Below are 72,089 nucleotides of genomic sequence, written 5' to 3' on the forward strand. Positions count from 1 at the left end.
CTCAAGGACAGAGGAGTTACAGAGCATTTCTAAGCCATTCAAAGAGGGGGTCTATTGTCCTGTGGAGTTTGCCCACTGGAAGGACTTTGTCTCCTCTGTATATTGACTGGACTGAAACCTCTACAACTTCAACTTCATAGTTGAAGTAGAAATTTTTTACAACGTCAGTTGGGCTGGAACCCACATGATTTAAAAACCTCACACTGATCAGTTGGAGAGGAAAAGAGAGCCCCAGTGGGAGTTGGAACAGCAGCTGACTCAGGGTGTGTGACTGTGAGACAGCACCACCCAGGTCCTGGGGAACAGCATGGAGAGTGGGGTTCTAAGGGGAGTCCAAGAGTAGGCAGGTCACATCGGTTTTGCTCAACACTGGACCTGTGAGCCTGGAATGGGAAAGTTTCTTCAGTCTCCAGATGAGTAAGAATTCTTCATGTTCATGGAGATAAATACTCCCATATCATGAATATATTCCTACCAAAATTAAAAAATGATGTGAATATGAAGTGTTCAGACAATGGCAAAATAATGTTGAAAATGTGTTCGTGGGAGAGAATGAAGGTAACAAAAGTACAGAGCACTAAAGTACAGAGCACTAAGAAAAGTACAGAGCACGCACTGTTAGAGAGGTGACCATGCAGGAGAGGAGTGAGCTGCCCCTGCAAGTGCTCTGCATGGGAGTCTCAGGAGGTCAAGGGAGGCATGATGGAGGAGCTGAGGACAACCCTGTAGGTCACTCCTAAACCCCCACACCTGCACTGGGAGGTGCACCCTGCTTAGAAATGATAACACAATCATAAACATACAGTGGTCCTTTTCCTGCAGGGAAAGTTACTGAAAAGAACAAGAAATTACTTTGGGCATGAATATGTACAGTAATTGTGTTTTTTAATTACATTTTTAGTTGTTGATGGAATTTTTATTTTTTTTTAATTTACATGCAGGACATAGACTCCAACCCAGTGCCTCACACATACTAGGTAAGTGCTCTACCCTGAGCTACAACTCCAGCCCCTAATAATAGTATTAATCATTCTTTGCTTCCTATATCTTATCTCTTTATTTTCCTGGACAATTAGAATTTCTAGTAAATGGCCAGCCTCACCATGGTAACTGAATTTCTCCTCCTGGGCTCTCCTAGTGGCAAGAAACAGAATTTCCTCTATTTCATGGTATTCCAAATAACCATCCTGGGTACTTTCTTAGGGAACCTGCTCATCATCACAGTCACCACTGCTGACCAGAACCTGCACACACCCATGTACTTCTTCCTCAGGAACCTGTCCATCTCGGACATGCACTTTATTTCCATCACTGTCCCCAATGCCTGTATCAACTCTCTCACTTGTAACAAGGCTACTTCTGTGGTTGTTTATGAAACTCAGATCTTCTCTGTTAATTTTTGTGCATGTGTTGAACTTCTTTTCCTTTCATCCGTGGCCTGGGACTACTATGTGAACATCTACCAGGCCCTGCAGTTCCCCATCATCACAAAACTGTCAGCTTTGTGTCCACATGACCCTGGATTCCATACTCAGTGGCCTGGTGTATGCAGGTGTGCACACTGGGAATACATTCCAGCTGTTCTTTCCCCAGTCAAACGTGGCCATACAGTTCTTCTGTGATGTCCCCTCTCTGCTGAGGCTCTCCTGCTCTGACACCACCAGGAACAAGGTCCTTAATCTTCTCTCTCCTGTGGAGTTTGTGGTGATGGCATTATGTTTATTGCCATGTCATATATTGGCATATTTTCTACTGTGCTGAAATTTCCCTCCAGAGCCTCAAGGAAGGCCTTCTCCACCCTGCACCCCTCACATCTTCGTGGTGCCCATCTTCCTAAGTTCTGCTACAGGTGTGTACCTAAGACCTTCAGCAACCTCTGACACACTCCAGGACATGCTTCTCTCTCCCTTTTACACCATGGCTCCTCCCTTCTTGAATCCTCTCATCTACAGTCTCAGGAACAAACAGGTAAAGGAAGCTGTGAGAAGAGTAATAGGAAGACAGTTGTTCTCAGGAAAAAGAAAAAGATGAATTTCAGCATTATACTCCTTCACTGAGTGGAGTTAAATAAAATCAAGTGCTCATCTTATGTGGGCTTTACATGTTACACTGCCTACCCTAATGTTACCTTATTAGAAGCTGAGTTTTTTTATAAAATGATTAATTTGTGATTTACCATATCATTTTCATGGATCCTTCATATAATGTGTAATTTTATCAATACCTTGTAATATATAAACATAACTATATTTTCTGATATCATTTGTGTTTATATATATTAAAATTTCATTTAATGCTTCACAGCACTGTATCAAATACTGTCACAGAGAAAATCTTTACAAATAAAACATGGAGATGACCTATACTCACATAATCTGCTCTTTCAGAGAAGTACTAAAGAAATTTGAAAACACTGTGATACATAATTGTGCCAACTTAATTACTTTGAAAGCATATAAAAATCAAATCATAAAGAACTTATAAGCAGAAATGTATAGAGAATCACAAAAATATTCCTCTCCATTTGGAACATGAAAAAGGAAGAAACTCCTTGTGCATGAAGTAAACAGAGAGCCATGGGTACCACACCCTGTATCCCAAGAGTCAAACACATCCACTGGGAAAAGCACCCAGGGCTTCCCCAGCTGTGACAGCTGTCAGTCTATTTTTAAGTTCATGAGTGACCCAGTGTCCAGGACCAAACCACAGGGCTGCGTTGCAGGTCTGCCATAGGCCCAAACCACAGGGCTGCGTTGCAGGTCAACCATCTGAGGGTTTTCCTCCCATATACCTTACTTCTGAAATATTTATGCTGATGTGTCATGCCCGATAATAAGGAGAAGATGGACTGTAATTGACTGCCCAAGATGTCTGACAATGACAACTCCACAATTTCTCTCAGATTACTCGAATTCATAAAGTAAACTTCTATCTGTACTTGTGGAAATCTTTGTTCTTCTAATTATTGATATTGTTAGGGTTTTTAACCCAATGGTGCATCCCTGGCCCTTTGTCTGTTTTATTACAGAAAACAGGGTTATTCTAAGTGCTTAGGGCCTCAAAAGTTGCTGAGGCTGGCTGTGAACCTGAGATCCTCACATCTTAGACTCCTGAGCCACTCAGATGCAGGTGAGCACACCTGTGCCCAGTTTGTGGCAACACATCAATTCACACAAGTTATTTTTCTCCCAACATTTTAGTGTCCTCACTGGCATATGCTAGGCTAATCATTAATTATAACTGAAATATGGTCAATGTCAAGTTACTCAGGAATACTTACATAACACAATGGGAAAAATTTGTTTATGCATTGTCAAAACCAATGCATTAAATTCCAAAAACTAAAAAATAATTTTATTTACCAGTACACTAATGGAAAAAAACTGGAGAAAAACCTAAATGTATTTATTACCTAGGAAAATAAACAAGACTAAACTTATCTGATCAATTAATAAAGGCATTTCTTTTTTTTTTCTCTATAAATAAACCATTTGTATTTTTGGGGGTACAACTGTTCATTTTTATGGCTGTCCTGTGACTGGCTGACAGATTTGACTCCATGAACATGTTATAGGCCAGGCTATATGGACAATGACTAAGCACACTCCATTTTGCCCTGAGACTCCATGTTACACAGGAAATGCTTCTCCCATGGGTAAGCCAGTCCTCTGTGCCCATCTACAGTTGCTTAGCTTCTCCAATGGGAATACCCCACCTCTGTACCCATCATCAGTTGCTTAACATGACTTGGTTGGCAATACAAAATGACAAAAAGACAATTTTTGTGTGATAAAAATTGGTCCCTTTTTGTTTCCTATTTTCCTAAACAATGTACCATGTCAACAGTAATGTCAACAGCAATTGTTTAGACATTACCAACCATTCTTTAATTTGTACCTAAATAAGGCCATTTTGACCCACTACCCACTTCTACTAATGATTTCAGATCTCAAGATATTAGTTTGTAATTTTAAGTCATAGCAAAAGACACTTACGAATTATGTACTGACTTATGGTATAAAAACCCTGCAACCCTGTGGTCCAGGCTGTTCTCCCAATAGCCATTTTTGGGGTGTTGTGTAAGACAGAAAGCTAGCTGGCTTAATAAAGACTCAAATTCTCAGTGGTGATCAGTCTGTTCTTAAGTTGAGTCCCAAACAGTACGTGATGTAGATTCACAGCATTCATGTAATCATACATGTAAATAGGGTAATGATGGTCTTTCCTTCCTCCATTTCCTCCCCTCCCCTCATTTCCCTCTACACAATCCAAACTTCATTCTTTTCTTTACCTCCCCAATCCTCATTATGTATCATCTTCCACTTATCAGAGTAAATATTCTGCCTTTAGTTTTTAGTGATTGCCTTATTTCACATGGCATGTTATTCTCCAATTCCATCCACTAACATGCAGAAGTCATAATTTTATTCATCCTTATGGCTAAATAATATCCCATTATGTATATATACCACTGTCTCTTTATGCATCTATCAACTGAAGAACTTCTATATTGGTACCACAATCTAGCCCTTATGGATTGAGCAACTGTAAACATTGATGTAGCTGTGTTCCTGTAGTATGCTGATGTTAAGTCCTTTGGGTATAAACCGAGGAGTGAAATACCTGGATCAAAGGGTGGATCCATTCCAAGTTTTCTGAGAAATCTCCTCACTGCTTTCCAGAGTGGTTGCACCAATTTGCAACTCCACCAGAAGTGTATGAGTGTGACATTTCCCCACATCCTCGCCAACACCTATTATTTCTTGTGTTCTTGATTATAGTTATTCTAATTGGAGTTAGATGAAATCTTAGGGTGGTTTAGATTGCTCAAATTACTAGGAATGATGAGCACTTTTTCATATACTTGATGATCACCTGTATATCTTCTTCTGTGAAGTATCTGCTCAGCTCCTTAGCCCATTTATTTATTGAGTTCTTTGTAATTTTGATATAAAAATTTTAAGTTCATTATAAATTTGGAGATTAGTGCTCTATCTCAAGTGCATGTAGAAAAGATTTTCTCCAACTCTGTAGGCACTCTTTTCACATTACTGATTGGTTCCTTTCTTCAGAAAAAACATTTTAGTTTGAATACATTCAATTATTGATTCTTGCTTTCATTTCTTGAGCTCTGAGAGTCTTGTTAAGGAAGTCTGGTCCTAAGCTGACATAATGAAGACTTAGGCCTACTTTCTATTCTGTTTGGTGAAGGGTCTCATGTCTAATTCCTAAGTACTTGATCCCTTTTGAGTTGAGTCTTATGCAGGGTGAGAGATAGAGTTTTAATTTTATTGTATTGCATATGGACTTCCAGTTTTTCCAGCACCATTTGATGAAGAGGCTATCCTTTCTCCACTGAATGTTTTTGGCACCTTTGTCTTGTATGAGATAACTGTATTTGTGTGGGTTTGTCTCCTTGTCTTCTATCCTGTGCCATTGGTCTACCTATCTATTTTTATGCCAATACCTTGCCATTTTTGTTATTATTTCTCTGTAGTATAGTTTAAGGTCTGCTATTATGATACCTCTGTATCACTCTTTCTGCTTAGGATTGCTTTGTCTATTCTGGGTCTTTTATTCTTCCAGATGAATTTCATGATTGCTTGCTCTATTTCTGTGAGGTACATCATTTGGATTTTAATTCGAATTGCATTAAATCTGTATAGCACTTTTGGTAGTATGGGCATTTTGACAATATTAATTCTGCCTATCCAAGAACATAGAAGATCTTTCCATCCTCTAAATTTTTCTTCAGTTTTCTCCTTTAGTGTTCTGCAGTTCTCATTGAAGAGGTCTTTCATCTCTTTTGTTAGATTGATTCACAATTATTTTGAGATTATTTTGAATGGACTAGTTTTTCCAATTTCTCTTTCAGAGGATACATAACTTATGAATAGAAATGCATTAGATAGATGAGTGTTGATTTTATATCCTGCTCCTTTGAAGAATTCATGTATTAGTTCTAGAAGTTTTATGGAGGAGTTTTTTGTATCCTCTGAATGTAGAATCATGTCATTGGCAAAGTGTGATAGCTTGGGTTCTTCTTTTCTTATTCCTATCACTTTAATTTCTTTGTCTTGCATAATTTCTCTGGCTAGTGTTTCAAGAATGATGTTTCATTGAAATGCTGAAATGTGGCATCCAAGTCTTGTTTCAGATTTTAGAGAAAATGCTTTCAGTTTTTCTCCATTTAGAATAATGTTGACTTTGGTCTTATCATAGATAGCTTGACAACATTGAAGTGTGTTCCTACTATCCTTATTTTATTTAGTGGTTTGATCATGAAGAGGTAGTGTATTTTAGCAAACACTTTTTCTGCATCTATTAAAATAATCATTATTCTTAAGGTTAGGTCTGTTGATGTAATGAATTACATTTTTTGATTTCTGGGTATGGACTAATCTTGCATCCCTAGGATGAACCCCACATGATCATGGTGCCCTATCTTTTCTATGATTTTGTACACAATTTTCCAGAATTTTGTTAAGGATTTTTGCATCTATGTTTATCAGGGATATCAGTCAAGTTTTCTTTCCTTGATATGTCTTTGTCTGGTTTTGTATCAGGGTCATACTAGATTCATAGAATGAATTTGGATTAATTCCTCCTTTTCTATTTAATGGAATACTTTAAGGAGTCTTGCTATTAGTACTTCTTTAAAAGTCTTGCAGAACTCAGCTGAGCATCCATCTTGTCCAAGAGTTTTCTTGGTTGGTAGGCTCTTGATGACTTCATCTATTTTATTGCTTAAATTTGACCTGCTTAAATTCAGCTTGGGAGACTCATATGGCTCTAAAAATGTGTCAGTTTCTTTGAAATTTTTTGTTTTGTTTGAGTATAGACTTCCAAAATAACTTATAATTATGTTTTGTATTTCAATGGTGTCTATCATGATATTTCCTTTTTCATCATGAATTTTAGTGATTTGAGTTTTTGCTCCTTCTTTTCATTAGTGTTGCTAAGGGTTTATCAATTTACTTTTTCAAAGAACCACCTTTTAGTTTTGTCAATTTTCGAAATTTTTTTTGTTTCAATTTTATTGATTTCAGCTCTTATTTTTATTATTTCCTTTCTTCTACTTTTTGTGTTGATCTGTTCTTATTTCTCTAGGACTTTGTGATGTAATGTTACATCATTTATTTGTTGACTTTCTATTCTTTTATTGAATGCACTCCATGCAATGAATTTCCTCTTAGTACCGCTTTCATAGTGATCCATAAATTTTGATGTGTTTTATAGTTTTTCTCCTTTACCTTCAAGAATTCTTTTTATCTTCTTCCTGATGTCTTCTGCTATTCACGCATCATTCAAAATAGTGTATTATGTAGTCTCCAGGTGTTGGAGTAGTTTCTGTCTTTTATCATTTATTTCTACTTTCATTCCATTATGATCAGACAAAATACAGGATAATGACTCTTTTATTTGTATTTACTGAAGACTGCTTTATTTAATAACATATGTTCTGTTTTAGAGAAGGATCCATGTGCTGCTGAGAAGAAAGTATATTTGCTTGTTGATGAAAGTATATTTGCTTATTCTGCATAGTCTGTTTAATCTAATTTATTGATTGTGTTATTGAGTTCTATGGTTTCTTTGTTTAGTTTTTGTTTGGGATATCTATCCAGTGGTGAGAGCAGTGTTTTGAACTCACCCAGTATTATTGTATTGTGGTCTATTTTGTTCCTGGAATTGAGAAGGATTTCACATATATGGGTGTACCATTGTTGGGGGCACAAATATTTATGATTGCTATCTCTGATAATTTATGGTTCCATTCAGCAGTATAAACTGTCCTTCTTTATCCCTTCTAACCAAGTTTGGCTTGCGGTCTGCTTTATCTAATATAAGGATGGAAACACCCACATTTTTACTGAGCATGCATGGTAGGTTTTTTTTCCCCATCCTTTAACCTTTAGTTTGTGGATGTCTTTTTCTATGAGATGCATCTCTTGAAAGCAGCATATTTTGGGGTCTTTCTTTTTAATCCAATCTGCCAGTCTATGTCTTTTGATTAATGAGTTTAGGCCATTAACATTCAGGATTATTATTGATATGTGATTTGTATTGCTGGCCATTTTGGCTTATTTTTGGGCAAAAGTTTCTCCTTTGATTGGCTTTTCCTTGAGGGCAATTCCTCCCTTTACTGACCTACATTGTACTTTTTCATTTACTCCTGATGGAATATTTTGCTGAGAGTGTTTTATAGTGCAGGTTTTCTATTTGTAAATTCCTTTAACTTTTGTTTATTATAGAAAAATTTTATTTTCTCATCAAATCTGAAGGTTAGCTTTACTGGGTATAAGATTCTTGTTTGGCAATAATATTCTTTCAGAACTTGAAATATGTTGTTCCAGGCCCTCCTAGCTTTTTTGATCTGGGCTGAAATATCTGCTGACATACATATTGGTTTCCTCCATATGTTACCTGGTACTTTTCTCTCGTGACCTATAAACAAAGATGCATTTATTACCTAGGAAATTGCAAAAGCCTTAATGCATGTGTTTGATTATCAAAGGCATTTCTTAAAGTTTGCTTACAAGGAAACACTTATAAAGGGGACCAGTAAGCACTACAGTGCTGTCGATGCAGGAAGCCTTGACTTGCTGTGACATGATTCAACCAGCAAGCAATCTTCATCCAGAAACTATGTCCCATGGTTTCTAGTTCTCACTGCTGAAATGTTCCCTGCTAGAGCAGATGAACCTTCAGAAGACCCCAGATGAATTCTGCAAACTCCACATTACTTGCATTTCCTCTAGAACTATAGCTCACTGAATCCTAACTCATGAGTTTTTATGCTTTAAGGTTGCCAGGTAAATTAAGATTAAATTAATGAATAGGGTTGGAAATCAATTGAATCCAAATCACCAGTCCAATTGAGAGGTGTCCCTTTGATGAATTTTTTCAGACATTTAACTTATATTCTATATTGAAAAACTGTGTGGCCATGGAAAGGGGAAAAAATGAAATATTGATATAATGATTCCATGGTATGGTGTCAGCTAGCAGCAGGCTTTAACAATATGTATGTGCTACTTGCTCTGCAGGAAGACAGGGTGGTCAAGTTAAAGTGTCATGAAGGATTCCACCATCATCTCAAAGAAATTCCTTAGAGGCCAGGAAAACTGTAGCAGGATCCAAGGTCCTGTAGGTTGCCCTGATATGGTAATATGTGAAGCTGTGAAGGTGAAGCCTAATTTGGAATGGAATCTACAAAAATTAATATATGCAAGTAGCATGACCTGCCTGTCAGGAAAAGCTTATACCTGCAGAAAGAGCCAAGTAAAGAGATTCCCCTTCAAGATTCCACTTAGCAAGACCAAAGGATAGTAATTCCCAATCTCTTTGGAAATAAGGTCTTTCAGTCAAGGATCCTGGATGCTAATGAGGAATTGCAGGTGGAGTCACGTTTGCTTACCTGGTTGTTTTTTTTTTTTTTTTTTCCTCTGATCCACCCATTGTTTCAATAGCCCTATTATTCCTGTTTGGAATGGGAAGGTTTGCTCTCTACCAGTGGATATGAATTTATGAGACTTGCTTTTGGTTTTCACAGGGGTTCACAGTCAAGAGTTTATCTTCGGATTCAGGTGAGATTGTGCTCTTGGACTTTGGAGAAATCCTGGAATTTTTAACACTGTGGAACCATTGGAGATGGACTAAAATCCATTTGCATTGTTAAAGGAACAAGAGTTTTGGAGGACTAGCAGAGGATATTATGCATTGGAAGTGAGGTGTCTCCAAAAAGTTCCTGAGTACAGACAGAAATTTTCAAAAGTAAGATGACTGGATTGTGAAAGTTGCAAAATAATCAGTTTATCCTGGTTTGAATGAATTCACTGGGTGATATCTTTATGCATAGAGGGCATTGCTAGAGGAGGAGGCCACTGGGGTAAAGCCCTGGAAGCATTCATATTCGTTGTATCCCCTTTTGCCTTCCCTTTCTTTTCTTTCTTGTAGCCACATACAGAACAGTTTCCCTCTGCTGGGTCCTTCCTCAGTGTGCTGACACCAAGGGTACAATGCCATTGAAGTAGTCAATGAGATTAAGTCTCTGAACCACTGAGCCAAAATGTGCTTCCCCTCTTCTAAGTTGTTTTTTTGAAATGGTATTTTTTGATTGTTTCTTCATTTTTTGACCAAGTGTTTTTGTCAAAAAAATGCAAAGCTGACTCAAACAATTACATAATCATACAGCATAATCATAGAGATGCCAAAGCATATGAGAACCAATAAATCAGCCACATTATATTAATGGAATGAAGAAAAATATGTCCACCAATGAATGTATTGATCAAAATATTTCTGAGAGCCCCTTTTTCTACTGTCACATAATGATCATATTTTCCCATTATAACATATGGAACTAAAGAGGAGGCTCACATGCGGCTTTCCTCTGTAACCTTCTTCATAACCTCTAATTTATTTTTCCACATGTCTGTTTTCTTAAAAAATTGGCATATCATACTAAATTTCAGGAAATGAGTATGTGATCATCACCCCCACAACACTGCCACACATCTTTGACTTTTAGAAAATGTAATGTTCATCTTTTTACACATTTAGTAGAAATGACATGACTTCCTGCCTAGTAATTAGTCAATAATTATAACATCATATTAATAACTAACAAGTAAGGTGGACTGATTTTATTCTACTGATTTACAAATGAATAGCACCCAAATAGGCTTTTGACCATCTTCATTTCTGTAACAGATAAGCTCAGGCTGGTTTGAAATAATGAAAGCCTAATCCCCCATTCATTCATAAGGTAATATCTAAAGCAGTAGTTGATCAAAAGACATTATCGATGACATAACTATGGCTACAGCTATTTCAAACACTGGGTTTTAGGGAAATAAGTAAATATGTATCTCAGAAATATTATATATATATATATAAAAAAAATGGAATGTCATTCATCCTTAGGGAATGAACTAATGATACATGCTACAAGTTGGATTAATTTTGAAAACTTTAGGCTTAGTCAAGCCAGAAAAAGATATCATATATTGAATGATTATTTTTTATGAGATTTCACAAACAGGTAAATATTCAGAGTAAATTTACTGTTTTCCAGTGACTGCAATTAGAGATAAAAGGTACAGTGTGTGTAAAGGATCTGACAGTTCATCTGAACTAATAAAAGCATTTGGGAAGAAGAGGTATTTGGAAGTTGTACAATTTTGTACTGTGGTAAATGACACTGAACTGATAACCATGAACTCTTACAGAGGTTAATTTTATGTCAGGAGGATTTTATCTGAATTATAAGAGATTTTCTGCCAAATTGCCCACAGGGTTAGCTGTTTCCCACTTGCAGGTTGGTGAGAGAGTGAGAGTTTTCACCACCCTAATGTTAGCTGACCCCATAAACACCCCTAACTCACACTGAGGTGAAGGAGGCAGAGATGAGAACACACAGTGAGCCCACCAGCCTCTCCTCAGTGCTACTCACTTCTCAGCAATGATGTAGGGCAATGCCCAGCAGAGGACTCCCCTGTGTCATCCACTGTGTGTGCTGGCACATGGTCAGGTCCTCTCCACTGGGCTCTGGAGATGCTGATGTCTCCTGGTGTGTTCGGCCTCCTCCTGTCTCTGCAGGCTGTGCTCTGGTCCCCCCAAGGGCCCTGCATCCTCTAGCAGAGCACCATGTTCACATAAAGCAGAGGTGACTGAGCTCCTCACATCCCTCCTGGCACTGTGATGACTGGACAGGTCCACCGTGGCCGCAGACAGAGAAGCCAAGGAGAGACTCTGTTCTGTTCACGTTGGCAGCATGCGATACTCAGGAGTGAGTAATTACATTATATAAAGACACTAATCATTTACTTATTTCCCTAAAATCCAGTGTTTGAAATAGCTGTAGCCATAGTTATGTCATCGATAATGTCTTTTGATCAACTGCTGCTTTAGATTTTACCTTATGAATGTATGGGGGATTAGCCTTTCATTATTTCAAACCAGCCTGAGCTTATCTGTTACAGAAATGAAGATGGTCAAAAGCCTATTTGGGTGCTATTCATTTGTAAATCAGTAGAATAAAATCAGTCCACCTTACTTGTTAGTTATTAATATGATGTTATAATTATTGACTAATTACTAGGCAGGAAGTCATGTCATTTCTACTAAATGTGTAAAAAGATGAACATTACATTTTCTAAAAGTCAAAGATGTGTGGCAGTGTTGTGTGGGTGATGATCACATACTCGTTTCCTGAAATTTAGTATGATATGCCAATTTTTTAAGAAAACAGACATGTGGAAAAATAAATTAGAGGTTATGAAGAAGGTTACAGAGGAAAGCCGCATGTGAGCCTCCTCTTTAGTTCCATATGTTATAATGGGAAAATATGATCATTATGTGACAGTAGAAAAAGGGACTCTGCCAGCTGTGACAAGAGTGTCACTGAGGTATGAGTTTCAAGTTTGTGTCATGGAGGAACAGAGATGGGGATCAGATAAGATTGCAGGTAGACTGAGTAGGACCATTTCAACTTCACCATGACTCTGAAATTAACAGCAACTTATTTGTGTATGGCCACCCACCCCTGAATCTGGAAGACTCTCACACTTCAGAGGAGTGCAGACAGGCTCAGCAGGAAGGTCACTTTTGTGTATGTGAGTGTGGTTAACATGGCAAGATGCTGATTGGGACCCAGGTCTACAAAGGGCAGAGAAAAGGGTGATGTAGGTGACAGGATTAAGCTTGTCTGAGCTGCTGCAGCAGTGCTATGCCTATGAGCACAATGTCCCTGTTAGGGATCACAGTCAGTGTTTTTTTAAATGATCATGATACCATTGAGAAGAAAGGAAGTAAATGGAAAGTGTCAATGAGAACAAGGCAGATTGTCTTATGTAGAAAGGAATCCAACCTCATGGAGTAAAAACACTGAGGAAAAGACAGTAGTACCACTGGATAGAGTGGTAAATAATGTTCTCAGATGTAGTTCATGGAAGAGAATGATGTTAACTAAATTACAGAGCAGTGAAGAATGCCCTATCAGATAGGTGGCCCTGTAGAAAAGAAGGTGAGCAACTCCTGCAAGTGCTCTACATGGGAACTCGGGAGGTCATGGGAGGCATGATGGAGGAGCTGAGGACAAGTCCTTAGGTCATGCCCAGACCCTAGCCTGCAGACCTGCACACCTGCACTGGGGGATGCACTCTACCTAGAAATGATCAAACATATGATAAAATCAGGGGTGACCTTTTCTTTGCAGGGAAACCCCTTGGACATGAATATGTAGAGTAATTGTATTAATCATGTTTTTTTGCTTCCTATTATCTCTTTATCTTCCCAGTCATAGAAAATATCCTATAAATGCCCAATTCCACCATGGTAACTGAATTTCTTCTCCTGGGCTGTCCTGATGACTGGAATATGAGTTTCCTCTATTTCACATTTTTCACAGTGACCTACCTGGGAACCTTGTTAGGGAACCTGCTCATTGTCACTGTCACCACTACTGACCAGAACCTGCACACACCCATGTACTTCTTCCTCAGGAACCTGTCCATCTTGGACATGTGCTTCATTTCCATCACTGTCCCCAATGTCTGTGTCAACTCCCTCACTGGCAACAGGATCATTTCAGTGGCTGGATGTGCAACCCAGATCTTCTTGGTCATTTTTTGTGCATGTGTTGAACTTCTTTTTCTCTCCATCATGGCCTGGGACCGCTATGTGGCCATCTGCCAGCCCCTCCAGTACCCCATCATCATGAACCCTCAGTTTTGTGTTCACATGACCCTGGCTTCCCTGCTCAGTGGCCTGGTGTATGCAGGTGTGCACACTGGGAACACATTCCAGCTGTCCTTCTGCCAGTCAAACGTGGTCCATCAGTTCTTCTGTGATGTCCCCTCTCTGCTGAGACTCTCCTGCTCTGACACTACCAGCAACATGATCCTTATTCTAGTCTCTATTATAGTACTTGGTGGTGGCTGCTTTGGTTTAATAATCATGTCATATATTCACATATTTTCTACTGTGCTGAAATCTCCCACCAGAGCCTCAGTAAAGGCCTTCTCCACCTGCACCCCTCACATCCTCGTGGTGTCCATCTTTCTTAGCTCCAGCACAGGTGTGTATCTGAGGCCTTCAGCAACCTCTGACATACTCCAGGACTTGATTCTCTCTGCCTGCTACACCATGGTTCCTCCCTTCTTGAATCCTCTCATCTACAGTCTCAGGAACAAACAGGTAAGGGAAGCAGTGAGGAGAGTCATGGGAATAATGTTTTTCTCAGGAAAAAGGTAAAGATGAGTTTCAGCATCATCCTGATTTACTGATTGAAGTTCATAATTATATACGATGTTCTGCACTTTTGTTCTTTACCAGCTACACTGCCTACTCTATAATCAGTCATTTTCATTTGGGTATGTCGTGTCCCCCAGAAGACCAGGTATGAGCCAACACAAGGAGGTTCAGAGGAGAAACTATTTGGTTGTAATATTCTCCACCCAATCACTGATTTAATCCCCTTGGGGGATTAACTGAGTGGGGTGTGACTGCAGGAGGTGAAAATTGTGTTGTGACTCTGTGGTATATATTTGTATCTGGACAGTGAAGACTCTCTGCTTTCTGATCACCATGATGTGAGCTCCTTTCCCCCACCAACTTCTTCCACCATGATATTCAGCCTCACCTTGAGCCCTGAGGAGTGGGGAAAGGATGGATGAAGACCTCTGAATCTGTGAACCTTCAAACAAACTTGTCTGCTCTTTAATTGGTCTGGTCAGATCTTTTAGTCCTATCAGTGAAATAGCTGCATTAAGCATCACCTTGTTCGTATTTGTTTTTGTATGAAATAAATTTATGGGATTACCACATAATTTCCATGGATCCTTCACAAAATGTGCAATTTTTACAGTGCATCTTCTTTTTGGTGGGTGCTACCTGGAATTGAAATCAGGGGCACCTGTCCACTGAGCCATATCCCAGACCTATTTTTCATTTTATTTAGACAGGATTTCACTGACTTCCTTATTGCCTCACTGTTAATGAGAAGGGTTTCGAACTCAACATCTTGCTGCTTCAGTCTCCCAAGCCACTGGAATTACAGGCATGCACCACCATGCCTGACTCAATTCATCTTTTAATGAGTATATATAATTCAATATATTTTTTGAAATTATTTGCATTTACATATATTGAAGATTCATTGAATATGTTGCAGCACCTATATTTAAATATGGTCATACAGGAAAAGTTTACAAATCAAATCCAGAGGTACTTACACTCACGTAACTGATTCTTATTCAGAGCATTGTCAATATTTAAGAACTACAATATGTAATTTTGTCAATTAACTACATTTAAAATATTCTAAAATCAAATCCTAAAGCAAATATCTCCAAAAATATGAGAAAAATCACAAGAATAATTCTGTCCGTCTTCATCTGAACATGAAAAAGATACTTTTTGTTCATTAAATAAACACAGGGCCATTGTTGACAATAAAATCCGTACACAAGAAAAGAGAACCCTGACTCCCTTGCCTGTGAGGACTTCCAGTCCTTTTTGTTATGTCCATGAGTTGCCTAGTGTGGTTGAACAATCCCAGAGGTTGAGTTGCAGGTTGACTTAAGTGTGGTCTTCATCCCACTCATCTAAATTCTGTAAAATCTATGCTAATGTGTCATGCCTGATAATTAGGCAAAGATGGACTCTAAGTGGCCTGTGTCTGACCATGTCAACTCTTAAATTACTCTCAGTTTACTGGAATTCATAAAGTTAATATCTATCTTTACTTGTTCCCTAAACCTTGAAACAGACTATTGTTTTTTCTTACACAGCAATTGAACATGGGGGCATATTCCCAGACTTTGTTCTGTTTAGTATAGAGACAGGGTCTTGCTAAGTTGCTCAGGGCCTCACTCTGTTGCTGATACTGGCTTCATACCTCCCATCCTCCTGCCTTAACTCCTGATGCACTGAGATTGCAGGCATGTGCCACCAAGCCTGACTTGTGGCTATCTTTCATCTCAGACAGTTCATATCTGTCCAAATATTCTAGCTTCCTCAATAGGATATGCTTTGCCAAATATTAATCATAACTGACATATGCTCAATTTCAAGTTGGATAGGAATACTTATATCAAAATTGAGAAAAATATTTATGTCAAATCACAATCAATACACCAAATTCCAAATTTAGAGAAACAATTTTTTTTTACCATTATACTAATAGAAAACAATTGGAGAAAAACATAAATGTATTTATTACCTAGGAAAATACAAAACCTAAACCTATGTGACATATTAATAGAGGCATTTCTTAAGGTTGACATAGAAGAAATAGGAACCAGTGGGCACCCCAGCACTGGCTAATGCCTGAAGCCTTGCCTTCCTGTAACAGGACCCAATCACAACATGAGCTCCATCCACAAGTTCTATCCCATGGCTTCTGGTTCTCACTGCTAGAGCAGAAGGATCTTCAGAGAACCCCAGGTGAATTCTGCAAACTCAAACTTTATGTGCATTTCCTCCAAATCTATAGCTTTCTGAAACTCAATAAGTGACTTGTATCACCAATTGTTGAGTTGTTAGGCAGGTAAATTGAGTATATACCTAATGTATGAATTTTGCAAGAAATTAAATTGCAAGCACCAACCCTAATGCTATGTATTCATCTTGACATAGATTTTGGATGTTTAACTTATGTTTTAAACTGAAAGACTTGGTGACACAGGACATAAAAAATAATAATGATATATGAACATCAAATTATCTCACATCTTGTATCAAATAAAGGAAAACTCTGGGGGTATGTTGGTGTGGTATGAACTTCTGCAGAATCTACCAGAAACATTTACTTTGTTTGCTATTCTTGAAACAGGAAAATGATTTTTAGTAATATCATTTAAGGCAAAAGTATCTATTGGAAAGAATTCTTCTCTGAATAATAGATCTACCATTATAAGGGAACTGTATTTAGGAGTCTTTGTTAGAGTCTCTTTCATGATATGTTTGTCAGTACTTTATAGAATCAAAACTGCAGAAGACAAAAGCCTTGGAGCAGCCTGTAGTAAGAAATTTGATCAGAGTTTAATCATCAAAAGGACAATATTGCCACATCATCTATGGACCATTTTAAGGTAATATTTATGACTAAGAACATAAAGCCAGAACCATCAAACTATTCCAAGTTTCATAAAGTCTTTAGAATATTTATATCAATATCTTAGACATACAGCATTTTAAGAAAGCAGTTATTTTTGTTAGTAGTTAAAAACTGTATTGGAAAGAGTTTTAAAGGAATCATTTTAATAACTGGGCCAAAGGAAGTTATGGTTATAAGAAGATTTCAGCCCCTAAAGGCAAGCTAAATATGTCACATAGAGATCATTGGAAAGAAGCTGAGAGTATGTAAGGAATTGCAAGCCCACACACATTGGATATTCAAGGATGAAAAAGGGAAAATTCTCTTGAGAAGTGTCTTGTGGGCACCCTGCTTGCACAGGGGACCAGAAAGTGTTTTTACCATTCTCAGCAAGAAAGATATTCATATATCACCATGGCAGTTATTTCAGGGATACCAGTATGGTGAGCTGGCAGCAGACATCTATGTGGTTCTGGCTATACAAGATTGCAGGGTGCTCAAGTTAAGGGGTCACCGAGGCTTCCACCATCATTTCAAAGAAAGGCCTGGGAGACCAAGCAAACCGTAACAATTTCTGAGCCCCTGCAGGCTGCCCCTGACAGGGTGAAATATGAACCTCTGAAAGTGTGCCGAAGTTAGACTGGAATCTCTGGGAATTAACGCATCAAAGTAGCATAGACTCTTTGCCAAGAAAAGTTGCTGGCTGCAGAGAGAGGAAAAAGAAAACAAACCCTTTGCTCTATAACTGGCAAGGCCAAAAGGGCAGGAATTCTCAAGCTATCTGGAAATAGCACATGCAGTTAAGGGTCCTGGATGCCTTATGGTGAATTACAGGTGGACTGGTGTGACCTGTTTGCTCAGTTGATTTTGGTATTCCTCAGGCCTAATCCATTATTTCTATGCTCCTAGTAGTTCCTTTTATACTTGGAAGGTTTACTGTTTTCCAGTGGATATAGGATGTATGTAACTTGCTTTTGATTTTTACAGGGAGTCACAGCCAAGAGTTTATCTTCATTTTCAGTTGATATTTTGGACTTGCACTTTTGGAATGTTGGAATTGTTATGACTAAATGACACCTGGAGATGGACTAAATTAATTTTGTTTTGTTAAATAGACATGGGACTTGAGGGACCAGCAGTGAATGGTATGAATGGAATGTAAGGTGTTTCCCAGTAGTCTCTGTGTTGACACAGGAATTCTCAAAGTTAAGTGATTGGATTGTGTGAGTTGCAACCTAACCAGTCCATCCTGGTTTCAATGACTTGCCTGGATGGTAGATTTCAGCAGGTGGAGGCATTGCTGGAGAATATGGCCACAGATGTTAAGCCCTGGAATCATTCATCTAATTTTTTTTCTGGTTTGCTTTAGTATATTGGACATCTTTCTAATATAAACTATGAGAAAGCAATTCCAATTTGATTGAAGAGATGCTGTAAGTATCAAGATTAATGTTACCCATTATTAGCTTGTAAAAGTGAGGGAAAGATTAGTGAATTGTGCTCATTGAACTTTGTACCCATGGGATATGTAAGGGTCAATCCAAAGACATTGATGGAAAGATGAAGAAAGATGGACACTCGTAGCATGGCTTTCTGGGTATAACTTTTTCATTACTCGCTATGTCAATTTTTTCTCCCAGTCCCCTCAGGCTGATTCTCTAGGTTAATATGGTGGAGATCATGTTTGCTGTAGTAGAGAAAGTAAGTGATGGACTGAACCCACTGGCAGTGTTGAAAAGCCTCCCGAATCACACCTGGCCCAGGCTTCTCCAGGGAAGATGGACAGAGGGAAAGGAGGTGCTGGCACCAAGTGAGGGCTTGGCATAGGGCTCTGGAAAGTACAGAGGAACTGGAGGCCCAGGGGGCAGGACACACCTGGATAGAAAGAACTACTATGGCCATGAAAGTCTGCAGTGCCCATAAAAGGGACAACAGCCCAAACCCTATCATGCATAAGCAGAGGGAGCTGTACGGCGAATTGCTGGGGTCCAGCTCCAGCAGGAGTCCATGGGTTCCACACTGGTAAGGGGGCGTAGGGAGACAGTGTCGGCAATGGATGGAGAATGAAAGACACAGACTCTAGTTCTGGTGCAATCATTCCCCCTTTTTTCTGGGGAAGGCTGGGTTTATATACATTTTTCTTCAGGCTTTGATGACAGGCTTGTGACTAATAAAATCAAAAAAGTTTCCAAAGCATAGGCAGAAATTGTTTTTACTGAAAGATTATGAGCAAACAGTAACCTTACAGATTATCCTTACTTAATCACCAGGGCTTGCCATTGATAAAATAAGCTGGTCCATATCTAGTAGCTACTGTGGGAGGTGCTTTGTGCTTAGAACTTGGGGAAACATTGTTATCTATAAGTTTCTGTGCCCCAACAGGTTCTGGCTGTGCCAGTAAAGGCAGTGTTTGGTTTTTAACATAATAAAAACATTCTGCTGTTGTGAGGTTAATCATCACAGGGTTTCAACATGTGTTTTGTCTCCATGATGTTTTTCTGGAAATTTGTAGAATTATTCCCATCACCTCTAGCAAGATCCCCAGACTGAAGTGAATAATATATTATTAGGAAAACTCCAGAGAATAACATCCAAGCTAGGGAGGCATACATCTGGCATGCAATCCTTTTAGGATGAGTCTTTGCAATCATCCTTCAGTGGAACTCTGTCAAGCACTGTAAGGAGAGCCAGGCGCCCCCGCAGGGAATGACAAGGGGACTTGCCCTAACCTGTCTCCCATGTGGGACTGACCCAGCCCCATTAAGCCCATGGTGGGTAGCCTGGGAGAGTGCTGGTCAGGGTAACCCAGTGATGGACAGGATACCATGGCAGACAGACCCCATTTGATTTCTGAGGCGAGTTGATTCATCTCCATCCCTCAAAGCCTTTGAACATGCACAGAGCTGAAGGAGGTCTTGCTGGCTGAGAACTTTGGAAAACTCCCTCTAGTGAGACAGGGCAGGGGTGGCAGGGTGGGGACTGCCTTGAGAAAGCAGCTGAGTAATGGATGGATTGGAATTTCCAGAGACTTCAGTGATGATGTTTGGTATGATAGAAACCATGATTCAATGCTCTGACTTGGGGCTAATTTGTTGAATGAGGTAGTTCCATCCTGAACTCTCCTGGCAGGGTTGATCTAGAAAGAAAGAAAACAGAACTTCCCAAGACTCATGGGGATAAAAAGTGGACAAGAAAATCTAGATTTGGGCTTCAAGAATGCAATGAGAAAAATGAATCCTATAAAGGATTCTAAGTGCAGGCTGAGTTGATGGTGCCTTCTATCAATGATTCTGATTCTGACATTGGCTTGGAGGCAGAGGTGGCCTTCCCCTGATCTGTCAAAGATCCCTAGGAGATAAAGTGACCAGTTGGAGGATGGACCTTGGGGCATCCAAGGGCACAAATGTGTGATGGCCACCCCTATGACACTCAGCAGGGACCAGACTCATTCTGTTCTCAGAGCAAAAAGCATGGCATGGAGTTTGGGGGGCTTCAGTCATGGAGACAAGGGCAGGGTTGCAGGTCTTCCTTCTTGGCCTGGGAATATTTGGGATTCCCCCAAGTGGGCCATCCAGGTAACCCTTCTGGAATCACCTCTCTCTCCTCAGTGGACAGGAGCGCAGATGGGAGGGCAGCTTCACAAAGCAGGAGCCACCATCTCCTCTCTGTGGGATACTCTGCCCCTCTCCTGGGCAGGACCCCTGGGGAGACACAGGCTTGTATAGATCTCACTATCCACAGGGTGAATGTTGCCTATTTTGTTCACTCTGACCCACAACTCTCTGTGTTTGTCCAGGTTCACTTTTCAAAGCACTTTTCAAAGCACTTTTCAAAGTAGGCTCAACTCTGCTTTGGTTGTACATGTCCGTCTTGTGTTGCACATATGTGTACTGGTACAAATGTTGCCAGATAATCTCCACCCTCTCTACTTTCAACCACTCCAGCTCTTGGTGGTCACCATCTCTTCAAACCACTTGAACTGGGCCTGGTTGTAGAGGTCCACACAGAGCATGAGGTCATCACCAGCCTGTGTGGGCTTCCTCTGTGCATGTCCTCTTCCTTCTTGTTGCTCAGTTTGATCTCCAGCTACTGGGTCTTCATCTCCAGGGCTCTCTGCCACTCTGTGAGGGCTTTCTGAGCCTTCTCCACAAATGCATAGCAGCTGGCAAGTTGCTTGTGGAGGTCAGAGATATGGTGGTCACACTTTTTCATGTCTTTCTTGAAGTTCTCATGAAAGTTTATTAGGGGCTTTTCTACCTTGCTGTGAATGTTGGTGAACTTGAGATGAACTTCTGTTTCATCTGCCAGTCTCTTCTTCACCCAAGACCCTGCTTCTCCCAGGGAACCTTCCTCCTGTGTTGCCAATGAATTCTGAGAGAGCTTAACCAAGTTCTTTGCATATTCTTCTTCAATCTTTATCCTCTCTAAGAAAACCTAAGACATTTCTTTCTGCATTTGTTTGCCCTTCAGTTGCTTTTGGAACAGCAGTTTAAACCCTGCCTCAGGGCTATTGCCTTGGGGTCTTTCTTATCAGCCCAGAAGTAGTCACAGTAGCTCCACTGCATTGGCTTTAGCAACTGCTGTTCAGGCATTGTGTCTCGGTGAGGGAACATCACACAATTTATCATCTTCTTTGTGTGGTCAAATTAATTTTCAAAGTTATATATTTTGTCTTCATTGCCTGAGGCTCTGTCATCCAAGTGGTCTCCTCTGTTGGTGCTACATTCCATTGAATTTTATTTTGGTTTATTGATTCCTTCATTTCAAAAATTTCTTCTAGATTTCTTTTCAGGATCTTCATATCTTTATTTAAGTTATCTTCCATCTCCTGAGACACAGCTCTGATTTCACTCTTTATATCCTCCTTAAAGTCATGGAGCGGTTCTACTAATTAAATTCTGAACTCCTCTTACATTTCTTCTACTGTGCTATTGTTGGAGCATCCTGGTTTGTTTGAAATGTTTATCCCCCCCCCCATTTTTTTTTCATTTTGTTTGTGTGTCTTCCCATCTAGCCATAGTGATCTAAAGCTGTACAGTTTCTACCCTTTAGACTTATAGTTTCCCTGAAGGTTTCCAGTACCTCACAAATCTGGGTTTCGGTTTCCATAGGCTCTGACACTCTGCTTTCCCAAGATGGCTCCTGTATTGCAAGCATTCATCTTCTTTGCAACCCATTTCCCCTTCCCTATCTTTGCTTCCTGAAAGTCACATCCTGAACAACTTTCCTCTGTTGTGTCCTTCTGCAGTGTACCCACACCATGGGCACAAATCAGTGCAACTGGCCAATGACAGAATAAAACTATGAACTCATGAGTCAAAATAAGTTTTTCTTCATCTGAGTTGTTTATGGACATAATTATTGAACATAATCATACAGAGTTTTAATTGTATACCAGAGAAGTCAAAGTTGGTAAAATATATGAATACCAATAAATCAGTCTCATTATATTAACAGTATGAAGAAAAATATGTGCAAAATTGAATGTTTCCAGCATATACATATAATGAATAGTCACTCATTCTTAATGAATGAACTAATGATACAAACTACCAGGTGGATTAGTAGTGAAAACATTAGGTTTAGTTAAACCAGAATAAGGATCACATAATGAATGATTTTATTTCTATAAAATTTAACAAATATTGAATTCAGATACTCAAAGTACATACTCATTTCCCGTGACAGTAATTAGGAATAATAGGGACAAAGTGTACAATGGATTAGATGGATCATCTGAAGTAATGAAAGTATTTACGAACAAGATACAGTTGGAAGTTACCCAATTTTGAAAATATGGTAAATAACACTGAATTGATATCATTAACTCTTACAAAGATTAATTTTATATCATGTGAATTCCATCTCAATGATAAAAAATTTTGCTATTGAACTACAGAGAGTGTTAGAGAATTCTCACTTACTGGTTGGTGAGTGAGAGTTTCTCATCTCCCTTAATGTTAACTGGCCCCCATAAGGACTCATAACTCACACTAAGGAGGAGTGCAGAGATGAAAACATACAGTGAGACCATCGGTCTATACACAGTGTCATTAGTTTCTCAGTTACAACTTAAGGTGATGCCCAGCACAGGAGTTCCCCTGTGTCTTCCACTGCCCATGCTGGCACATGGCCAGGTCCTCTCTCCTGGGCTCTGGAGGTACTGCTGCCTGGTGCTGTGCTCCGGCCTCCTGCTGCCTCTGCAGGCTGATCTCTAAGATCCTGGGGTCCTACTCCACTGGCAAAGCACCAAGTTAACATAAAACAGAGGTGACTGAGCTCCCCACATTCCATATGGCACTGTGCTGGCTGGACAGATCCACCGTAGTGTAGACACAGTTAATGGGAGAAGCCAAGGAGAGATTCTGTTCTGCTCCCACTTGGAGACTGGACAATGCTCAGGAGTGAGTACTTGGCAGTTAGAGTCCAAACACATCTAAGCCTCAGTTTAATTCTGCTCAACAAATTGCAATCTCATTCAAGGGTCAGGTAGCCCAAGAACAAAAAATGGTTAGTTCTGTGAAGAACATAGCAATTCCAGAGGGTCCTTAAAACTGCATAATTCCATTTTCTATGATTGCCAACTTTGCAATAGGAACACAGGGAACTTGGGGGACGTCTGCAGGGTGCATGCAAATAAAGTGTGTGAGATTTCCTCAGGTGGCTTTTGGTTGATTTACAATTCTTTTCCTTAACTTACTCTTACTTATAATATACTCAGAAAATTCACAGAATAGTCTACACAGAAATTCCAGAGAAGACAAATAAATACATTCATTTTAAAACAAAAAGTATAATGTGGGAAGTAGCTGATAGACAATAGGTAGGTAGATACCACAGTGTGTGTGTGTGTGTGTGTGTGTGTATAATATACATTAAAATGTAGGAAAAAATTCAACATTGCATACAATTTTTATGGAAGCATTTTGAATTCATCAACCTTATCTCGTTGTATTGATTAAAATTATGTTCTCCTTTTCAACTAATTTTACATTTTTTACTACCAATATATGAGGTGTGACTATGAGGAAGTCTCTGTCCAGTGGTAACCATACAAAAAAATGAAATTATAAAATTCTGGAAGCATACTATAAATTTCAGAAACTATAAATGTCACCTTAATATTTGTCAAAGATTTATCAATAGCAGTAATTAATAATTTTAAAAATGAAAAAATGTGATTTAGAAAATGATAATTTCCTGTGCCTTGCAACCTGAATTACCATTTGCAGTTTTTAAATGGCCTATTTATCATTCATTTCCTTACATTAAGCACTATCTGGAGAAATTCAAGAAGTGAAACTCCCAGCTTTCCCCACTTTTAGAGGCAGCCCTGGGCACGCCCTCTTCATGTTCCTGGCATTAAGACCTGCTCGCCTCTCCTCAGAAGCATTCCCCTACCTTTCAATTCCACCTTTTATTTTATTTTCTGTTTATCTAATTGTTTGTAGATTGAAATTTTTTGATAGGCATTTATCTGCACTTAAATATTAATACTGTTCTGAGTAACACTAAAATTATTGTGGAGCAGATAGCTGAACTAAAGCATGTTTGATTCTTTAAAAATCTGTCTTCCTGAAGAAACGATGTTTGAAGCCTACTGAGATTGACTGAGGCTTTTTGTAGAAATTAGGGGGTGTTTCCTATTCTTGTTTTCCCAAGTTACACATGAGGATGGATCAGTGCTCCATGATCCCAAATATCCTCTGAGACTGAAGAAATAAGAGACTAGGTCATATTCAGGAAATTTCTTAAACTACAGTTAAATCACATAAATAACAAGAAAAACAATTAAGTTCATATAACTCAAACTACTTACTAAGTACTAAGTTCTACGTTCTGTTGGAGAAATGAACACAAAGTAGATTATATAGTGTTCAACATGAAGGAAATTGCTCCACGGTTCAGTCACCTCCTGAATTTTAAATGCGTGTCTGCTTTTCCATCATAGATTTCATACAAAGAAGAAAAGAAGAAAACAAGCCTCTTCTGTAGTCCTGCAATTCACAGCAAGGGTGAGAAGCCTGACCCATGTTCATATTCATTCATCACATCACTCATCACCTTCTGAATTTTTTATTTATTTGCATTCTTCTGTAGTCTATTATCATATTTTCCCTCTAGAGTAATAAAATTATGTACAATTCCAATAATTTTCTTGTTTCCCTAAACCCAGCATCTGGAATAGCTGTGTCCATATTTGTGTCAGCAGTAATGTTTTCTGAGCAATTACTGTTTTAGACCTTACCCTGCAAAGGCATGGGGGTAGGAGTATCCTCTTATATCATTTCAAACCAGTGTGCATTGTATCTGTTACCGGACAGAAGAAAGTCCAAAGCCTATTGGGGGACTAGTCATTTTTAAATTAGTAGAATAAAGTCAGTCCACATTAGTAGTTAGTCAATAATGTTACAATATTTTTATTTATTAATTACTCTGCAGAAAGTCAGGTAATTGCTACTAAACATGTAAAATGATGAATATCACATGGTCAAAAATTCAAAGATGTGCACAGTGTTGTGGGGATGATAAACACACATATTAGCTGCAATTTAGTATAATATGTCAATATTTAATCAAAATACAAAAGTGGAAGAATGAATTAGAAATTACGAATAAGTTTTCAGAGGAAGAGTGCATTTGAGCCACCTCTCAGGTCCAGTGCATTCTCATCATTTGTCTAGTAGACAAAGGCACGTCTGTCAGCTCTGAAGAGGAGGTCACTCAGGAGTGAGCTTCAGCTTTGTGTCAGGGAAGAGCTGAGATGGGGACCAGACACAGATGACAGGCAGACTGGACGGGATCCCTTGAACTTCACCATGACTGTGAAATTAAAAGAAACTTGCCTGAGTAGGGCCACCAACCCCTGGCCATGTGGGGCAAACACATTTCCTGGGGAACCCGGACAGACTCAGCAAGAAGGTCACTCTTTAAGAAAGAGTGTGATTAACATGACAAGGTCCTGAGGAGAAGCTGCTTTGCAGAGAGAAGAGGAAATGATGATGTAGGTGACTAGAGATTGAGCTGGTCTGAGCTCTTTATAAGTGTTGCAATTATGAACACAACCTTACTTTTAGGATATCGAGTCAACATGCCTTTAAAAGGTTATGATGCCATTGAGAATATAATGAAAGGAGTCAAAATGAATAAGGAAAATTATCTGAGATAAAAAGCAATCAAATGTCATTTGAGTAAAAAAATCACTAATACTGGAGAGAGTGTTAAAACATTGTTTTCATTTGTGATTTATGGAAGAGAATGAAGGTAACTAAATTACAGAGCATTGAAGAATGCACCTTAAGACCAGTGGCCCTGCAGGAGAGGAGGTGAGCAACCATGGAAATGCTCTGCATGGCAGCCTCTGGAGGTCAATGGAGGCATGATGGAGGAGCTGAGGACCTGCCTGCAGGTCATTCCCAGGGACAAGGGCTACAGACCTCTTCATCTGCACTGGGAGGTGCAATCTACTTAGAAACACTTAAAAAATCAGAAAACAAAGAGTGACCTTTCCTCTGCCAGAAAAGTAACTGCAAAGTACAAAAACCACTGGATGTGATATGTACAGTAATTGCATTAATCACTCTTTGCTTCCCCTTTCACCTCTTTATATTCCCAGTCAACCAGAATTTCTAGAACATGGCAAATTCCACCATGGTAACGGAATTTCTCCTCCTGGGCTCTCCTGATGGCTGGAATATGAGTTTCCTCTATTTCACAGTATTCCTACTGACCTATCTGAGTACTTTGTTAGGAAACCTGCTCATCGTCACTGTCACCACTGCTGACCAGAACCTGCACACACCCATGTACTTCTTCCGCAGGAACCTGTCCATCTTGGACATGTGCTTCATTTCTGTCACTGTCCTCAATGCCTGTGTCAACTCCCTCACTGGCAACAGGACCATTTCAGGGACTGGATGTGCAACCCAGATCTTCTTGGTCATTTTTTGTGCATGTGTTGAACTTCTTTTTCTCTCCATCATGGCCTGGGACTGCTATGTGGCCATCTGCCAGCCCCTCCAGTACCCCATCATCATGAACCCTCAGTTTTGTGTTCACATGACCCTGGCTTCCCTGCTCAGTGGTGTGGTGTATGCAGGTGTGCACACTGGGAATACATTCCGGCTGTCCTTCTGCCAGTCAAACATGGTCCACCCTTTCTTCTGTGATGTCCCCTCTCTACTGAGGCTCTCCTGCTCTGACACCACCATTAACAAGGTCCTTATTGTTTTGTCTTCTGTGGTGGTCTGTGGTGGTTGTTTCGTTTTTATTACCATATCATACATTCGCATATTTTCCACTGTGCTGAAATCTCCCAACAGAGCCCCAGGGAAGGCCTTCTCCACCTGCACCCCTCACATCCTCGTGGTGTCCATCTTCCTCAGCTCCAGCACAGGTGTGTGCCTGAGACCTTCAGCAAACTTTGACACACTCCAGGACTTGACACTCTCTGCCTTTTACACCATGGTTCCTCCCTTCTTGAATCCTCTCATCTACAGTCTCAGGAACAAACAGGTAAAGGAAGCTGTGAGGAGAGTCATGAGAAGACAGTTGCTCTCAGAGAAATGATAAGGATGGGTTTCAGCATTATCCTCATTTCACTGATTCAGGTCCTTAATTAGGTACAATGCTCCTCATAGCTGTGCTTTGCAGGTCACACTGCCTTCTCTAATGTCACCTGTTTGGTCCTGGATACTTGATCTTATGAAATATTTTTTTTATTTACAACAACATTTCTATTTATCCTTCATAAAATGTATAATGTTAGCAAATGCATCTTCTAATGAATGAATATAATTTACATATTTGCTGAAATATTTTAAAATTGTATATGTATATGATTCACCACACTGTTTGCAATAGCTCTATTTCATAGTGTCACAGAGGGAAACTTCACAAAGCAAACATGGAGAGCACCTGCACTCACCTCATTTGATCTCATTCATTGATCTTATTTGGTGATGAGTGAAGTACATGTGGAAAGTCTGTGGTACACATCTGTGTCAATTTAATTACATTGGAAATAAGCAAAAATCAAATCCTAAGGCAGTTATCACCAAAATTATAGAGAGAATAACAGTAATAATCTTCTCCATCCAGAACATGGAAAAAGAAGTATCTCCTTGTCTGTGAAGTGAACAGAGGGCCGTGGTTATGGCACCCTGCATCCTGACATTCAAATCCGCCCACTGGGAAAGAGCACCTGCCTTCCTCAGCCACATTGGTGGCCTACCTTCTATTACATCCATTAGTGACCCTGTGCCAGGGACCCAACCTCAGGGCTGAGTTGAAGGTCAGTTTTCTGACAGTTTTCCTCCCACTCATTTAATTTGTAATATTTAAGAAATGTGTCATGTCTGATAAAGATGAGGAGATGGACTGCAATTGCCTGGCCTCAGAGTCTCACCCATGTCAACTGTCCACTCACTCTGGACATCATAAGGTAAACCTCTGTACTTCTCCCCTCACAAACTGTGGCAGTCTTTTAACCTTTTACACAGTTGATTTCTTTCTTTCTTGTCCTCACTGGCATTTGCTCTGCAAATCATTAATTGCAACTGGCATATACTCACTGCCAACTTATCTAGGAAATCTAATATAGCAAAATAAGAACAAAAGAGTTCATACAAATCATTCAATGCATCAAATTCCAAATTCTGAGAAGAGTTTTGTTCACCAGCAACTAAACAGTGGACAAAAAATATAAATATATTTATTCCCTAGGAAAATACAAAAGCCTAAACATTCATAATTAATGAATAAATGCATTTCTTAATGTTTGCAGACAAGGTAATGCTTGCTTTAGGATCCAGTGAGCTCCCCAGCGCTGGCTGATGCAGGAAGCCTTGACCTGCTGTCACAGGATCCAACCCAGAACCCAAGCCCATCCACCAACTGTGTCCCATGGCTGCTGGTTCTGACTGCTCCATGTGCCCTGCTAGAGCAGAAGGACCTTGAGAGAACCCCAGTGAGTTCTGCACACTCCACCTTGACATGCATTTCCTCTACAACTAAAGCTCATTGAATCTATTGAGTGGTGTCCAAAGTTTTTCATGAGATGAGGTGGCCAAGTAAATTATGTTTAAATTTAATGTATGAAGTTAGAAAGAAATTAAATTGCAAAACCAGTCCTACTGAAAGGTGTCCATCTTGATGAAAGTTGTTGGATGTTTAACTTGTTTTTGAAGATGTTTTATACTAAAAAAGCTGGTGGCAAAGGAGATGCAAATAATTAAATATTGGTACAAAGATTTATGGAATCCCACATGTGATCTGAAAGAATGCACATCTCTTCCCCATGGTAGAAAGAAAGAAAGAAAGAAGGAAGGAAGGAAGGAAGGAAGGAAGGAAGGAAGGAAGGAAGGAAGGAAGGAAGGAAGGAAGGAAGGAAGGAAGGAAGGAAGGAAGGAGAGAAAGAGAGAGAGGGAGAAGAAAGAAAGAAAGAAAGAAAGAAAGAAAGAAAGAAAGAAAGAAAGAAAGAAAGAAAGAAAGAAAGAAAGAAAGAAAGAAAGAAAGAAAGAATCAGGTTAAAATAAAAAATCAATTGGAGCAGCAGCTGAGTATTCAGATATTTCTTTCACATATAAAATCAGGGATGATTTTAATCTATTTTCAGCTGGTGGTTCCATATTTAACTGAGATCTTTCTGGGATCACCAAATTACTCAGAACACATTAAAGAATATGAAAATATGAAAAATTATTCAGTTTAACACACTAAATGGAGCACGTCATGAAACACGAGTTCCAGTTTCAGTAGCTGCACACCATATTCCAGCCTGGTCACATGAATGTAAGAGAATGAACTATTTGTGCATACACATCATGTCTACATCAGAGTTGCCTGAGGTACATTCAGCAGCTCATCCCTCACTGCTTCAGTTAATGTACAGGTTAAATCTGATAATAAAATGAACAATGTTGATGAAATGATCTTCACTTTCAAACTAACCTTTATGAAGTGATTTTTACTCGTTGATGTTCCTCTCTCCTTCGCAGGTACTATAAACAAAGAAAAAAACAGCATTTGCCACTGTGCCTCCTTTAAAATTCTTTTAGAGTCATTGCAAATAGACTTGCATTACTATACATCTAATAAGAATGGCCGCTTACTGATTCATTATCTATTTACCATTCTTTAACACACATGCTGTCTTAATTCACAAGCCAGCAGGTAGTCAATATGATCAAGTTTCTTTATTAAATTCTCTGCAACAGGCTGTAGCTCTAAGCTCAGTGGTAGAGTACTTGCCTAGCATGTGTGAAGCATTGGGTTCAATTCTCATCACCACATAAAAATAAATAAATAAAATATATGTATTGTGTCCATCTACAATTATATATATATATACAATATATTAAAAATTCTCTGCATCAAGGAACAATATCACCTTCACAGAAATGGATATGGAAGGATTTACTAAGAGTATGAATTTGGGGGAACCTACATTTAAATGTTTTAAAACAGAGTGAAAAAGTGAGATTATACTCCATTCACGTATGATCTATCAAAATATAGAAATGCATTCTACTTACTTGTACAACTAACTAGAACAAAGGAAATTAAAAGAATAAAAAATTTAAAAAATTCAATGCCCATTCATGATAAAAATTTTCAGAAAAGTAGTAAGAAAAGGACACTTTCTTAACTTTATAAAGAGTAACTACAAAATACCCATGGTTAGAATTATAAGAAAAAAAAAAAAAAAAAAGAATGATCAAAAACATCTGGCACCTTGGTGAAATTGGCCGTGTGAAGCCTGTGACTGGGGACCCCAGAGGCGCAGGTCCTGGTTGGGATCTTGGGTGCAGGGGCAAGTCTCAGCAGCATGACTTCACAAGCCAGTTCCTAGGCAGGCTGACAGCAGGTGAGGTCACTGGGCCTGACTTACTGAATCAAATGAGTTTCCTGAGCAAATGTTCAAGTTTACTCTGGTGTTCCAGTTCCGTTTTCTGAGTAAGGACTTACAGGAGCCCAAATTGTGTTAGTGCATCTAGTGTACAAAGCAAGAGTGTAGAAAATACCCAGGGATAGAAGAGGTCAATTCAGATATGCACCAGGATTTGCTGAATCATCTGTGCAGATCAATATTTACATCAAAGTCAATTCGAAGTCTTAGATATTCTTTTAATTTTTTTGATATTATGAATGACAACTGAGTTTTTCAACATTTTAGAAAATGGAGACACATGCCAACAGAAAAGTATCAGAGTTTGTGGTGTGTTTCCACCTGATCCAGCAGCTAACCATGCTCAAGTCAAAGTGCACAAGTCCCTTCTCTAATGTACCAACAGAAGTGCATTTCCTGTGAGAAAAAGTACTCATCCCCTGATTTCAAGATATTGATCCAATGCAATAGCATGGAAGACCATGGACTTCTGTAGGATGTAACTAGAAGATTCCCCCTAAGACAGATGTTCTTCCATCCTAGGAGTTTGATGCCATATCCAGAGTTTGCTCTGTCAAATGAGCACGAGTCCAGCTCTGTCTACTCCTCAGGGTATAAGGTTTACTGTTGGGAGCATCAGAACTCTGAATCATGGCATGTAGCTTTTTTTGCTAACTTAGCAAGCCCTAATTAAACCTGGAATTGAATAGGACTTAGGATATAAGCCAAGGAGGAGAACTTCCTTTCAGAAGTTAAACTGTTGGTTTTTAAACTGGGACTGAGCTTTTCCTCCTCCCTGAGTCACATTGCTTATGATTAGAGTGGAAAATGAATTGCCAGTTTCAGTCCTGGATGACTACAGGGTTTATGTGAATGTAAGAAGCCATCAAGGAATCCCCCGCCTGGCCTAGGAACAGGAACCACATTCGCTCAGGGGCTGGGATCACATACCAGTCCCTGTAGGAATGCAAATAATTTATTTTTGGAAAAATACCTCCTTGGGATTGTGTGATAACACAGTTTGAACCTCCCTTCTCAGAGCTGGAGTTTTATTAGGTGGAAAGACTTACAGTAGAAAGATCAGTAAGCAGAACCAGAGCTAAGCAGAAAACCAAAACTAATGAGTTTACCACGAGGTTATCAGATGGAAGATTTGAAATTTCTACATCCACAGTCTCTCCCAAAACTCAGTTTTTGTGAAAATCTGAATAAGTGACTAGGGTGTACAAAGTACCCCCTTGTTATTTCAGCAGTCAAAATCTATTCTGGCTCTGGCCGGGGTCCAGCCCTAGCAGGGGTCGGGGGTCCTAGGTGGATGGGAGGCGGTGGAGAAACAGCACAGAGACACCAAGTGTTCTGAGGCTGAATCTGAATCTTTATTTTTCTTCCAGCCTTTTTATAAATATTTTTCTTTAGTAATGATTATATCATTTTATGGTTAGTTTAAAATAAGAAAAACCTTCAAAAGTATAATCTATGCTTCTTCTCAAAGTACACATCCCCTCTGTATGACAGCCCAGACCAAAACAACCTTATTTCCCAGCTAGATTAAAACAACCTCATCTCCCAGCTAAACTAAAACAACCTTGTCTCCCAGCTAAACTGAGGGCACCATGATCTGCCAGCCTTCAACCTTCAGAACAAACACGTCACTAGATTTTCTGAGAAACCACCCCCACTATGAACCCCACTGTTTAACAGGAAAAATTTTTACTATTATTAAAGGGCAAAGAAATCAACTTATAGTTAATATTTAGTCTATTCCATTTCATATGATGGTAAACTACAATCTTATTCTGATTCTCAACGAATTAGACTAAATATAGGAAAAATACAAATTATATTTATGACTAACCTAAATATTTTTATTATGTAAAGTATCTCTAGAATCAATTATTAAAACTAGGAAAGCAACAAAGGCTAAACACCTCATCCAAGCTCAGAGGAATGCTTCTTTATCCATCTACATTTAGAAATTATTATACCAAAGCAATCACAGGCTCCTTTTAACTTGAGCATAGCTACAATTATTTTTATATATTTTATCTATGTATTACTGCTAAATTTTTATTGTGCACTATTTTGTGTCCCAATACAGTAAAACCTTCCCAATGTTTTTGCAATAAGTTTCTAATGATATATTGATTATTAATATTAAAGCAACTACACATGTAGACATGGCATGCCTGTGGCCCCCAAGAGGGAGGATGATCAACAGAACCGTGTCAAGTGTTGGATCCTCTACTCCAACAGAACTGTGTCAAGTGTTGGAGTGTCAGGAAATAGATGCGGCAGACTTTCACTTAGTAGGACTTACAGAATTGTGGTCACTTCCATTTGTGGTATTTTTATCTAAAATGCTGTTTCAAGTTCGAATGGAGTTACTTATGAAAAAAGAATTCACCACTAAATCTTAGTAACACATGGATCTTGGTGGCACTCAAAGAGAAATAAGGACAAGCACAACATTTGATTGACAGTTCTCAGCAGATTCTAAGTCAAATGAAGCCACATATTGTCTTTTTCATGGAGGAAGTAGGAGCACTAAGAACAGGAGAAGAGTGATGGCGAAGAAGAGCTCCAACTTGTAAGAATGCTGTCACGCATCCAGAGTCTTAAACAGAAGCACGGAAAAGCAAAGAGCTAGGAAAAGCACAGAACACTCAGCTAAAGAACCATAAAGGGCAACCTCAGCAAGCTGGATGGTGCCCACCTGGAGTGTCAGGGTCCAAGTAAAGCTTCCCTCTGGATGGGAGTAAACACTGGCTCCATGAGGTCTTTACTGTGCCTGAGTTCTCCCACCTGGGTAGCCTCCAGTCATTTCGAGGGTGATTGATTAGGTTTAATTGTGAAGGAGGAGTCTACAGGGCACCCTTTGGGGATCTCACTGACACACTACCTAATAACAATTGATAAAGGCTCTTTCCCAGTGGACCCAAAGTCCATGTTCCTCTGCAGACTCTTCTAAAAGTGAGGTCTCTTACTGTGCCTAGTGTTCATCATTGTCAAGAAGGTTCAAACCATCATATCCAAACTCCTTATTGTTTAACATCCATTCACTTCATTTGTATCCCTTCTCTTTGGGGTTAACTAGGAGCAAGTTAAAAAAGAATGATTGCCATCTTGAACGGTGGATGTGGACATCTCCCTGGAAGGATCCCCTGTTCCACTTTCCATGTGTCTTTCAGAAACATGTGGCCAAGTTCATGGCCACAGTAGGAGAAGCACCATCAGCGCCCAGGCCTCCTGCTTCACACACCTCGATGGCAGCCTCACTGCAGGGAGCAGGAGGCTGTGTCAGCAAGCCCACCTTCACTGACACACTGGGCATGACCCACATTGACCTCAGAATCTCTGTCTTGTCTTTGGGTTGGCTCCTGCTGTCCTTGTGTTAGGATCCACCCATCAGTACCAATTTCAATCATGAGTTCCAACTGAGTGAACGAGTCTTCATGGATCTATGAAACCGGAGAGCCACAGCTTCACAGCACATTCTTCACTTGAACCAATATGCAAACTTCAATCCCTAGTGAATCAGAGATTGTGTTCCACTGGGAAAGGCCACTGCTGCCCTGCCAAAGCTGTACAGGAGCTGTTAATGGTTGCCCTGCCTCTCAGAAAGAAATACTCTTGAGTCGGCAGCGACCTCGGCGGTGCAGCCGTCGCTGCCTGGCACCCGGGGCGCGCCCTGACCCTTTCTCTTTGGGGAGGCTTGAGGGCGCGCGCATGGTCAGGGCCTTGAACTCCCGGGCCTCGGCTCGGCAGGCCACGGATTTCCCCGACTGCTGCCAAGTGTGGGAGCCAGAGAAGCGGCGGCGCCAGAAGACGTGCCTGAGGCTCTGCCTGGCCGGCTCGCGTGGCTGCCTGGTCCTGTGCACCCGAGCGGCCAGATGGACCACAATCTGACAGTCATACAGATAATTACATCATGACAACCTGATGTGTACTGTGAAAGGAGATCATAGAGAGTGATAAGTAGAGACTTCTGGCCTCATCTGGGGAGGGGAAGAAGGATGATTTCTCTGAGGAAGTGACATTTGAGAAGAGATTTGAAAGAAGACTTTACCAGGTAAAACTCCTGGTGGAAGGAGGCCCTGAAGCAGGAGGAGCGTATTTTTGAGATAAAGAAATTGAGACACAGAGACATTAAGGAATTCTTTTAAAGAATTAATTGAAGATGAAGGTTTATTGTTTTTGATTTTTGTGGGTTTTTTTAATGGCTTTACAGAATCTTAAAATAGAATACAGTTTGACATGACAGCAAAAAATGTTGGTTTGTCTTCCACAAATACAGAACTAAGAGGATTTATAGATCAGAATCTCAGTCCAACAAAAGGTAACATATCATTTGTTGCATTTCCAGTTTCCAGCGCCAACTCACCAACAAAATTTTACCAAAAACCTTAGGACCAATAAATGTGAATGTTGGACCCCAAATGTAAACGAAGCAAAAAAGGAGATAAAAATGGAAAAGGCTTGAGCATTTTTCTATGAAAGTTTGTGAGAAAGTTCAACGGAAAGGTACAACATCATATAATGAAGTCGCTGATGAACTGGTCTCTGAGTTCACCAATTCAAATAACCATTTGGCCGCCGATTCGGCTTATGATCAGAAGAACATTAGGTGAAGAGTTTATGATGCTTTAAATGTGTTAATGGCAATGAACATAATCTCAAAGGAAAAAAAAGAGATCAAGTGGATTGGCCTGCCTACCAATTCTGCTCAGGAATGTCAAAACCTGGAGATAGAAAAGCAGAGGTGAATGGAACGTATAAAGCAGAAGCGGGCCCAGTTACAAGAACTTCTCTTACAGCAAATTGCTTTCAAAAACCTAGTACAAAGAAATGGGCAAAATGAACAGCAAAACCAGGGCCCTCCAGCTCTGAACTCCACGATTCAGCTGCCATTTATAATCATCAACACAAGCAGAAAAACAGTCATAGATTGCAGCATATCCAGTGACAAATTTGAATACCTCTTTAACTTTGACAACACCTTTGAGATCCACGATGACATCAAAGTACTGAAGCGGATGGGAATGTCCTTTGGTCTGGAGTCGGGCAAATGCTCTCTGGAGGACCTGAAACTGGCTAAATCACTGGTACCAAAGGCTTTAGAAGGTTACATCACAGATATCTCCACCGGGCCTTCCTGGCTAAACCAGGGACTGCTTTTGAACTCTACCCAATCAGTTTCAAATTTAGACCTGCCCACCGGCGCCACCCTACCCCAGTCAAGTGTAAACCCAGGGTTGTGCTTGGATGCTGAAGTGGTCTTAGCAACGGGGCAGTTCCTCGCCCCAGACAGTCACCAGTCCAGCAGCGCGGCCTCTCGCTGCTCCGAGTCCTGCGGAGAGATGCCCTGCTCCTTCAATGACGAAGACGAGGAAGAGGATGAGGAGGATTCCTCCTCCCCGGAATAAAGACGGGAAAAAACTCACGTTTTCACGTTGGATGCTCAAGAAAAAAAGAAAGAAAAGAAAAAGAAAGATATACTCTTCTTCCAGGGTGACTGTGCACTAAGAAAAATAAAATAATCAGAACTTTCAGGGCTCTCTGGCAAGGCTCTGAACTCTCACCAACTCAGGAGACCTGAAACGGTGTGTGGACAATCAGTTGAAATAAGAGGTTGTGAAATTATGTGATGGATTAACGTTCAACTCCTTGCACTCACAGATCTGGAACAAAGCACTGGACCAACATGCACAGCAACCTGTGGAACTCCTCCCTGGCTGCCTGGCCTGTGTATGAAGACCACCTGTTGGGAACTTCAGGCGGCACCTCCAGAACTGCTTCCTCACACAACTCTGGTGAAAAAGGAACAACACCTGACTCCCAGGAGGCTGCAGAGTGGGTGCCACCACCAAGCGTGTGAGGAACACAGTGCTCATTCCCACCACGTTCTCACTCAGCACTGCTGTCTGATGAAGACATCTGGGGGATGCCTGTGTACTCTCAGAAGCTTAACTGGGTGCCAAATATGGATTCGTTGCATCAACAAATAGCACTTTGCTGGTCACTGGTGCACAGCTATTGACCCTGCCTTTTCTTTTTCCAGGTATAATTTAGTACAGAGCACCGGAAGCAGTCTTCTTTCAGATGGAAAGGCCAAGTAGTCACCCTCAGTGTCCTAACTCAGAAACATATCAATATATCAGCATTGATTCTTGATTTTTAGCAGTGACCTTGATCACCTACACCTTTACAAGACTTGCAATGGGTCAAAACAGGACACTGAATGGACCAACCAAGGAGGTCAGAGCCTGGATAAAATTCAAGAGAGCTCAGAAGTCTTATACATCAGGGAAACAGCTAGGGATATGGTGGTCTGGGTCATGAGAGTTGCCCTCTCACATGAAGAATAAGTTGTTGCATCTGGTCTCCTCTACAACTGCAAAGAGCCATGCTGTCCAGGAGTCCCCTCTGAATTTTGAAGACAACCTACTAGTTACACGGGTGAGCTGATTCAGCCCATTCACCAGGTGGCCATGAAGCCTCTGACTCTGTGAGGAGGAAAGCAAAGCAGGTTCTGCCACAAGTGCAAAGTGCCACACAAACTTCTCAGTCACTTGATCCCCATGCTCCAGCAGATCCAGATGTGTCTGAAGTGACAGTGGCTTCCAGTGTCACGGCTCAGAACATTTGGTAGGCCAGTACAGGTGAAGAACAGTACAGACCCTTGGAATTTTAGAGCAGATTTTTATCATATTCTGTGGATACACTTCTGTTTTTTAATTGGAATCTATTAATTAATTTAACATATAGCAAAAAATGCAAGCAGAATCACTTCTTTGTGCACTAGCTAGCTTTCTTACATCAAATTTAAAATGAAAGGCTTCACATATACTAAGCACAAGGAATCCTCACAGACTATTTCCATCTCTCAGCTAGTAAATAAGTCATGGTGGGATTCTAACTCCCAGAATGTTCAGTGCATATTTGTGATGTTGTGTTAGCAATAACATATTCCTCAAAATTCAATCAGATAGGTCGTGTTCAGTTCTCTCTTAGCACATAAAATTTGAACATTTTTTGTGTGCCACACATTGGTATTTCTTTGTACATATAGTTAAAATGATGACTTATGAAATCATAGAGGTAAACAATAAGATATAACTGACAGTGTGTGAGCTAAAGCCACCTCATATTTCAGAGACTCCCTTTAGGAATACATGTGCCTGTCCATGACTGAGCTTCCTTTTGGATTCAAATTCTCCCTTATTTGCTTTTCCATAGGATGACCCACTTTCTCATCAGTCTCAGCCAAGCATCCTTTACCTCTTTGTTCCTCAGTGTGTAGACAAGAGGGTTCAACAGGGGTGTGACCACGGTGTAGAAGAAGGTGAAAAACTTTCCATTCTTTGAAGCAAAGTTGCTCTTAGGGTCAGTGTACACCATGGCCACTGTCCCATAAAACATGAAGACCACGAGGAGGTGGGAAGAGCAGGTAGCAGTGACTTTCTTCCTTCCCTCCTCTGACTTCATGTTCCTCACAGCCTGAGCTATGCAGCCATAGGAAGCCAGGATGAGCCCCACAGGCACCATGGTGAAGATGACAGTGGTGATGGTCATCTGCCACTCATTGACAGAGGTGTCTCCACAGGCCAGGCGTAGGAGGATGGGCACCTCACACAGAAAGCCATTCAGGAGGTGATGGGGGCAGAAAGGAAGCTGGAAGATGGTGGAAGACTCAACCAGAGACACTATCAGGCCAGAGAGCCAGGCTAAGAAAACCAGCTTCCAACAGAGTGGACGGTGCATGAGGGCAGTGTAGTGCAGGGGCTGGCAGACAGCAACGTAGCGGTCAATGGCCATCTGCACCAGCAGCACACCTTCTGTAGCTCCCACGCAAAGGAACACACACAGCTGGATAACACACCCTGTGTGGGTGATGCTCTTGTCTGACCCCCACAGGTGGGCCAGCATCTGGGGCACAGAGGCTGAGGTGAGGCAGAGATCCAAGAAGGAGAGGTTGCTAAGGAAGAAGTACATGGGGGTGTGGAGACAGGGGTCCACACAGGACAGCAGGATGATGCTGGAGTTGCCAAGGATGCTCATGGTGAACAAGAAGATCACAACCCAGAAGAGAGTCCTTTCCAGCTGGGGCCACTCAGAGATCCCGAGCAGGATGAAGCCAACTGGGAACGTCTGGTTGGTTCTTCCTGTGGTTTTTGGCATCAAGTTCCACATAATGATAAAGAAGATTTTGTGTACAAATTTTGAGAAAGGCTCTACTGGAATTAATTTGAGAGGACAAGCATTGTTGGTTTGAACAACAGGATGCAATGACTGTCCTATACATGTCTGCTGTTTAGACCAAAGGGGTTTTGCAGTATGTCTTGCAATTGCTCTGTAAACTCTGCAACCTCAGCATTACCAGCAGAAAAACTCACACAGTCACTTAGAATATTTACATGCTCCTTCCAGATTATACTTTCAGCCATGTTTATATACAGGGAATTAAAAGCTGAAAAAAGTGTTAGCTTTCATTTATCTACATGTTTTTCTCCAAAAGGAACGGATATTATTGTGCATTATTTGGTAATATTAATAGCAATTCACGGGACGGAGAGTATTCCAGAGCCAACAGTCACATGCCCTCAGTGTAACCTTCAGTAAGTGAGACTTTGGACTGTGTATCGTCCATCTGAGTGACTGAAAAAGTACTTTGGCACAGAAGACATATGTTTAAAGAGCGCAAACCAGTTGAGCCCACTTCCTTTGCCTTCAGGAACTTAAATTAAGGAAACAAGCCTAGCAACCCCATCTCCGCTCTTACCTGATCAGTGGCTACAACAACCCCCACCTCAGAGGATTCTGTTCTAGAAGAAGGGGGAACACAGGGCAGCAGCCCTGCCGCCTGTCAGCACAAAGCACTGACAGTCACCGGACTGGTGGGACTGAAATCACCATCACTACTAATTTGCCCCGCATGTGTCCATCATTGTGATCCTCAAAGCCATCTGGGCACGAAGAATAAGTACCAAGAGATTACCTTCACTGAAAAATAGAGCTGGGTTGGGCACGGTGGACATGCTTGTAACCTCAGTGGCCCAGGAGGCTGAGGCAGGAGGATCATGAGTTCAAAGCCAGCCTCAGCAACTTACTGAGTCCCTAAACAACTCGGTGAGTCCCTGTTTCCAAATAAAAAATTAAGAAGGACTGGGAATGTGGTTCAGTGCCTAAGTTCCCCTGGGTTCAATCCCCAGTATCAAAGAGAGAGAGAGAGAGAGAGAGAGAGAGAGAGAGAGAGAGAGAGAGAGAGAGAGGGAGCCAAGTGAGAAGTTTATGAAATGGCTATTATTTAAACATTGCTTCTTGGGAAGGTAAAAAAGCTTTGGTAGACACATTGGTTAGATAATACTCACTGGGACACAGGACTTAGCAGACAGGGCACCAGAATACTGATTTTTTTTTTTTTTCTCTTCCCAGAAAGGAAGAAAACTTCAAAAGAAATCAAGAACGTGAGAGGCACAAGACACCAAACCTCCGTTAGGTGAAAGGAAATTGGAGTTGTTCATTTGGAAATTAAGCTTCAAATGTGGCCAAATGGTGTAAAAACTTGTGGAACACTCTGGGGACCTGTCTCCGTTCATTAGAAACTGACCCTCGTGAGCCAGGTGCTTTGCTGTGAAGCCCATGGGGAAATAAGTGAATAGATGAAGAAATTGACCACAGGGTCTGGTGTCTTCAGACAATGTGCTTCATAAAGGAAAACAAGGCCAGTTACTATGACTGAGGGTGGCCGTGGAGGAGCAAGAAGCAGAGGATGACTGTGTGCTGCAGCAGAAACCAGAAACCAGGGTTGAGCAGGGCGCCGCTCCGAGAGCCCAGCAGGGAGGGCTGGAAGGCAGAGGGGAGCGCAAGTGGCCAGCGGCTGAGCTCCTCCTCTGCTGTGGAGCCCACTGCCTCGCCCGGGACTGCCCCGCACCGAGTGGCCTGAGGAAGTCCCTTTCTCCCTTACTCCCTGGTTCCTGGGAGGAGGAGTTTCACCTGACCGCTTACCTCCTTCAACTCAGAGTGCAGTGCTGAGAGAACCGCTGGCATTCGGACAGGAGCCGGCAGGTTATCCACTGGATTTTGACTTTTGGAATGATACCCACAGGTTCTGGTTCTTCATACATAAGGATGACAATAAGTCTAGGTCAATGATATTGCATGGTTACTTAGTTTAAAATTGCATTGAATTATATTTGTAAAATATGATAAAGTCATATAAAAAGAAGCAATAAAAGCAACTCTAATCCCACTATGACTTATAAATAAAATATTTACTGCAGAAGTTTGATTTCTCATTTTCAAAATACATTTTAATGCATGCTATATGTAAATATATGCAGCTGTCGTTTAGAAAAGATATCAGATATGGATTAGAATCATCAGTCCACAAGTATCATAATTGTGCATGCAACCTCATGTGAATAAAACTTGCATAAGTAGCAATCCTTGAGAACAATTCAGAACTTCATAGTACTTCACATAGCAAAATTTGTGTAATGATTTTATCCTACTTTGAATATTGTTCTTAGTTATATTTTTCTTGTCGAAACACTGAGAAAAATATCTGTGTGAACCATCCCTTCGTTCTAGCTGTGAGTCCATTTTTTATGAGAAGGACCCGTCTCCTTTCAGATCTTATGTTGACAGAGCCTCCCTGCAGGATGTGGGATGCCTCCCCGGGAGCAGCGATCTGAGGCCTAACTCACCACAACGCCAATGCCTGTCTGTGCGCTCCTCTCTCTGATTCAGCAACTAAGACAGCCAGACCCTGGTGAGCGTGTCAGGTGCATTTCATCATAAAGCTATTATTTTGTATTTGATATCACCTGGTAATTCTTCCTCACTAAAATAAAATATTTATGATTCTTATTTAAATTCACATATTTTTATTTTTCTAAATAGTGCATAAATTAACAGTACCCTTTACATAATGTAAGAATTACCTTGAGTTGATGCCTGTTATTAAATTGTCTTTGGTTTCTTTGATTTTATAGTGTTCGTGCTCAGCCTGGGATTTTTCTATGACCAACACAAGACCCCAATTAAAAACATTTGATATCCTTTACCTCTCTTTATTCTCCTAAGGGTTTTTTTTTTTCTTTCTTTCTTCAGTTCCTAATTCATTTTTATTGGAATTTTACTCATTGCCTTTGCTGATAATTTAGGTAAATTTTTACTAATACATTTGCATACTGGTTTTTTAGTTTCGTTTTCTGCATCTAAAGTTTTAAACAATTGGATTTTGAAACGTTAAAAAATGAAATATGAATGCAATTCCTCACTTGTTATTAAATTTTCAGAGTACTTTACTGAGAATCCTCTTTCACTTCTCTGAAACATAATGGTCGCTTTGACACTAGTATTTTCCAAAAGCCACACATCTCATTGTCCAGTTTATGGCCCCAAACTACCTGGTGTACTGAGGAAGGATCTCCTGCACTAATACCTCCCTCTGGAATTTTCAGTTTATGGTCCTAGAAACTCGGGGCAATTACCTCAAGTCTCATTAAATGAAGAAACCTGTGTATTTCAGTTCTACCTAGTCATGATTTCATTAAGACTGATTCTGATTCTCCCAAGCTCATAAATTGACCAAACGTGATAATTAATCAGCAGGATTTCTTGACAGTGATACTTCACTGCATAATCCTCGACCTAACTTTATACTCTCAATATGAGGGATTTCTAAATCCACTGTTGAGGCATAGTAAATAAAATATGCTAAGAGATTTCTGCACAGTCATAAAAACAGTAGTGTGTGTGTTAGTGTGAGTGTGTGTGTGACAGTGTGTGTGTGTGTGGTTGTGTGACAGTGTGTGTGAGACCGTGTGTGTGTGTGTGTGTGTGTGTGTGTGCTACAGCATGGAAATTCTGCAATGCGAGCTCCGTGTTCTTGAAGTTGACAATCTGTGTGTGTTAAGTCCGTGCTGCTCCACAGTAGCACATAACTTAAACTCCCTTCAAGTCTCAGTCATCCTACCCCTTTGAGCCTTTTCTAGTCTTATCTACTCTATTTTTATTTCTACTTTCTGTCTCAGAAGGTAAGCTACTTACCCAGCTAGGCAGCAGGTCAGCAGTGAAGCTGGGCAAAATGAAAGTCCCCGCCAAGAGCCACCTACAGACATGCCTGTCTTGGGGACCTTCCTCAGTCCTTGAGTAACTCTCATTTAAATATGAGCAGGGCACAGACAGTAGATCTGGGGAGAAAACATGCAGCAAGTTTTTTTTTTTTCCATAAAGAAAGAAGGAGATGAGAAGAAACTGTCTCCAGGGCACTGTTCCTCACAGTCCTTAGTGGCCAGTCCCAAGACTTGGCAAAGTTGAAAGAATGAAAATAAAATGTTTCCCTTGTCTTCAGTGAATAAATTTCCTATACCTTTAAATGCTTTCACTAGAGAGTTTAAATTCATGACCCATGAACCCTGATCAATGGTTCAGTGATTACATGTTCTCAGAGTTCCAAGGCACATAGTTTGTTTATTCATGGCATCAGGGTTACTGGGTGCCTGTTGCACAGCCCTCCCCGTGACAGCTGTGAAGACAAAACAGAGACAGAAGAGAGCCAGAAGAGCCAAAAAGCACTCTTGCCAGTCTGACCTCAACTGCACGTACCATTACAAAACTAAAAACAGAGGAGGTTGAACAATTCAAAGAAACGTTACATCACAGAGACAAATTTAAAATGTGGGTTTGGATGCTTAATGACAAAGTAGAAGATAAAGACAACCGGGCTCATCCCAGGCATAAAGTGATGGACAGCCGAAGCAGACCCAGGGTTCCAGAGCCCATCCATTGTCCTGGGAAGGTCCACGCACAGCAGTTCCAGGAGGCAAAAACACATCTCAAAACTAATTTCTGAATATAGACCTTGATGGCTGGGAATAAAAACGTTCTCCTTTAAAGCATAAGATACTTCACTTCAGGCAACATCATAATCAAATATAAAAACGTTGAAGGAAATATGAGAAGAGAGTTAGCAACAGCAGGATAGAAATGCACAGACATGAGAGTAAACATGGTTTCCCTCAAAGAGAAAGGGAATATCAGGTAATAGTCTTGTGAAATAGAATACAAATGTAACATATGAGGTATCGAAGCAGAAATAGAAAACAAAAATTGAAGTTAACATTGTAAGTCAGCAAACTTTAGGTTTAAATACAAAAGAAAATATAAAATTATGCAAGAATAACTGAAATCACAAAACTGCTGCAAATGTTTAATAATTTGAAAAAGACACTTAAAATCTTGAGTAAAATAAGACAAAATTCAAAATATTAAAAGGAAAACATTTAATTTGGAAGACAACAAAAATTTAAAATATAATTACTACCTTTGAAAAAGATAAATGAATAGAAAGAACAGAGAAATTCAATCAAAAGGACTATACAAAATTCTAAGCCACATTGATTGCATCAGAATACACAGGCAGACCACATTTTGTTTGGCTGATATTGGATATTTTTGGTAAACCATGCCAAGCTGAACAAAGTTCTTGCTGGATCTTGGTTTAAATTTTTTTCTGATCAGAACACTTAGAAGATGGCTGTCACTCTTTGGCTTTGGATCCCTCCAGAGGTCCTGTGGCAAAGAGCAGCTACCCTAGTTGCATGGACCTCCCACCAGATGTACTCTTGAGACAGGGTCTTGCTAAGTTGCTCAGGTCCGTGCTTATTTGCCCAGGTTGGCCATGAACTTGTGGTCTTCCTGCCTCTGCCTCCCTAGACTAGACTGACAGGCATGTGCAAAACTGCCCAGACTTCCCCCATATTCAAGTGGAATATCAGGGCAGGAAGCCAGTTTGTGAAGGTTGCAGCTTGTAAGACTGGGAAAATTGAACTGCAGAGTCTTTCTCACTTAATGCTGGACAGAAAAAGCAAACATGGAGACACATGAAGTCATAATATTTGATTATAATATAGATGTTTATTATTCTAATGTTGAATCCAGGAAAGGACACAAAAAAAAACCAGAAATAAAATTACAGGAATGCAAATTGCAGAGATGTAAAAATCCTCAACAAAATACTAACAAACCAAAACTCAAGAGCACATTTAAAATATTGTACATCATGATCAAATGGTATCTTTCCCAGGGAATATCATTAACTATTATGTTCAACACGTATACACAAATACACAATGAATGTGATATATAACATTAAAAGAAAGGATAAAAGCTATGTAATTATTTCAAAGGCACATAAAAATTACATGACAAACTCAACTTCTCTTCATGACCAAAAAAGAAAATTCCACAAATTAGAGGTAAAAAGTACATATTTCAACATAATCAATGGCATATGAGATAAACCTTCAACTAACATCATACTGAATGTGGAAATTTGAAAGCTTTACTCTAAAATATAGGAGAAGGACAAGATGATCCCTCTCATGGCTTTTCTTTAATACAGTACTGTAAGATCCATCCAGAGCAATTGGCTAGGAGAAAGAAATAAGAAGCATCCAAACTGGAGAAAAGAAGATCAGTTATCACTGTAGGTAGATGATATCATTTTATACATAAAAAAAACTGAAAACTTCACCAAAATATGTTAGAAATAATGAACAAATTTATGAAGTAATAGGATACAGAATCAACATACAAAACCAGTATACTCTGTACAGAGGAATAGCAAAATATCAAAATAGCAAAAGAAATTACGAGGGGGGTTTCAAGATGGCGGACTAGAGGGTGGCTGCATTTCATGTTGCTCCAGGACTCAGGATTCAAGAAGAGGAGATATTGAGAGACTTGGAACCAACTCAAAGCCACCAGGTGAGTCTCTCCAGTTGGGGAGGCGTCCTGGATGGGGCGGTCATCCTGGAACGCAGGGAACTTTGTGAAGTAGAGTTGCCCAATGAGACATCCCTCCCCCTGCTGGAGCAATGAACACGGACAACTGGGAGCATCATAGAGGAGGACGCTCAGCACAATGCTGGGACTCGGAGCAACCCACCGGGGCTCTGGGCGGCTGCCCAGAGGAGCAGCTGTTTGGACTCAGAGCGACCCCTCCTGAACACTGGTGGGGCTGACCAGAGGAGGAGGAGGGGCGCAGCGGGTACTTGGACTCGAAGTAACTGCACCAGGGTTATGGGCGGCTCCCCAGAGGAGGAGATGAGTGGTGAGTTGTTTGGACTCAGAGCAATTGCTCCTGAACACCAAGGGGCTGCCCAGAAGAAGAGGAGGAGCGCGGCAGGTCACTTGGACTCGGAGTAACTACACCAGGGCTACGGGCAGTTGTCGGGAGGAGGAGGTGCACAGTGAGTTGCTTGGACTCCTAGCGACCGCACTGGAACACTGGGCGGCTTCCTGGAGGAAGAGGTGTGTGGTGGGTTGCTGGGGCTCAGACTGTCTATACAGGGCTCCAGGTGGCTGCTCAGAGGAGAGGCCGCACAGCCAGGTGATTAGGTGCAGAGCAGGGTCCCAGGACCTAGAAGGCTTCTTGGTGGAAGAGCCGCACAGAGACAAACTTGGGGACGAGCGAAGGTTCCAGGACTGCAGGCAGATTCTCTGAGGAGAGGCAGCCTAAGGAGACTCGTCTGCGAAGGGTGAGGCTCCCAGGCCCAGGTGGGAGGTCTGGACCCCTGGGAACATTGCAGTGGAAGGCAGCCCAGCCCAGGTGGTAGTTCTAGACTGAGGGGAACCTCTAGGAGGGGAACTGACCAGCGAGACCTCACCACCTGGTGAGTCTTCCCTGCCCAGTGAGGTTTTCCCACAAGGACGGAAAAAAGAGAGACACAGGCCCAAACAGGCCTTGCCTCAGCCCACAGCCTAGTTCCCCTTTGGAGGACCATTGGTCAACAAGTGGAGGCACCTCTGCCCACTAGCAGGGAATATACCCCACCTGAAGGTCACCACTCCTAGAGAGGCAGCTTCCTTGTGGAGCACCGCATTATCAACTTCCTCCAAGACTTCAGCCCACTGAAGGCTAAGAGGGGATATACTAGAAATCTTCAAGGATATTATAAGTCAATAGAGGAAATCTGCAATATCTCAGCGGTCCACTGATACCTGAAAAATATGAGAAAACAGGGAAGAAAATGCCCAACAAATCTAGATGTTACATCAATAAAACACAATGACAGCATGGCAGAAGAAATGACAGAAAAGGAGTTCAGAATGTACAAAATTAAAATGATCAGGGAAGCAAACAATGAGATGAAAGAGCAAATGCAGGCACTGAATGATGAGATGAAAGAGCAAATGCAGGCATTGAATGATCGCACCAATCAACAGTTAAAAGAGCAAATACAGGAAGCAAAAGATCATTTCAATAAAGAGTTAGAGATACTGAAAAAAAACCACACAGAAATCCTTGAAATGAAGAAAATAATAAATCGAATTAAGAACTCCATAGAAAGCATATCCAGTAGGATAGAACACCTGGAAGACAGAACCTCCATGATAAACAAAAGCTAAAGGAATTTACAAAAAGAAAGCCAGCATTACAGAACATTCTCAGCAAAATATTCCATGAAGAAGAGATGAAAAACTAAGAAGCAAATCAGCAAAGGGAAGAATTATCCTAAAGGAATTGTCAAATAAAGGAGGAACCAAGTCATGTCAAAAATAAATAAAATTTTAAAAATGAGCCAAATGACTGGGAATACAAATCATATCTCAATAACAACCCTGAATGTTAATGGCATGAACTCATCAATCAAAAGACATAGCCTGGCAGACTGAATTAAAAAGAAAGATCCAACAATATGTTGCCTGCAAGAGACTCACCTCATAGAAAGAGATACCCATAGACTAAAGGTGAAAGGATGGGGAAAAACATACCATGCACATGGACTCAGCAAAAAAGCTGGAGTATCCATCCTCATTTCCGATAATGTGGACTTCAAGCCAAAGTTAGTCAGAAGGGATAAAGAAGGTCATTTCATACTGCTTAAGGGAAGCATAATCAGCAAGATATAACAATCATAAACATCTATGCCCCAAACAGTGGCTCATCCATGTATGTCAAACAAATCCTTCTCAATTTCAGAAACCAAATAGACCATAACACAATAATGCTAGGTGATTTTAACATGCCTCTCTCACCACTGGACAGATCTTCCAGACAAAAATTGAACAAAAAAAAAAAAAACCATAGATCTCAATAACACAATCAATAATTTAGACTTAACAGACATTTATATAATATACCATCCAACCGAGAGCAAATACACTTTCTTCTCAGCAGCACATGGATCCTTCTCTAAAATAGGCCATATATTATTCCACAAAGCTAATGTTAGAAAATACAAGAAGACAGAGACACTACCTTGTATTCTATCAGATCATAATGGATTCAAATTAGAAATAAATGAAAGAGTAAAAAACAGAAACTACTCCAAAACCTGGACATTAAACAATATGCTATTATATGATGAATGGATAACAGAAGATATTAGGAAGGAAATTTAAAAATTCTTAGAGGTAAATGAGAACAAAGAAACATCATATCAAAATCTCTCGGACACTATGAAAGCAGTACTTAGAGGAAAATTTATTTCATGGAGAGCATTCAATAAAAGAAGTAAAACTCAACAAATAAATGAACTAACACTATGGCTCAAAGCCCTAGAAAAAGAAGAACAGACCAACACCAAAAGTAGTAGAAGACAGGAAATAGTTAAACTCAGAGCTGAAATCAACGAAATTGAAACAAAAGAAATAATACAAAAAATTGACAAAATAAATAGTTGGTTCTTCGAAAAAATAAATAAAATTGATAAACCTTTAGCCACACTAACAAAGAGAAGATGAGAGAAAACTCAAATCACTAAAATTCAGAATGATAAAGGAAATATCACAACAGACATGATTGAAGTACAAAACATAATTAGAAGCTATTTTGAAAATCTGTACTCCAACAAAATAGATAGACTTAAAGTGAAGAATCACATGATTATTTCAATAGATGCAGAAAAAGCATTCATGATCAAAACACTAGAAAAAATAGGGATAGTGGGAACATTCCTTAACATTGTAAAGGCCATCTACACTAAGCCCACGGCTACTATCATTCTAAATGGTGAAAAACTGAAAGCATTCTCCCTAAAAACTGGAAGAAGGCAGGGATGCCCTCTTTCACCACTTCTATTCGATATCGTCCTTGAAACTCTAGCCAGAGCAATTAGACAGACCAAAGAAATTAAAGGGATAAGAATAGGAAAAGAAGAACTCAAACTAACCCTGTTCACTGATGACATGATTATATATTTAGAGGAACCTGGAAATTCCACCAGAAAACTTTAGAACTCATAAGTGAATTCAGTAAATTAGCGGGATATAAGATCAATGCACATAAATGTAATGCATTTTTATACATAAGTGATGAATCTTTGGAAAGAATAATTAGGAAAACTACCCCATTCACAATAACCTCAAAAAAAATAACATACTTGGGAATCAATCTCACAAAAGAGGTGAAAGGCCTCTACAAGGAGAACTACAGAACACTAAAGAAAGAAATTAAAGAACACCTTAGAAGATGGAAAGATCTCCCATGTTCTTGGATAGGAAGAATTGATATTGACAAAATGGCCATACTACCAAAAGTGCTATACAGATTCAATGCAATTCCAATTAAAATCCCAATGACATACCTTACAGAAATAGAGCAAGAAATTATGAAATTCATCTGGATGAAGAAGAAACCCAGAGTAGCTAAAGCAATCCTTAGCGGAAAGAGAGAAGCAGGGGGTATCACAATACCAGATCTTCAACTCTACTACAAAGCAATAGTAACAAAAACCGCATTGTATTGGTACCAAAATAGAAAGGTAGATCAATGGTACAGAATAGAGGACACGGACACAAACCCAAATAAATACAATTTTCTCATACTACACAAAGGGGCCAAAAATATGCAATGGAGAAAAGATAGCCTCTTCAACAAATGGTACTGGGAGAATTGGGAATCCATATGCAACAGAATGAAAATAAATCCATATAACTCACCATGCACAAAACTAAACTCAAAATGGATTTAGGACCTCGGAATCAGTCCAGAGACCCTGCAGATTATAGAAGAAAAAGTAGATCCAGATCTTCAACATGTCGGCTTAGGACCAGACTTCCTCAACAGGACTCCCATAGCACAAGAAATAAAAGCAAAAATCAATAACTGGGATAGATTCAAACTAAAAAGCTTCCTCTCAGCAAAGGAAACTATCAGCAATGCAAAGAAAGAGCCTACAGAGTGGGAGAATATCTTTGCCAATCATACTTCAGGTAGAACACTAATCTCCAGAATGTATAAAGAACTCAAAAAACTCTACTCCAAGAATTCAAATAATCCAGTCGACAAATGGGCTAAGGAAATGAATAGACACTTCACAGAAGAAGATCTACAAGCAATCAACAAACATATGGAAAAATGTTCAACATCTCTAGTAATAAGAGAAATGCAAATCAAAACCACCCTAAGATTCCATCTCACCCCAATCAGAATGGCGATTATCAAGAATACGAGCAACAACAGGTGTTGGCGAGGATGTGGGGAGAAAGGTACACTCATACATTGCTGGTGGGGCTGCAAATTAGTGCAGCCACTCTGGAAAGCAGTGTGGAGATTCCTTAGAAAACTTGGAATGGACCCTCCATTTGACCCAGCTACTCCACTCCTTGGCCTATACCCAAAGGACTTAAAATCAGCATACTACAGAGATACAGCCACATCAATGTTCATAGCTGCTCAATTCACAATAGCCAGACTGTGGAACCAACCTAGATGCCCTTCAATTGATGAGTGGATAATGAAACTGTGGTATATATATACAATAGAATATTACTCAGCCATAAAGAATGATAAAATTATGACATTTGCAGGCAAATGGATGAAATTGGAGAATATCATGCTAAGTGAGATAAGCCAATCTCAAAAAGCCAAAGGACGAATGATCTCGCTGTTAAGCAGATGATGACACATAATAGGGGGTGGTAGGGGTTAGTGTTAGGGTTAGAGTTCGGGTTAGGGAGGGGGGCAAGAATGGAGGAAGGAAGGACTCTATAGAGGGAAAAGAGGGGTGGGAGGGGTGGAGGGAAGGGAAAAATAACAGAATGAATCAAAAAACATTACCCTATGTAAATTTATGATTACACAAATGGTACGCCTTACTCCATGTTCAAACAGAGAAACAACATATATCCCATTTGTTTACAAGAAAAAAAAAGAAATTAAGAAGTCAATATATTTTAAAGGCTACAAAAATAAAAGATACTTAGATATGGAAAGGAGGAGAAGAAACCATGGTACCAAAATTCCCTACTTCACCATTTCCTGAAAGACAGGTCCCACACTCAACATTTTCCTCAGAGCAGCAGTGACATCCTTGTTCCTAAAACTGTAGATTAAGGGGTTCAGCACTGGAGTGGTATGGTGTAAAAGACGGACACCACCATGTCCTTCTGAGGGGTGTGGTAGGAGCTGGGGAGCATGTAGGTGTAGACAGCAGCCCCATAGAAGAGCATGACCACCATCATGTGTGAGGAGCAGGTGGCTAGGGCCTTCCTCCTGCCCTCTGCTGAGTTCATCCTGTGGATGGTGAGCAGGATGCAGGAATAGGAGCCTGAGATGACTGTCACGGGATGAGGAGCATGAGGACACAGCACAGGTACATGAGCATCTCGTAGAGTGAGGTGTCCGAGCAGGAAAGCTTCATCACAGCAGGGACTTCACAGAAGAAGTGCTGGATCTTCCAGGATCTGCAGAATGGGAAGGTCATGGTGACAGGAGTCAGCATGAAGCCATCCACTGATCCCAGGAACCAACACCCAGATGCCAGGAGGAGACACACCTTGCGGTTAATGAGGACAGGGTAACGGAGTAGATGGCAGATGGCCTCGTAGCAGTCATAGGCCATGGCTGCCAGAAGGAAATGTTCTGAACTACCTGAACCACCTAATGTCAGATAGAGGAACATCTGAAGCCCACATTCAGGGACCGAGATGGTACTCACGCCCAGCACCTGGTCCAGGAGCACTTTGGGCACAGTGATAGAGATGTCATCATGTCCATGAGGGACAGCTGGCTGATGAAGAAGTACATGGGGTGTGGAGCTGGGTGCTGGAGTGAATCAGGAGGATCAGGAGAGCATTTCCAGACAGGCCATCAGGTAAACCAGGAAGATGACCACACACAGCAGAGCTGGGTGCTGGGATTGACTGAAGACTCCCACCAGGATGAAATCTGCCCACCCTGTGTGGTTGGTCATCCAGGTGGTGAGGTCCATGAGCTTCCACCTGGGCCACTCAGAAAGCTTTGGGTAATGTCATGCCACAGGCTGAAATAAAAGTCTAGTGACAGGTACAGTCATGTGCATCAGCCTGATTGTGCCAACAGAGATGTTTCAGGGTCTACAGATCCCAGGAGGTTAACTTACCTGTGATTCGACAAACTGTAGAACAATTATCAAAAGGACTGGTAACTCATAGTGAGGCTGCCACCATTCAAGGTCAAGAACTTCTTGATGGCAGATAGTGACCATTATCACAAGTATTAGAGATTTGCGGAATTGCTGCCCCAAGATGCTGCCAACAGAGAAGGAGGCCGTTGTTCCAAGTCTTCTTTTGATTGAAGGGCAAAGAGGTCCAGACCTCCCAGCTTAAGGATCCAGTTAGGATATTAAAACCCATGAGGGGCATGTTGCACATCAGAAATATTCAGAAAGAAATGGAAAAGTGATTTGGGGAACATCCCTGTCAAATCTTTGAGCCTCCTCTTCTCACAGGATTGGGCCACACTGCAGGGTCCCAAGGCTGTGCAGTGAGCCTCACTTCCCCTGGGCAGGACCCAGAGGCCCTTGAACTCCTGAAAGCTGGGTGGCGAAGGTTGCAGACGACAGCTGGATCCCACATGGGTCCAGCTGCTCTGGATCCTCCAATCCTCTGCCCACTCTCCCTAGAGCACAGGAATAATATTTGGCTTCAAGTTTGGTGAAAAATATAGCAGTGAGAGTTCTTAGAATGCTGCCACATGCAAATAGCAGACCCACACCATGTCAAAATACTAATGCGTACACTGACTGTTCAGATGAAGCCATCCTGGAAAAGCCTGTTACTATGACGATATTGTGGGGTATACTCCTTCATTTCCCTGACTTGAGTACTTACTTGCACTTTTAAGAATGTAACTTTCAAAGTTGGAGATGAGACAATCCATAAATAAATGAAGAATACAGTTCACTTTAAAAAATCAAATTTGGAATCTTCTGTTATATGTATACGTATGTTGTATAACTTTGTATAAACTTTACACATTTATATAGACATACTCACATGAACATGTAAATATAACCAACTTTCTGAGATGTTTATTGGTGTGACACTGACAAAACATGGCTTCCTGGAAAAACTCATCGGTTGTCAACCTACCCTGACTCCCCCACGCTCAACTTAAATCTCTGTCACATGCACAGAGTCTCAGGTGGAGGAGCATAGGATGTAGAGGCTACTCACCAGTACAGTTTTGGCTGTTTCTTACATCATGTGCTTTATGGACTGCCACAATCAATTGTCATGGAAACTGAGAGCAGCGAGTTAACAACAGCTCAGAGTGGTCCCAGGAGCAGCTGACCATTGCCCAGTCTGTCTTGATGCTCAGTCACCTCCATGTAGATGCTGGACACAATCAAGGACTTATTTACCTGGCCTGCACTTCAGAAGGTCACTCTTAGTCTAAGCAGGAAAAACACCACCCGAATGACATTTGAGGTGAGATTTTTAAATGGTGACAAAATAAGTTAGGAACAGTGGTGGACATATAATTCACCTAACCTTTCTTAAGGAAATCAATAATTGCTTCTTCCACATTTTCTATTAAAGAGATTAAACCTTCTTAATTTTTCTATTTCTACATGCTGTGTATTAAACTTTGATGCCCTTGCAACATAGAGAAACTAACATCTCCTTGTTCTGAGGAGACTGTAGCATGCGACATTTCAGCAAAAAAATATACAGGTTTCAAGAGCATTTCATGATCTTGTGATAATTCCAAAAACTAGTTGTGACATACAAGTCATCCAGAGTTCAAGGTTCTGAGATGTTAATGGAATAGGCAACAGTGCAGACAAACTTGTTGCTTAATATAAATACCCAACTACAGATGACAGGTGAGAGGGACATGATAGACAAATGTCGATTTCCTCTCCGTCAAACCCTAGCCTGTTAACAGAAGAAGGCTGAGCTCTGTGGAGGATGAACTGGAATCACACCTGCTGCCCTGAGTTGCTAAAAACTGAAGACAACTATAAATTCATCAACAATAGGAGGCATTAAGATATAATGGTATAGTCATGCAATTTAATCCTGCACATAAAAATCAACAAATCCTTGGTACTTAACAACAGGGATCAACTGCAGGTGCCATGGTAGAGCCAGGGAAAGCACATCTCAAGAGACCACACACAGTGGCTGTGGATGCACACACACTTGATTGGCATGGGGTGGGCTCCTAAGGTTGGGAATTCCAGGGCAGCAGATGCTCAGGCAGCAGCTGCCCAGCGTCCTCCTCGGGGGAACTTGATCAGGAAGTTTCTCTTCCTCATCTTGAGAGTGATGTGAAGTCACAAGCTCCCAGAGGTCACACAGCTCTCCATTAGCCAAGTGGCAATGCCTGGAACTCAGAGGGTGAATGGAAATCTTTCCCTTTCCCTTCTCCATCTAAACACCAGAGTCCCGTCCATCAGCAGCTTCAACAAAGTCTTCAGTGTTCCTGTGCACATTGCTCGCCAATAAACAAAGCACTTGTTAAAAACCAAGAATACAAAAGCCAAATAAAAACCCATAGACTTGATGGATGGGGTACAGTCCTTCCCAATGACGCCACTATCACAATAGTAAGTGTGGTGATATAAACAAGGTCCTGGTGAGGTTAGGATGGCTCGCAGCGCTGGTGCTCGCTGGGGCAGCCTGGCTCCTTTGGTCTAGTTAGTTTGATCACTTCACTCTACACCCAGAATTCTAACCACCTCTAGACCAGCTCCTCTTTCTTCACCGATGATCCCTTTTTTCCCCAGTTCAGGCAAACTCCCCTGATACTTTGCAGAACTGATGTTCAGTGAGAAGCACCCAGCTCCCCTTCCTCGATGGTAGATAAAGTGAGACCAGCATGCCACCTGGCATGACTGATGAGCTCTGGACTCCTGTCACCTTGTTCCTCAGCCAGAGATGATGGGTTGCCTTCCCACCTCCTCCATCCCAGAACCACTGGACACAGACGCTATTGGTGTTGAGAGCAATCATGATCGGTTGCTGGTGGACACACAGTCATGCCCGTGGCAGTATGACACCTGGCAGAGGAGACACAGGCTAGTCACAAGCCCAAGATCATTTTACTGACTTCCCCAGTATCAAAGAAAAAAGCTTGGCTTGGGAGACTGAAGCATAAGAATGATGGGTTTGAAGCCAGCCTCAGCACCTTAGCAAGGCTCTGCACAACTTAGTGAGACCCTCTCTCAAAATTTAGAATAAAAAGTGCTGGGGATGTGGCTCTGTGGTTAAGCACCTCTGTGTTTAATCCCTGCTACCAAAAATATAAAAAGATAAAAAAGACAATTGTAGAGGAGTCTAAATTGCCTAAATTCCCATCCTCCTCCATGACACTTCTCATATTCACTGTAAATACAGTGCAACATTGTCTACAGTAGTATACATTTCAGAGAATTATGTATGGAACCACTTTTATTTATGTCCTGTGAAATTAGATGAGCCTATTAGCTCCCTGGATGTCAATATTAATGACATTTTGAGTAGTTTTGATGGTCACATGGTATTAGAACCACTGGTGTTAATACCATAAGGCTCATTTTCTAAAAATTTGTTATTTTTTAAATATAAAGTGTATTTCAACATATTACACATAATGGAGTATGCCTTATTCTCATGAGGACCCCACTTTTTTGGTCATTCACTTTCAACATTGTGAAAACTGTGCTCCTCTGTACTTACCATGGTGACAGACTGCTGGGCACCTGAGGCTGTCACAGGTCAGCGATGGCTTACAGGGCAGCCAAGAGTGAGGGAGCAGCCAATGTCCCCTCCAGGGCTCTGCAAGGTCTGGATCTTGCACAGTGAGTCTCTGTTAGGGCTAAGCTGCCACCTAGGTCTCAGAGGATATGCCCCATGATCCAGGATGGAGAGGGGTTAGTAAAAGCCACTAGGTCAGCTACTACTACACAGTTTAATGGATTTTAAGAAGTAAAATACACTGAGATAAACACGATAAATAAGCAGCATGGAGGAGAAGCTGTAGGCAGGAGAATGGGACTGTGGGAGGGTACCACCTTGGGTCCTGAGCCCCAAGGAGAGCTGAGAGGACAGATCAGGAGAGGAGGAGGGAGAGGGGAGAGGCAGCTCACTCCCAGGCACTCCCTCTTACACTCCTCTCACGACCCGCCGGAGGTGCCCCCTTGACTCAGCCAGGCTCCTCAGAGCCGCCATGACGTCTTTGTTGCGCAGGCTGTAGATGAGGGGGTTCAGCACGGGGGTGAGGATGGTGTAGAAGGCCGATGCCATCACATCCTGCTGTGCTGTGTGGTAGGAACTGGGGAGCATATAGGTGTAGATGGCCGCACCAAAGAAGAGCAGCACCACGGTCATATGGGAGGAGCAGGTGGCCAGCGCCTTCCTGCGGCCCTCGGCAGAGCTGGTCCTGTGGACAAGGAGCAGGATGAGGGTGTAGGAGCTGGAGATGACCAGGCTGGGCACCAGGAGCATGAGGACACAGCACAGGTACATGAGCAGCTGGTAGAGAGAGACGTCAGAGCAGGAGAGCTTCAGCAGGGCAGGGGCCTCACAGAAGAAGCTCAGGATCTTCCTGGACTCGCAGAAGGGGAAGCTCATGGTGATGGGGGTGAGTAGCAAGCCATCCAGCGTTCCCAGGAGCCAGCATCCCGACACCAGCAGCCGGCACACCATCTGGTTCATCAGCAGAGGGTAATGCAGAGGTCTACAGATGGCAGCATACCGGTCATAGGCCATGGCCGACAGCAGAAAAAACTCAGCTCCTGCCAGGGTCAGGTAGAAGAACATCTGGACCCCACAGCCTGCGGGGGAGATTGTGTGGTCCCCCGTGACCTGGGCCACCAGCATCTTGGGCACAGTCACGGAGATGTACATGAGATCCATGAGAGACAGCTGGCTGATGAAGGAGTACATGGGGGTCCAGAGGCGGGGCTCTGAGTGGATGAGAAGAATGAGGAGGGCATTCCCCGCTAGGGCCATCAGGAAAATGATGAAGGTCACCGCGTAGAGCAGGGTGGCATGTTTGGTGTCCCCAAAGAGCCCCACGAGGATGAACCTGGTGCTCAAGTTTGATTCCATGAAGTTTCCTTCCCTGCATGCATGTCTAGCAGGTAGTTTCACCTACGAACAGGGAGGGCTGTGACTTTACCTCCACCACACCTGCGTGACTGCCCCAGGCCGCTGGATAAGACATGCACCTTGAGCCATTTTCCCAAACAGAGGTGGAATCCCAAGTTCAGATCTCAGGGAGTGAAGTTGTGCATGGCTGGATTAAGCTGCTCCTGAATCCTGGGAGCCACTGGCTCACCCAGCACTCGGTGCTGAAATCAGAGAGAGGAACTGTCAACGTTAACAATGTCAGTGGACCTAAAATCACACCTCCAGCCCTCTGAAAGCTGCACTCCCCTCCAGGAGTCTCCCCTATGTCTCCATCATGTGGAACTGGCACAGGGAAGGGAGCAGCAGTGACTGGCTGCCCTCACAACCCACATGACATCTAAGGGATTTAATCCACTAACCATCCTGCAGGGACATGATATTGACAAGGAATGGCAGAAATAAAAGCTGAGATGTCCTAAACACCAAGTACTTAGTTTAAAATGAATTAGGCACTTATGTTTCCTTCTGAGGATGCCATTTCTCCCCTAAAACAGGGCCCGGGAGTCCAATGTTCCATGCACAGTGAGTGGGTGAATGAATGAAGCTGAAGGACCAGGGGCAGCCTTTGTGTTAAGACTCAGCGCTGCAGCCCCAACCTGTCCCGGGATCCCTCCTGCCCTGCAGTCCACTTAGAAAACCAGTAGTGTCCTCCCCTGGGATCCACAGCTTGGCTCAGGAACAGCTTCACCTGAAGATGCACCTGGAGGTTTTCAGCTGACTGGTGTGAGCCTCATTGGGCACGTGGACAAGTGTCCTGCACTCAAGTTAAGGAGACTGCAGAGCACTGAGGGCTGAAAGTCCTGTGAGTGTCAGAGGCTGGCCAACCCAAGGCTGCTGGACCCCAGGGTAGAGCAGCATGCAGAGGGGAAGCAGAGCACAGTGAATGGAGGGCAGGCATAAGGGGTGAGCCTTCAGGAAAGCTGACGTGGGATCATGCAGGAGACAGCAGTCAGGATCCACGTCACTTGTGTTGCCTGGCCACCTTCCCAGTGCAGAGTCCAGCAGATGGGCAGAGCAACCTTGTGCTTCCCTCCTCTGCTCCCAGTGAGTGAATCTGCACCACAGCAGTCCAGGAAGCTGTCCCCTCCTAGAGCCTGGCGACTGGGTCCACTTGGGAGGCCAGTGGGGAGTTACATCAGCAGGTCCTCCTCCTGAGGGAGCTGAGGCATGCGCCTGCTGTGTGACCTTCACACTGCTGAGTAAGGTGCCCCAGCTCCCCGGGAGCCAAGGGACCTGCAGCCACCAAATGTCACCCACCTGTCTTCCCCACACTTGGCCTGTGCTCAGGACAGGGCACCAGCTCTCCTAAGCCTCTCCAGAGGTCCACCTCTCTGGGCTTGTTGTTGTGGTGGTTTTGATTTGTTCTCCATTTTATTTTCCAAGTATATTGTAACTTTCCTCTCATAATAAACATGGGAGTTGCACATAGTTGTCGTTTATGAAGTGAAGCTATAGAGAACTCCACTTTAGTGGCTTGGAGGCTTTTATCGTGAAGAAGTTCTTTCCCTGTAAGTTAGGCATTCCGAGGGAATGTCCAAAGATATAAACCTTGAAAGAAAGGGGGAAACCCTAAATATTTCTCTATGGAAAATGCATGCATAAGTAATGATATTAAAGTCAATTAATTGAAAACTCTTCAAAAAACAGGGCTAACAGAGGTCACAAAACGATCACTGTGACACCATTTAACAAAACCATCCTGCAAGATATTAAATATGAACACACATATTTGCTGCAGTTGTTAAAAATTGATTAGCAGGATACACCTACTGCGAGGGTAGTGCTTTCTCTGAGAACAGTGAAGTGACACAAAGGGGTTAAGGCAGGGCTCCAAAGTTTCTAGAACATATTTTAAGATTTGATATTTATTTCAAATTTTTGTAGTAAAACTTGGGCAAGGTGAACATTACATTAATTTATATGTATATGTACCTGTATGTAAATATGTGTGTGTGTGTGTATATATATATATATATACACACTCTTGGTTATGAAATATTTTCTAATACATTGTATTAAATAGGTTATTTCCATTCAAAAGCAGAAACACTATTTCCTAGTGGCATAGGTTATTGATCGTCATTAGCATTTGCCCTTGTTGGGGGAAATGATTATAGTAGGCAATACTATATGTAAATCATTAGGCTTGATAAATATGCAAGCAACTATCAAGCCTCAAAGACAAAATGAAGATAGAATACACCAGTAGTTATTCTCTCCTGTAGGAAACCACCCATAAGCCATCAGAGAAAGAATGTGTCAGTTAAATTTCAAAGCTTCACATCATGCAAAAATGTTTAAATCCTGCTTTCATACCTGTGACAGTGTCTTTATGCTGAAACTTCACCTATTCTGGGTTAACATCATATATCTTACAAATTAATGTTTAGAGGTAGTTCATTTCTTATGGAAAGTGCTCATTGCCAAAGCAATTTAATTATTCTAAAAATGAAATCACCAGCCAAGTATGTTGGCTTGCACAGTTTCAGTTACATACCACCTAAATACACCTAGTTCTGTTGAAAGTTTTCACATAACCTTTGGCCATTTCCATGTCTTCTTGCAGATCCTTTGCCATTCTGATCTTTTTTTGGGGGGGTGGGGGGGAGCGTCTACCAAGGATTGACTCAGGGGCACTCAACCACTGAGCCATATCCCCAGTCCTATTTTTTATTTTATTTAGAGACAGGGTCTCACTGAGTTGCTTAGTGCCTTCCCATTGCTGAGGTTGGCTTTGAACTCGCGAACCTCCTGCCTCAGCCTCCAGAGCTGCCGGGATTACGGGTGTGTGCTACCATGCCCAGCTGGTCTGATCTTTTATGAAATTATGTTCAGTAAGCATAAGAATAGCATCCTCACTGCACATAGAGGTGATCTGTGTAACGCAACTTCTCACGTCTGTGCCTGTGGCACACTGCTCTGCCTGCTGCGTGCTGTCCCTGGTGAGGGAAGGGCAACCCGACTGTGCCCTGACTCAGGACAGAGAACCCTGATTCATGAGACCATTCTGCTGCAGGCAGAGACTTACACGTCAGCATTTTTTTTTTTTTTTTTTTTTTTTTTTTTTTTTTTTTTTTTTTTTTTATCAGGGATTGAACCCAGGAAGATTACAAAGATTAAAAACATTTTACATAGAAAAGAATAAAGATATGTAATTGCAATCGCTTTGGTTTATTCAGATCAAAAATCAAACATCTTTAGCAGCATTATAATATCTACATTCAGATTTACACTTCTCACTAAATCAAAAATTTGAGATATTTATTCATGTTTAATAGCTATCATCAAAATAGAGCAATTTACTGAGAAATCGAACTTTTTCCATACACATTTCATTTAATTTACATTTAATTGCTCCTGTAAATTAAATATTAGTGCTTTCTCTAGCTTCAGTCTGATCATGCAACTTGTAGCAACAAGATGCAGATTCCAATGGAGATTTCCTAATTAGCTGTATGGCCTTAAATGAGCCTCTCTAGGCCTTTACTCACACCAAACAGGGATAATAGCATCATAATACCTTGTAGAGGTGCTTTCTAGGTGAGCAGACTTAAGACCATGTGGAAATATTTGCTGAAGTCACTTATATGTGTCAGGTAACATATGTAAATTTCTATCTTCAAAAATGTGCCGAATCTATTCTTACCAATTAATCTCTTCTTTCTTTTACAGTGTATTCTATTTATTTTTGCTCTCCACACTGGTTCAGTCTTATGGTGATGGTTGTATTATTTGTGATTTTGATTGTTTCCCCATTTTATCATTGTGAGAGGTAAAGGAATTTTCAAAACTGACTTCAAATGTGAATATTGTCATATATGTACATGAGGTAATAATGTCTGTTTCACTCTGTTATCCAAAAAAATGTGAATATTGTCATTTGACTTTCTATTTCTACTCAAATGCATACCTTGAAATTTAGAAAAAAATAAGAAACAGAAAAGTCAATAAAGCAAAACCCTGATTGCTCCAGGTTGGATCAGTAATATCCCCAAAGGCCCAGGGTCAAAGGCTTGGTACCCAGGGTGGTGCTACTGGGAGGAGGGTCACCTTTAAGAGGTGGGGTCTGGTGGGAAGCAATTAGGTTGCTTAAGGGTGTGTCTTGGAGGGGATATTGGGACCCTGGCATCTTCCTATCTTTCTTTGTTTCCTGACCACCATGAGGTGACAGCTTTGCTCCACCAGATGTACACCAAATGACATTCTGCCTTGCCACAGGCCCAAAGTGATGGCAACCACAGGTGGGAGCGCCTGAAGCTATGTGCCAGGATGATCTTTCCTCCTTGTAAGTTGTTTACCTCGGGTATTTTGTTACAGTGATGGAAAATCAACACGCTGATTATTAAAAAAAAAAAAAAAATCAAACCAATGGATAAATCACCAGCCATATCCAGAGAGAGAGAGAGAGAGAGAGAAGAATCAATCACACCCACATACATTTACATTCCACTTGCAATGGAATTGGTCTTATGGTGAGAACAGGGGATGAAACAATTCAAGTAGAGAACACAGAGACAAGTTAGAGTAGATTGGTCCGATGTATTTTTTAAATATTGCTTTCATTATTATGCAGGTATTGTGAGGCCCAGATCAGGAGAAGGCAATGAATGAATGTGGATAGAACGCTGTACCACGGACCTCAGGAGAAGAGGGAGAGCTGCCCTGGAGGAAGTGGGGGGAATCAGGACACGCTAGGAGGGTGAGAGAGTAAGGAGAAAGGCAGACAGGACGCAGCTCGACACACGAGACCTCCTAGGGTGAGGTGGAGCTTCAGTACTGCAGGACCTCACAGGAGTGGCCAGTCTCCCAGGATCTGCCAAAGGGACAGTCACTATGGTGAAATGTGACGCCATCTAACCATCCCACACAAACCAGCAGCCAGATGCCAGGAGGAGCCACAGTCCATGTGAAGACAGTGGAACAGAGGATGGCAGATGGCCACACAGCATCACGGGCCGTGGCAGCTAGAAGGCAGTAGTCTACACCACCTTCCAGCATCAGGGAGAAGCACATCTGGGTTTCACATCCAAGGACAGAGAGGCCCTTGTTTCAGCCAATTGGTTCACCAGCATTTAGGGCACAGTGACAGAAACATATATCAGTCCTTGAATTGAAAGCTAGTTGATAAAGAAGGATGTGGGAACATGTAGAGAGGAGTTGGTGCAGATCAGAAGTATCAATGCAATGTTCCCAGACTCGTCCATCAGAAACGTTCTTGAGGACCAGCAGAGGCGGCCAGGGTGGTGCAAGGACTGGCCAAGACCCTCAACAGGAAAAAGCCAGTACTCAGGACCTTTCTGCCATCCACATAACAGACCAAATGGTCAAAGTGACTTTAACCAAAGGACGGAAGCAAACCTTATGTTATTTATAAGCATACAGGTATCATTCCTGGTAGAGTTTCCATTAGTATAATTCATAATCTCAATTTTAAAAAAAACTCAGTTTCCAAGATCAGATGTGAATTTGCACACAAAAAAGAGACAGTATTTTAGATTATGAAACGGATCCCCCAACTAGAATAGGAATGTACCCTTCATATTTCCAACAAGGTATGCCACTGAAATCAAATATCATTTTTATGAAAAGAAATCGAAGCCAGAAAACATGATTCCTCATTGAGAAAGATTTGGCGATATCACTCGGCAGCCTGTGGGTTGACGCTGAGGGTGGCCCTCTGTCTGTTACTGTGTGTCACCCACCTCAACTGTGGCCACCAAACAGCAACAATGAGATCAGAAACCTCTCCCTGTGTGTGGGCTGAAGTGACTGGCTAGGAACTGGGAATGAGAACATGGTAACAGTTGTGTCATTTTGCAGGTAGGTGATTAGAAATCTGCGGTTTCCATCTCGCTCACTCCTGCCTGCTCTCACTCACTTGGTTGTCCACTCGGAGGGAAACTGGCACCATGTTGTGGATGACTGTAGAAAGACCCAGGTGGCCCTGGCCAACGGCCAGTCAGGACTCAGAGTCTGCCAATGGTCATGGGAGGAAGCTTGGAAGGGGGTCATTCCCATCTGGGCCCAGACGGAGTAGCTGTTCTAGTCAATATCTTCACTTGTTTTTGAGAGACCATGGACCAGAGACACCTGCTGAGTGGCACTGTATTAGTCAGGGTTCTCTAGAGGAACAGAATCAGCAGGCAGTATGATTATAAAAAGGGGATTTATTGGATCAGCTGACACAACCAGAAGCTGGATAGTCCACAATGGCCATCTGCAGCTGAAGAGCTGGAAGAACCAGCAGCTGTACAGTCCAAGATACAGAAGCTCCAGAATAAGAAAGATCAACAGTGCCACCCTAGTCCAAAACCAAGGCTTCTGGAAACTTTCTGGAGAATCACTTGGCAGAGTCCATTTTGGAAGAGTGAAGAAGCAAGAGTATGATATCCTCAGATTATCAAAGCAGAATCAAGAACCTGTTCAAGAAGAACCAAGCTTGCATCTGCTTCTGTTTCATTGTTCTTCCAACTTTTATTCCATCCTATTGAGCAGTGCTGCCCATGCTTAGGGAGGGGCTCCACTTCATTTCACTATCCCATGTTCAAATCATTCCTAGACACACCCTCAAGGACACACCCAGAAGTGTCTTAATCATTGGCATATCTTAATCCAATCAAGTTGACAATTCAAATTAACCATTACAAGTCCACCCCTTGTCAACTTGATGTCCACACATGACTCTTTACATCATACTTCATCTCCAGATCAATACATTAACAGCTAAACAGAAACATTACTGATGTTAAGTCAATCAATACTACATTACATGATGAATTACAGGAGAGTAACAAACACTTCCTCTTAATGCATGTGCAAGCATACCTAAACATATTATTAACAGAATAGCGAAGAAAGACCCATGGCAATTACAACCCTTCTTTCTGTAACTGGTTACATGGCCATAGTTGCTATTTGTGACTACCTTCTTTTACTACCTATTCTGTATTCCCTCTACCTTCAGCAAGCACCTCAGCAGGTCTTGACTCTTTACCTGGAGGTGTGACCCACACCTTTACACCTGAATGGTCTGAGACATTTGCTGTCATGTCTGAATTGAGTTGTTTTAGTTTCCCACTGACCCTAATAACAGGACAGGGTAATACCAAGAGACACCCCAAGGGATCTCCTGCACTCCAGGAGTATGATTTCTTACCTCCATTGTGGAGTAACAGTCCAATGTCCCTGGGCAATCTGTGTCAACCACCCCTGCCAGCACTGTAACTCCCTTCCCATCCTGTTGACACAGAGGCATGAGGAGCTCAAGGTGGTCAGGGGGGCATCTTAACTTCCAGTTTAATGAAATCCTTGTATCTCCCTGCTGAAGCGTTCCTCCTGGAACTAAGACTCTAGGCCTACAGAGCATAGGTTGCAGGTACAGGAATCAAAATCTTTTCTAGTGAGTTACTAGGGGTAATGGTGAGTGGTACCATTCCTATTTCCACCTCTTGATTCCTGGACCCATTTGTTCTAGCAATAGGTGAGACAGTACCATATAGTGGATGCTGAGTCAGAGTACAGACAGCCTGCTGAAGAACTCTGTCCCAGCCCTGCAAGGTATTGTCACCTGGCTGGCACTGTAACTGCATCCTCAAGAGTCCATTCCATCATTCTGTCAAACCAGCTTCTTCAGGATAGTGGGGAACATGGTAAGACCACTGAATTCCATGATCATGAGTCCATTGCCTCACCTCTTTGGCTGTGATGTGAGTTCCTTGGTCTGAAGCAATGCTATACAGAATACCTTGAGGATGGATAAGGCATTCTGTAAGTCCATGGATAGTCATTTTTGTCTGAAGCACTACATGGAGGGCAGGCAAATCCTACCCAGATTAAGTGTCTATTGCAGTAAGGACAAACTGCTGCCCCTTCCATGATGGAAGTGGTCCAATATAATCAACCTGCCACCAGGCTGCTGACTGATCTTCCCGGGGAATGATGCCATATTGGGGGCTTCATGTTGTTCTCTGCTGCTGCCAAGTTGGGCACTCAGCACTGGCTGTAGCCAGATCATCCTTGGTGAGTGGAAGTCCATGCTAGTGAGCCCACGCATAACTGCCATTCCTGCCACCATTACCACTTTGTTCATGAACCCATTGGGCAGTGATAGGGGTGGCTGGGGAAAGAGATTGACTGCTATCCAGAGATTGGGTCACTCTATGTACCAGATTATTAAAATCCTCCTCTGCTGAGGTCACCTTTTGGTGGGCATATATATGAGACACAAATATTTTCACATCCTCTGTCCATTCAGAGAGGTCTGCTCACATACCTCTTCCCCGAGTGTCCTTTTCATCAATTTTCCAATGATGTCCTTTCCAGTTCCCTGACCAGCTAGTCCCAAACCATTGGCTACAGCCCATGAGTCAGTGTAGTCACATATCTGGCCATTTTTCCTCCCAGGCAAAATGTACAACTGGATGCACTGCCTGAAGTTCTGCCCATTGGGAAGATTTCCCTTCACCACTGTCCTTCAGAGCTGTTCCAGAAAGGGGCAGCAGTGCTGCAACTGTCCACTTCCAGGTGGTACCTGCGTATTGTGCAGAACCATCCATGAACCAGGCCCTAGTCTTCTCTTCCTCCATAGGTTCATGCTGAGGGACAGAAGGCACTGCAGTTGGAGTAGGCATCATGGGCATTTGGGCCACTTCTTCATGCAACCTACTTGTGCCTTTGGGTCCTGCCCATGCTGGATCACTTAAGTACCACTTTCACTTGATGATGGAGTGCTGTTGTGCACGTACAACTTTATGGTTGGGTAGGTCAGATAATACCCAGTTCATGATGGGCAGCTCAGGTTGCATAGTAACCTGGTGGCATTCAGTTTCCACTAAGGCCCAGTAGCAAGCCAAGAGCTGTTTTCAAAGGGAGAGTAGTTGTCTGAAGATGATGGCAGGGCCTTGCTCCAAATTCCCAAAGGCCTCCTTTGTGATTCACCATGGGACCTGCCAAAGGCTCCAGACAGCGTCCCTGTCTGCCACTGATACTCGAGTACCATTGGGTCTGCCAGGTCATGTGGCTCAAGTGGCAGAGCAGCCCACACAGCAGCCTGAACCTGTTGCAGAGCCTCTCCTGTTCTGGACCCCGTCAGAACAAGAAGTTTTTCTAGTCACTCGGTACATGGGCCAAAACAACACACCCAAGAGAGGAATGTGCTGCCTCCAAAATCCAAAAAGGCCCACCAGGCATTGTGCTTTTTCTTATTTGTAGGAGGGGCCAGGTACAACAACTTATCCTTTACCTTAAAAGGAATATCTCAGCAAGCACCACACCACTGGACTCCTAGAAACTTTGCTAAAGTTGAAGCCCCCTGAATGTTAGTGGGATTTATTTCCCATCCTTGGACACACAAATGCTCCACTAGCAAGTTTAAAATGGTTGCTACCTGCTGCTCAGTTGTTCCAGTCAACATAATGTCATCAAAATAATGAACCAGTGTAATACCTCATGGGAGAGAAAGACGATCAAGATCTCTGCTAAATAAGCTGTGACACAATGCTGGAGAGTTAACATACCCCTGAGGAAGCAGAGTGAAGGCACATTTCTGGCCTTACCAGCTAAAAGCAAATTGTTTTTGGTGGTCTTTATGTACCAGGATGGAGAAGAAAGCATTTGCCAAATCAATAGCCACTTATCAGGTACCAGGAGATGTATTAATCTGTTCAAGCAAAGAAACCACATCTGGTACAGTAGCTGCAATTGGAGTCACCACCTGATTAAGCTTAGGACAGTCAACTGTCATTCTTCATGACCCATCTGTCTTCTGCACAGGCCGAATAGGAGAGTTAATGGGAATGTTGTGGGAATCACCACCCCTGCATTCTTCAAGTTCTTGATGGTGGCACTGGTCTCTGCAATATCTCAAGGAATGCAGTATTGCTTTTGATTCACTATTTTCCCAGGAATAGATAATTCCAGAGGCTTCCATTTGGCCTTTGCCACCATAAGAGCCCTCGCCCCAAAGGTTAGGGAACCAATGTGGGAGTTTTGCCAAGCACTGAGTACATCTATCCTGATTATACATTCTGGCGCTGGGAAAATCACCACAGGATGAGGTCAGGAGTACACTGGATCCACTGAAGTTAGACCTTGGCCAGGACTCCATTAATCACCTGACTGCCATAAGCCCCTACTTTAACTGGAGGACCACAATGACGTTTTGGGTCTCCTGAAATCAATGTCAATTCAGAACCTGTTTCCAGTAGTCCCTGAAAGGTTATCCTTTCCTTTTCCCCGATGCACAGTTACCCTGGTAAAAGGCCTATGTTCCTTCGTGGACGTATGGAAGGAAGATTAACAGTAAAGATTTTTGGTACTGTGGGTCCTTCCTCAGGGGGACCTGGCCTTCCCTTCATTCAAGGGGTTCTGGATCAGTAAATTGACTCAAATTTGGAAGTGGTTGAGGGGCCGTGATTATCTGCTCTTATGCTCTAGGGCAGACTTTTGTACATTTCCCCTGCAATTCTTCTGCTTATATAAGTTAAGTAAGAATTTGGTGGGTTTCACATACATTTGACTTCTACAAACACCATGATTAATTAGCCAGCACCAGAGGTCTACATGAGTCACAACATTGTGTCCATTTCTTCCCCCTTTGCTGTGCATTGTGATAACTACGACCACCCTCTCTTTGGCAATTGAGGTCTACCACTTGGCCCCTTCCTCCATGAGATCCAATCATTCTCATCACATTTAAGTCTTCCAAATGATTAACCGCAGCTCCCACAGGAAGGTCTGGCATACATCGACAGAAGAGCATCGACAGAGCTCTTCAAGGATGCTGGTGCTAACCTTACAATTTGTTTTTTTCTTTAATTTTTTTTTATTTTTGCAGATTGCATTTTGATTCATTGTACGTAAATGGGGTACATCTTTTCATTTCTATGGTTGTGTACAATTTAGATTCACACCATTCAAGTAATCATATATGTACATAAGGTAATGATGTCTGTCTCTTTCCACCATTTTTCATACCCCCTCCCTCTCATTTTCCTATATGTAATTTAAAGTTTCACCATTCTTTTCTCATCCCCCACCCCATTATATATCATCAGCCATAAAGAAGAATAATATTATGACCATTTGCAGATAAATGGATGAAATTAGAGAATATCATGATAAGTGAAATAAGCCAATCCCAAAAAACAAATTTGTTTCTTATAGTTTTGGTGAAGCTCACATCTTCTAGATCCCCCAAGTATGGAGGAGAAGGTCATACATCACAGATCCATTCCAGCATTCCAATCTCTCTGAGCCTAGGAATTTCCTCATCAACAGTAAACCAAGGAATGTCAGGCATTTTCAGTTCATTTATGGTAGGCCATCTTTGGACCCATACTTCAGCCAACCAGCCAAACCATTAGTACCTTTTTTAACTCTGCAAGCTGTTAACATTAAATCCACAATCTCTGCTTAATTGTCCAATATTAATAAATTCAGCCTGATCTAAGTTTATGTTCCTTTCTCCATTATACCACACCCTTAAAATCCATTCCCACACATGTTCCTCAGACCTCTGCTTGTATGAATTAGAAAACTCAAGAAGTTCCTTCTTCTTGAGTATAGCATACCTCATCATGGGTCACAATCTGTACCTCACCTCTAGGGACCTGCTTAGATTTGGATCTAGTTGTAGGCCTGAAGGCAAAAGTGGGTAGTGAGGTGTCTCAATATCTTCATGCTGAGTAGCTGAATCCCAGAAAGTTTTCACTGTTTCCAAAGCAAAGCAGGATTAGTTTCCTCCAGGGAGGGTGAGAAGTCAATGCCACAGAGGGTGGGGGTAGGGTTGGCTCAGTTGTGGCTCAGGGTGGGTACTCAACAACTCCTGGCAAAATAAACTCATCAGGATATGGGGAGTTCAGCCCCTTCAGACTTTTCCCACACATTGCCATCCCAATTTGCAGGATTCCATTATTTTCCAAGCAGTACTCTAACTTTAACCACAGACACCTTCTGAGACTGAGAGTTAAACTTTAGTCTTAATTCAGCCAATTGCAGGATGAGGGTTTGTGTTAGGTTTTCAGCAACCTCAGCCCTATGACTACAAGAGAGAAGAGTCTCCTTCAGAACACATTTAGCAGCTTTCAGATCAGTTATGTACATGTGCAGCTGAGAAATAAACTTCTGAGCTCATCTTCCTCCTTTGTTACTTTGTCCAGTAAAGCCAGAAGAAACCAACAAACATCATCATATTTCTTAATTTTCCAGAACCGTTCAAAGTTATCATGTATAGTCACTAAGTGCCTTGCTTTTTATAAATGGCAAATTGGGAGCATCAAATGCATTTACTTTACAAATGTCTTTAAACAGTTCACATCATGGATTATCAGTGATTTCCATAGTACGAGTATGAGAGAACTTAGTAACTTTAGTTCCAACCAATTTAGACAGCCAACTACAAAACCCACAAAACCAACTAAGGAAATTCATCCTTACAATTCTGTTCTTACATAGCCAATCCTGGTACCAGGGTTCTCTAGAGGAACAGAATCACCAGGAAGTGTGATTATAAAAAAGGGACTTATTAGATTGGCTTACATGACCAGAAGCTAAATAGTCCACAGTGGTCATCTGCAGCTGAAGAGCTGGAAGAACCAGCAGCTGTACAGTCCAAGATGCAGAAGCCCCAGAATAAGAAAGATCAACAGTGCCACCCTAGTCCAAGACCAAGGCTTCTGGAAACTTTCTGGAGAATCACTGGCAGAGTCCACTCCGGAAGAGTGAAGAAGCAAGAGTATGATATCCTCAGATTATCAAAGTAGCAATCAAGAACCCATTAAAGAAGAACCAAGCTTGCATCTGCTTCTGTTTCATTGTTCTTCCAACTTTTATTCCATCCTGTTGATCAGTGCTGCCCATGCTTAGGGAGGGGCTCCACTTCATTTCACTATCCCATGTTCAAATCATTCCTAGACACACCCTCAAGGACACACCCAGAAGTGTCTTAATCATTGGCATATCTTAATCCAATCAAGTTGACAATTCAAATTAACAATTACACCTTCCAACTCATTGTAGTATCAATCTTATACCTTAGTATAAGGTATAGTATCAATCTTATACCTTAACCAGACAAAGACACATCAAGGAAAGAAACTTCAGACCAATCTCCCTCATGAACATGGACACAAAATTTCTCAAAAAAATTCTGGAAAATCACATACAAAAATATATTAAAAAGATGGTGCATCATGTTCAAGTGGGGTTCATCCCTGAAATGCAAAGTTGGTTCAACATACAGAAATAAATAAATTGTCACTGCCCGCAGCAAAAATTGCATGGGTATTTATCAGAGGTGGACTGAAAATAAACTACTTTTCCTATATTCACTAATTTATAGAGGAAGAGAGACTTTTAGAGAAAGATAGGCTTTGCTTATAGAGAAAGTTTTAGAGAAAGAGAGGCTTGCTACACTTATCAGAGATCTATTTCTTCTTAGAGTTCTGCTGCTTCTTCTTAGAGGTGCATCCTGCATCCTGTGAACTAGGTGCTATCTATCTGTGATCTACGACCTAGAGGTGTGTTCTCAGTTTTCTGCTCTACGATCTGCCTTCTGCCACTGCCTGCTTCTCTCTGCTAGCTGCTTCTCCTAGCTGCTTCTTCTTACTGCTGCTTCTGCTTACTGCTGCTGCTTCTCTCTGCTAGCTGCTTCTCTCTGCCTTCTGCCTTCTGCCCACTTATATTCCCTCCAGGAGGCAGAGGGTGGGGCCATGCCAGTTGAGATCAGGTGAGGAGCCAGCTGCCCTATCACGGCAAAGATTAAAATGAGCAGGCCCGAGCAGGAGCACTCGGGAACACCTGTGCATGCATTGTGTGTGTGGACTTAATTGAATACAGCCAATGATAAATCACCTGAGTGTGCTTATGTTAATTAACCTCCTCACTGCCGATGTGATCACAACAACCTCCGGCTGGTCGCCAGGTGCCATCCCGGCACAGCCCACATGGCACAACCCCCAACAATAAATGTAATACATCACATCAATAGACTTAAAGGCAAGAATCATATGATTATCTCAATAGATGTAGAGAAAGCATTTGACAAAACACAGCATCTCTTCATGTTCAAAACTTTAGAAAAACTAGGGTTAGTAGGAACATACCTCAACATTGTAAAGGCTATCTATGCTAATCCCAAGGCCAACATCATTCTAAGTGGAGAAAAATGAAAAGCATTCCCCCTAAAAACTGGAACAAGACATGAATGCCCTTTTTCACAACTTCTATTTCAACTTCATCCTTGAAACCTTAGCCAGAGCAGACAGATAAAAGAAATTAAAGGAATACAAATAGAAAAAGAAGAACTCAAGCTATCACTATTTGCTGATGATATGATTCTATATTTAGAAGATCCAAAAACTTCCACCAGAAACTTCTAGAATTCAAAATGAACTCAACAACTTTAAAGGATATAAAATCAAAACCCATAAATCAAATGAATTTCTATACATAAGCAATGAATTCACTGCAAGAGAAATTAGGGAAACTACCCCATTTACAGTAGCCTCAACAAAAATAAAAAACTTGGAAATCAATCTGACAAAAGAGGTAAAAGACCTCCCCAATGAAAACTACAGAACACTAAAGAAAGAAATTGAAGAAGACCTCAGAAGATGGAAAAACCTCCCATGCTCTTGGATAGGCAGAATTAATATTGTCAAAATGGCTGTACTACCAAAAGTGTTATATAGATTCAATGCAATT

General features: G+C 41.5%; 4 protein-coding genes and 3 pseudogenes across 7 annotated transcripts; 4 read left to right on the forward strand and 3 right to left on the reverse strand.

The window, feature by feature from the left end:
* Positions 1 to 1,103: 1,103 nt before the first annotated feature.
* LOC306663397 (olfactory receptor 14C36-like) lies at positions 1,104 to 2,031 on the forward strand (annotated as a pseudogene). Its single transcript has one exon. The product of its transcript is annotated as an olfactory receptor 14C36-like (transcript).
* An 11,289-nt stretch (positions 2,032 to 13,320) lies between these two features.
* LOC306663398 (olfactory receptor 14C36-like) lies at positions 13,321 to 14,256 on the forward strand (the record flags this gene model as incomplete). Its single annotated transcript, XM_079143771.1, has 1 exon — positions 13,321 to 14,256. The coding sequence occupies one exon, from the start codon at positions 13,321 to 13,323 to the stop codon at positions 14,254 to 14,256; it is 936 nt and encodes a 311-aa protein (XP_078999897.1).
* A 12,481-nt stretch (positions 14,257 to 26,737) lies between these two features.
* On the forward strand, positions 26,738 to 27,670 carry LOC306663499 (olfactory receptor 14C36-like; the record flags this gene model as incomplete). The annotated part of the gene is made up of 1 exon (XM_079143816.1): positions 26,738 to 27,670. The coding sequence occupies one exon, from the start codon at positions 26,738 to 26,740 to the stop codon at positions 27,668 to 27,670; it is 933 nt and encodes a 310-aa protein (XP_078999942.1).
* Positions 27,671 to 35,410: 7,740 nt separating this feature from the next.
* On the forward strand, positions 35,411 to 36,444 carry LOC306663282 (transcription factor Dp-2-like; annotated as a pseudogene). Its single transcript has one exon. The product of its transcript is annotated as a transcription factor Dp-2-like (transcript).
* A 1,763-nt stretch (positions 36,445 to 38,207) lies between these two features.
* On the reverse strand, positions 38,208 to 39,167 carry LOC306663500 (olfactory receptor 2H1-like; the record flags this gene model as incomplete). The annotated part of the gene is made up of 1 exon (XM_079143817.1): positions 38,208 to 39,167. The coding sequence occupies one exon, from the start codon at positions 39,165 to 39,167 to the stop codon at positions 38,208 to 38,210; it is 960 nt and encodes a 319-aa protein (XP_078999943.1).
* A 12,082-nt stretch (positions 39,168 to 51,249) lies between these two features.
* Positions 51,250 to 52,216, reverse strand: LOC306663250 (olfactory receptor 2T29-like; annotated as a pseudogene). The gene has a single exon. The product of its transcript is annotated as an olfactory receptor 2T29-like (transcript).
* Positions 52,217 to 56,357: 4,141 nt separating this feature from the next.
* On the reverse strand, positions 56,358 to 57,328 carry LOC306663501 (olfactory receptor 2T3-like; the record flags this gene model as incomplete). The annotated part of the gene is given in 2 exon segments (XM_079143818.1): positions 56,358 to 57,292; positions 57,295 to 57,328. Coding segments are annotated over 2 exon segments (969 nt in total).
* Between the last annotated feature and the right edge of the window lie 14,761 nt (positions 57,329 to 72,089).

Source organism: Sciurus vulgaris (genome assembly GCF_902686455.1).
Source record: "Sciurus vulgaris genome assembly, chromosome: 6".
In the NCBI taxonomy this organism is placed as follows: Eukaryota; Metazoa; Chordata; class Mammalia; order Rodentia; family Sciuridae; genus Sciurus; species Sciurus vulgaris.